General features: G+C 42.0%; 3 protein-coding genes across 7 annotated transcripts; 1 reads left to right on the forward strand and 2 right to left on the reverse strand.

The window, feature by feature from the left end:
• Positions 1-955: 955 nt before the first annotated feature.
• LOC311148746 (coatomer subunit zeta-1-like) lies at positions 956-11,097 on the reverse strand. Of its 4 annotated transcripts, none has more exons than XM_084185714.1 (10): positions 11,031-11,097; positions 8,913-8,981; positions 8,666-8,750; positions 7,748-7,839; positions 5,844-5,899; positions 5,048-5,125; positions 4,693-4,744; positions 3,642-3,680; positions 2,782-2,814; positions 956-1,872 (listed from the first exon to the last, which is right to left on the reverse strand). In XM_084185714.1, the coding sequence occupies exons 1-10, from the start codon at positions 11,088-11,090 to the stop codon at positions 1,825-1,827; spliced, it is 612 nt and encodes a 203-aa protein (XP_084041840.1). In that variant the 5' UTR covers positions 11,091-11,097; the 3' UTR covers positions 956-1,824. The 4 variants fall into 4 exon arrangements, with proteins under 4 accessions (XP_084041840.1, XP_084041839.1, XP_084041842.1 ...); XM_084185713.1 differs by having other exon boundaries at positions 7,748-7,842; XM_084185716.1 differs by lacking the exon at positions 2,782-2,814.
• Positions 11,098-11,852: 755 nt separating this feature from the next.
• On the forward strand, positions 11,853-39,933 carry LOC311105885 (endoplasmic reticulum membrane sensor NFE2L1-like). 2 transcript variants are annotated; one of them, XM_084148109.1, is made up of 6 exons: positions 11,853-11,991; positions 16,949-17,757; positions 35,106-35,273; positions 36,064-36,153; positions 36,253-36,408; positions 36,540-39,933. In XM_084148109.1, exons 2-6 carry the CDS (start codon positions 17,206-17,208, stop codon positions 37,869-37,871), a joined length of 2,298 nt encoding a protein of 765 aa, XP_084004235.1. In that variant the 5' UTR covers positions 11,853-11,991; positions 16,949-17,205; the 3' UTR covers positions 37,872-39,933. The 2 variants fall into 2 exon arrangements, with proteins under 2 accessions (XP_084004235.1, XP_084004236.1); XM_084148110.1 differs by having other exon boundaries at positions 36,585-39,933.
• Positions 39,934-44,684: 4,751 nt separating this feature from the next.
• On the reverse strand, positions 44,685-54,314 carry LOC311104016 (chromobox protein homolog 1-like). The gene is made up of 6 exons (XM_084145663.1): positions 54,097-54,314; positions 51,488-51,652; positions 47,688-47,862; positions 45,209-45,392; positions 45,000-45,094; positions 44,685-44,849 (listed from the first exon to the last, which is right to left on the reverse strand). The coding sequence occupies exons 2-6, from the start codon at positions 51,600-51,602 to the stop codon at positions 44,705-44,707; spliced, it is 714 nt and encodes a 237-aa protein (XP_084001789.1). The 5' UTR covers positions 51,603-51,652; positions 54,097-54,314; the 3' UTR covers positions 44,685-44,704.
• Between the last annotated feature and the right edge of the window lie 17,775 nt (positions 54,315-72,089).

Genomic DNA, 72,089 nt, shown 5'->3' on the forward strand with positions numbered 1-72,089 from the left:
CTTACAGCTTACAGGCCCTGTGTAGTGAACATGTTCCCTTTGTCTTCCCTATTTTACATTTATATTCATATAGGTATATTTTAAAACGCGAGATTGACAAGCGTTTTGAAGCGTGTGTAGCCTATAATACAATTTTGAATTTATAAATGCAAACGAAAATAGGCTAAACACGAATGGCAGTAAAATTGCATATAAAAACTCAAGATTTAGAGTTAACTCGATTTTTTAGATGTGTAGACTAAATAAATATATTTTCATCTGTTTCCGTTTCTTCCAATCCGTCTATGAAAGTAGCAGGTGCTCCTTGTACATTTGGATAAAGTGTTCATTTGAAGAGACCTACATGCCCTCTTGCCATCAAATTCGTTCAACATTATAATTTCAGCATCGAAATAATTCTTAAACCTATAATAATGTTTTCCAATTATATAATAGCGTACCTGTTCTACCAATTCCTAAATCTAAAGCATCGCAATTTAATCTAAATAGGCCTACAAGCAACTTTTGTATGCTATTCAATTTCTTCACATAGACTATACCATTCGCCCCAGACACATCTTCGTTGTCTATGGTTAATTTCCCTAATTACGGCCTATATTGAACAATTAAAACGATATTGACCGCAGAGTGATATGGAATACAGAAAGCTCCACCCTGCACCAGACACGTCCAATCACATTTTGAGACTTAACATCTGAAACGCTTCATTGGCATTTGATATGAAGGCGGGGGATGTTGACGTAAGACCCTGACGTCCAATCAAAACAGATACCACACCCCTTGTCTCATGAATATTAACTACTTAGATTACCGTTCAAAATATTCATTTCAAAAGACACTATGGGCTACAGCCATCACTGCTCACAGGAACCCTTTTCGAGGAAAGAAGAAAAAATATATTGTGTAAAATTAGATATGATAAATATGGAACAAGAGCCATTTTGACAACACAAAATACAAAAAAATATATTTTAATCAGCTTGACAACAGGCAGACTAAAATTAGAAAAAAATCTGCCAATAGACATCAACAAAACGAACAATGATTAGCCTACTTGATAACATGTAAACTAAATATTATCTATCGTCAAATATTATCCATCTTAGTCTTTGGCGTTAAAATTAGGAAATATTCAAATAGTTTATTTGTCCATCATAGGCTAGTAACAAAATATATTTTATTCTTATGGTCCTAATGGTGTTCTCAGTGCTTTAGAAAAAACACAGGTCTACCTACCTATGCCAACTTCGTTTTATTATGAACACACAATAATTCTAAAATATAAATTAACATGGGGTAACCTGACTTTCAACAACAAACAGGACTACTGTAACACCACCGGCTATTGCCTTTTTCTGTTAAACTTACAAAGCTTTAAAATGTAGTATAACAAAACTTAATATTTAAAGTTCACTGTAACATAACTTCATAATTACTGGCATGAATTTCCCTCTTTGAAGCCTAAGCAACAGTGTTTCCATAGTTTTGTAGGACTGCACACATTACAACAAAATTAAGTTTTCTTGGTTTGGTTCAAACATTTCTTTACAGAGTATTTTGGAGGGTTAAGGGAAATTAACAAAATCATATGCTATAATCTAGCATATCTTCCCGATTTTTATTGCAAATCAAATAAATTAAACACATTATTTCCAATATAATACAGTTTGCCTTCATAGGAAAAACGGCCGTATTTGCCACTAATTACCATAAATATAGCCTATTTAAGCATAAAACGCTAAATACACCACTTACTATGTACACATAAATTCGTACTGTCCATTCTACTGTAAGACATTTGACGTTTGAACAGGCATGTGTGGATCATTTGAGTATTGACCACTTTATTTGTTCCTTGGCAGACTGCATTATCTGGAGAGAAAAAACCAGAAAGAACACCTTTTCAGATTGAGTGGAAAATCAACATTATCATAGATCATTAATAGTAGCCTATTATATTATACTGTAGTAGTCTGTTATATTTATAGTTGATTGTGACACACTTCAACCAATAGGTGTCACTATTGCATTCATGTGAATTTCAATGGAACTCCTCACATGTTCATATTTTACATGAAATATGAGCTCCTTAAAATGTGTAAGTGTATTTTGTGTAGTAGACACACAAACGTCAGCTTCTCTGTGCAGACTTAAATGCATTTTCATCTTGCTTAGAAACACAATTTAATCATATTCAACATCAGTAATGACCTGTGTGCCTCAGTGATTTATAAATGTCACTCTTCCTGCTAAAATTAAATTCCACAAGAGAAACAACTGCATTTTTTGGGCTGTTGAAACAGAGATGCATAGCATAGAACTATGCACCAGGGGGCGCAAGGAACCCAGCTAAAATTATGAACTTGTGTCTAGTGTTTAGTGTCTACGTCTAGTAGTTTACTGTTTAGTTTAGTGTTAGTGTTTAGTGTTTTAGGTTTATTGTCTAGGTCTAGTGTTTATATATAGGCACCATGACAATTCCATGTCTATTAGAGGATAGACATTATTGTCATTGAACGTTTGGTTCCAACATGGGAGAGAAACTACCACAAGGCAAATGGTTAATGAATAGCTTTGGATATGAACCCTTCCCTGCAAGCAGGGTCTGACTCAGGAGTACAGGGTAGTCTGAAAGTCACACATAGAGATGACCAGTATAGAACAGCCATGATGTGTCCATTCTATATACTTCATAACTATCTGCAACATTCTGGTCTTCTGACCAAGCCCCAGGAGACTCAAAATGTCCCATGTTGGAGGGTGAGGAGTGAGAGGACTTACATTGGAGGTCATAGCCAATTTGTCCGTAATGTGCTGTGAGGGTTAGAGCAGAGGGTTAGGAGAAGAAGGAAAGAGGAAGTAACAGGCAGAACATTGCATGAGGGTAAGAGCAATTCAGCAGCCATGTTGATCATGCAATGTGAGCCATTCCATTATTTACTATGCAGGTCATCAAATCCAGATGCAGGTTAGTATATGCTGGCAAAGCTGGCAAATCTCCTAAATGATATTGAAAGCATTCTGTATGAATGCAATGTGTTTGGCACTCATAAAGAATATATTATTCAAATGGATGAATATTTGTATGAATGCAGTGACTTTAGTCAAATTGAAATCATATTGTAGTATTGTAATAACATATCATATAACTGGACCATATAATTTAGACCAACCTTCAAACAATCAGGTATTATGAGTAGTAATATTTGATAAATTTCAAATTGAACAATACTGGGAGACAATTATCCATGTGTTGTGTACTGTGGCTTTATTCTACAGTACATTTAGTATAGAAATTATGAAAAAGGGTAACTGGAAAGATAAGAATCAGTGTTGGGGTCAATTCCATTTAAATTCCAGTCAATTCAAGTAAACCAAATTCTAATTCCAAAGCATTGAAGATAATTGGAATTGGAATTTCAGTGTACTTCCTGAATTGACTAGAATTAAAATGGAGCTGACCCCAACCCTGATAAGAATCATGTTACAGTTTATATGCAATTAATGTATATGACAGTAGAATAGAAGGTTATGTCATCAGGTATAAACTGAAATTAATGGCTAAAGCTCTATCAATAGAAAAGATAAGCATGCTATACATGCAGGGTGACATTGCTTTGTGTGTGTGTGTGTGACCTCACCTGAGCCACGCTCTGCTCTGACAGTGGGTTCTCATCCGCCTGGAATAGAAACAGTAAAAGAAAGAAGGGACATGACGTCATAGCAATCAAACACACACACACACACACACACAACACACAAACACACACAACACACACACCATTAGGGGCTATATGTGTGTAAAGAGTCAAACACATAAAGCAAGCAACAACTGTAAGATAACATAATGCCCTAAAAACAGTCATTTGATGCCTTGCAATTGCTAATGTAAATGCACTCTGACACTGGTGAATGCGTCAGTGACCACCGCAATCCAATTAATATGGCTGCCTCACACATAATACGCATTGTGCAACGGAGTACTACAAAGGGCCCTGCTGCTCTTAAGGTGTACCAACACCTATGGTATTTCCTGGAACCCCATACGGACTAATTGAAGCACTCTTGGCAACCTCAGGCTAACCACTGACAAACCACAGCAGGACACAGACTTAGTGGACGGCTGATCCAACGTTATGATGTGGTTTCCTGGGGGTTATCAGAACCTAAAGTGGCATGCTCTCTCACCATGCAGATACCTGCACTGGATCTCCCCCTCCCTCCCTCTCTATCCCTCACTCTCCCTCTCTGGTTGTAGGGGCAGTCTGTTGCTATGCACACTGGCTTCTGTCCGTCTGTCCATCAATGTTACCAACGATGTAATCAAAGAGGTCGAAGCCGTAGGCTTGCTCTGAATCACCCAGCTGACAGTGTGAGTAGATGGGTGGGGGTGGGGAGAGAGAGGACACGTAAGAGGAAGATGGACTTGGGTGTTGAGGGGATGTTGGGGGGGGGGGCATTTGGTGTTCAATGTGACATAAAATGGGTTCATTAATTTTCCTCGAACATACAGGTTATCAAAGTCCACAGCAATCCACTAAACACAATCCCTACATCTCCATATCAGTCGGTCCTAAAATATAAAATATCACAATTTCCTTTAGTCATCTGTATCTGCGAGTATTGTACCCATATCAGAATCCATGTATTAATCCATACAGTAGACACAGTCAGTGACTGTAGCTGTCTTACCCTGTAATTGACCTTCTGGATGACCTGTTGGGGATCGCTCTCCAAGATCACCCTGGTAACACAATGGTAGGGTCAGTCACTCAGAGAACACAACAAGATATTGTACCAGTAACTCCCAACTCCATCCCCTGAATGATACCTCAAATCAAAGTTTATTGGTCACGTACACAGTTTAGCAGATGTTATAGCGGGTCCAGCGAAATGCTTATGTTACTAGCTCCTAACAATGCAGTGTCAAACAAGGACAAATAATCTGAATTGTTTTCTAAACAAGAAATCAAGAAATGTCGGAACGAATCCAATTATCAACCCAAATAGCACTGTAACAGTAATCCAAATGCAATCTATACGTTACCCCCCGTCGATAATTTCATCCACTACTAAGAAGACTCCGTCCATGTTGTCCAGTAGAGACCTTCTCTCCACATTTTTCCTGTAAGTAAGAAAACTTGATTGACTGACTTGAATTGTAGTCAGTATGTGGAGCCAACAGGGATGAAATCTGTGATTGGGTCTCATATTGTTGCCTTGTGATCAGAAATGTATGGTGCACTCCTGCTCATATCACCTTAGGCTATTCTGTACATTTCAAACACTGACTTAAATCAACTTCCTGTAGTACCAGTTGTCAAGGTTTGAAATGATACAGAACAGTTGGCATTTAAAAAATAGAAAACTGCATTAAAGGAGGGGAGAGAGGGAGCAAATAGATCCATTCACTCTCTCTCCCTGCCTGCATTGCTACTGCATTGGTTTCTATGGTAACGGCACCAGCCCCTGTCAAGCTGCTCCACTTCACTGAGAGGGCTACGGGTGTGTCACTGTCATCCCATCATAATATAACCCAAAATAAACTAATCACTAACTTATTGCAGGTTTCAACTGATACGGTTCACCATGTCTTGAACGCATGAAGGAAACAATTCCACCAGAGCTACTCAAATCTGAAATTAACTTATTTCTAATTTTGTTGACCTGTCCCCATATTTACTAGAGTGATGTTTTCACTAATTATTTACAATATTTTTTCAAATAATCGTTTCTTGCATTGATGTTGACTTTGTTACGTTTTTCTCCTCGATGTTTCTACAATTGTTAGCCCCTAAAGGTTGACCGACCATCTTCAACATAGTCAACACTTGTACACTTACCTTAGGATTTGACTGAGGGACTCAAACAGACAGTTCAGTACAGCCATGAGCATAAGCTATAGGAAGAGAGAGCAGGGCAGTGGAGGAGGGGAGGATGAACGGAAAACAAGAGAATTGAGAGGTATAGATGGAAGCCAGGAGAAGTAAACAGAGAAAGGGTGTGGGAAAGTGAAAGGGACAGAGAGAGGGAGAGAGAGAGCGAAAGGTCAGGTGTGGTTGAATCACTCTGCTTGTTGTTTATGAATGCCAATATGCCATAAAGGGACTTGTCTTTCGCTAGCAACGTACATAGCAACAAGAAGTGCTGAAGATAAACAAATTATCAGCCATTTATTCTCATGGGCATTTGCTATATATAGAGTCTCCAATGATGACGTCATGCCGACAAATTACCAGTGGCATGTATTCATGGATGCCAAGGGAAGCCAGGCTTCCCGCAAAAATTTACCAATATATATATATATTTTATAAACATAAAATACATTTAGCTTTTGTCTCGCTGTGTTTCATAATTTGCCTTCAATTCGCAAGAGGCTGAATGTATCTCACAGAAGAAAGCATCCGAGCGAGCAAAACAGCGACCCTCTGTCTCTCTACGTGTAGGCCATCCATCTGATGCTGTCTGGTCCAAACGAGTATGACATTGTTGCCGCCCGTAGCATTGAATGCAAAGGAAGCCAGCCAGCATTTGGCCTCCCTTGATAAAAAAAAATATAACAAATTAGCCAATCAGCGTTGAGATAAACTGAGCGAGCTCAACTGTGAATGGTCCTGGCACATCAAAAAAAGTGTCCAAGGAAGCCAGCTTGGATTTTGGTGTCACTCCTATCAAATCGCATTGAGAGCATACGTCATTGACAGAAACAACTTGAATTTAGCCAGCTAGCTAAAACTGGTCCTTTCCTGAATTAGCCATGGATGGAAATAGGGATTTGGACTTGTGGTTTTACTTAATTCTCCATACTGGCCAATGATTATAACGGCAATTCTGATCCAGCCATTAATTCATACATTGTTGTGCCCTTGGCCTGAGAGGATGAAAGTTCAATATGTAGCTAGATGTAGAAGGCTAATGTTAACTAGCTAACGTTGCCCATGAATGGCAGTTAGGCTAGCGAGCAAGCATTTTAGCCAGGTAGCCTAGGACAACAAAAAATAAAAGCATGTATTGTATGATAGAATGATAGACCGTTTTGTCAACATGAAAGAGAGGAGGATGGCATTGGTATTTCTCTACAAGTAGTCAACATGTTTTTCTACTTGCACGAACGCGCATGCACACACATTCGCACACACACAGAAATCAGAACCATGGACAGCCACATAATATTTAGCTTATGTTGATTGGACTAATTTGTTTTTGGTATCTTTTAGTTGTCACTGTATTAGACTAAGCAGGGGTGATTTGATGAGGTTGAATTGTTGAAGTTTAAATGGTGCTGGAATAGTGGAGGCAGCACTTTGTGGACTTCACCGGACAGAGGTTGGTCTCCGGTTGTTTGATTAAACAAAGGTGTGGTTAAATTGTCTCTGCCTTTAGGCCTATTTATATCACGGTCGCAAGGAATAAGAATGAACAGGTTATGGAGCAAACAACGCAATTACCACAACACATAGGTTGTAATGTGGGGGGGGGGGGGGGCTTGGCTTCCCCAGTGATTCGGCCCATCCACCGCTACTGCAAATTACATGTTGCTTTCTGAGATCTGAATCCTAAATTGATATGTGAAGGCTTAACTCAGACTTTGTGTGAATTATGCATTGACGTCAATGGAAGACTTGTGCAAAAACTTCGAGTTGCATGCGGACTGCGGATCTCAAGTCAGGATTCGGGCCATAATGTATAGTCTTTGAAGCACCAGTCTAGCCTTGTACTCCTTCTGCATCTGAAGCACATTACCTACCTCATTCTCCTGTGCACTGCCCGCCACGTAGAAGAACAGGTCAATGCTGCACTTATACACGATCGTCATCCCCTCCACGAAGGCAATCTCATCTGCTTAGAGATAGAATGAGAGAGAGAGAGAGAGAGAGAGAGAGAGAGAGAGAGAGACGCTGAGATTTCAAGCCACCAAGTGATCTTTATTGCAACATTAAAGCACATCCACACCTTATTCACATATACAGACATACCCAAGTGTGAGGTTTTATGGATGTCTCCAATAATGGAGGCTTCCAATTTAAAATGTGAGTGTTGTCATATAAAATGCTAAACTCCTATGTGTGTGGGGAAGAAGGGATGGAGAGGGAGGAGGGATGCAGAGATAGAGAGTGGGCATCCTCCTTAGGGGCAGGTGGACCCGGGGTGTCGGATGACTGCTGTGAATTTCATTGGAACAAAAGAGCATGAGAGCTGTCTGTCGCTGAACTGCTTCCCTCCCCTTTTGTTCACTGTAACGTGAGCTTGGAGGACTGAAGAACCAATACTGTTTCTCATGTTTTAGACAAACTAACCAATGAGGGTTGAGCCGCAGGCTAATGCTATACAGCTAACACTGTATCTTGGTTTTCTATGGTGGAGGATACACAAAAGGTGTGTGAACAACGGGTCCTGACCAAATAATGCTTTACACATAGTTTCCTATTAACGTGAAGCCAAAGAAGACTGGTACACATATGCATTGATTTACATTATGATACTCTTGATACTGATTTCCCTGATGGTGCACATCTTCTCAACTCTCTCATCACATTGTTAGAAGCTTCTTCTTTTTTTATCTTAGTGGTTCATTAAAACTATGATATGGAATATAATATCAGGCCTCATGCTCAGCATCCACTCCCAATAGTCTCCTGGGACATTTTTATGGGGCAAAACGTACTGTCAGCTTTGTGTGTCTTGTTGAAAACGTTCTTTTCAAAGTTCTTCTGCTCCTTCATGGAGGGGTAGAGCCCTGTGTCGTAGTACTAAAACACAACAAAGACAGAGATTAGATGCATTAGTTATGATTAATACACCATCTACAACAGTGCCCATTTGAGGCAGTTATTTGGGGCAGTTCTCACAATGTCTGGACTACACAACAATAACCAATGTGAGTCACTATTGGACAACGGTTATTAGCCTACCTTTGATAGAAGTCTATTGCCATCGTTGTCCAAAATGAAGACAGCTTTCACTGTGTACAGTGTGGGTTCCTGAAAGACAGTATGACCACATGTTGACCAGAATAAAGGACAATTTGCATTTCCATAGGAACACATTCCTAACAGTTATTAATAGAACATTGATGATGATGATATTGGTGATGATAATAAAATCTAGTCAAGTTATTCAAAAACATGAGGAATATGACAATATCAGGAAGAGATCAAATCAAATTTTATTTGCCACATGCGCTGAATACAACAGGTGTAGACCTTACAGTGAAATACTTACTTACAAGCCCTTAACCAACAATGCAAAAGTGTTAAGTAAAAAATAGATGAGTAAAAAACAAAATATAATTAATGAGCAGCAGTAAAATAAAATAACAGTAGGGAGGCTATATACAGGGGGTACCGGTACAGAGTCAATGTGCGGGGGCACCGGTTAGTCGAGGTAAATTAGGTAATATGTACATGTGGGTAGAGTTAAAGTGACTATGCATAAATAATAAACAGAGTAGCAGCAGTGTAAAAGAGGGGGTTGGGGTGGGGTGGCAATGCAAATAGTCTGGGTAGCCATGATTAGCTGTTCAGGAGTCTTATGGCTTGGGGGTGGAAGCTGTTAAGAAGCCTTTTGGACCTAGACTTGGCGCTCCGGTACCGCTTGCCGTGCGGTAGCAGAGACAACAGTCTATGACTAGGGTGGCTGGAGTCTTTGCTAATTTTTAGGGCCTTCCTCTGACATGTGAGTGTAGATGTCGATGGTCCCAGATCCTTGAGTTCATTCCATCCCACGGTGGCTTGGATGAACCGGGCCAAAGTTCTGTTATGCACTGACTACCACAGACTCAGAGCCTAAGTGTATCACAGAACTTGGGCCAGGAACATCAAATTCAGGACTTTAGACCTTGAATTGAGATGAACTGGAGGAAAGTCCAACCAGTCATCCAGATGTCTGTGCCAATTAGAAACAGTCAACAGTGGAACTAATTCCTTTAACAGTTCAATGAGGTGCAGGTGTCAAGTCACCAGTCCTATGGTCCTTTGTGCAACATTCTTTTATGCATTAAGCACACTGAATATCAATTTCAAGAGTGCATAACTTATGAAGTCCACATCCAGACACTGTACTGTGCAGCTATAATGACTATGCCTACTAACAGAAAACACTGCCAATTTACATAGTGCAATTCATCAGTTAAAATCATATCAGTTAAAAAAAAGGTATATATAGATCTTTGAGGCTGAGGGTCAAGTACAGCAGGTTGGTTCATCAACCTGCTCTGCTTGTTTTATTCAAAGTTTAAATTACAGTTTAAAGAAATTACTTGCAAAGTCGAAACGTAAACCTTAATTTATCTTAGTGCAATGATCAACTGTCTAGAGTTTAGTTCAAAAGTGTAAAATTATTCTATGCATATTTTGTTGAAAACCCCACCTGTGGAATCAAGTTTTTGGTAAGTGTAAAATGCTGCGCAACGCACCTCCTCCGGTTGAAACCAAATATCGTAGACGTGGCACACAATATGTTCAGTGTTCACCCTTCAGTGCTTGGGCAGGCTGATGTCACAGTTATAATAAATGTATGTATAATGGATAGCCGACAACTCATGCCATTCATTTAAGTGTAAATCATAACAAGTTAGGTTATAATCGCAGATATGTGACATGGGGTAGCTTTTCAGACAGTATGCCCCTCTCTCTGGGAGAATTTGGCAACTGTTCGAGTTTGTATAACAGCAATTGCCCCCTTGACGATGAAAAAGTGCAACACATGTTGCTGCTGGTTGTGGAATTACAGTACGCTACACTCAAATGGCGCATAGACTACATTCAGATTACAACGATAGTCGTGCAGAATACAGTACCTCCTAATGTCTCCTATCGTACCTGAAAATGTTAGATCCAGCCAGTCAGAGACCTAAAAAAATCACTTCTTAGGCTGGCCATTACGCAAAATACTGAATACAACATTTTACACAGCAAAGGGCTATAATGAATGCTATTCAAGCAATGGCCGACGAGGCCTAATCATGCATTTGCAAGGTAATACTCGTTTAGAAATATGTATAAAGCTCCATATCCCTACCGATTGCTTACCAGAGACGCGATCTCCATAGTGGTTCTCTGGTGTTGACGTGGACAGGTTTGAGCTGTCATTCTAGTAGACCTCGCAAAATCCTCTGACTCATGGGTAGGCGGATCCTCTGCTGGCGGAGAGGAGGCTCCGCGAAACCAGTCCCTCATTCGGCCATGTTGGCTCCCTCTAGCTGTTCGTGAATTATGTTCGGGCCTTGTTCTCTAGGAACCACAATGGTGTCAGTTTCTTATAGTGGTGCTTTTACGCGTTACTCCAAAATTAATACCGATAAGGTTTTGGTGACTTCACCTACTTCGTATGGCCAAGTAGTGCATTATGGGACATTATGTATATAAATCATATCAGTAGTAATCTCATGTGTATAGTATATGTCATAAATGAACTACTCTTGTTACAAGTGATAGCTACTTGATGTAGCTCAGTTGATAGAGCATGGCGTTTGCAACGCCAGGGTTGTGGGTTCAATTCCCACGGGGGGGCAGTATAAAAAAATATGTATTCACTAACTGTAAGTCGCTCTGGATAAGAGCGTCTGCTAAATGACTAAAATGTAAAATGTGCGGATGTCATTCTGTTCTAGTTCATTCTAGCACGGCAGATGGCAGCAATGCACATAGGGATGGATTGACACAGACAGACCGCACAGACAGTGGGATATACTACTTTGGAGCCTGCGCACTGTGTGGCTGTGTGTGTTTGTTTAGCCATTGACTTGATATAGATGGGCGGTATAGCCTATAGAGGGGCATGGTTTTTGACGCCGCAGAGTTATTTAAAAGTGGAACGGGTAGGCTTTACGTCATGTAGGGAGGGGACAGCGAACTGCGTGGTGAACTGAGCATGGTTTAAAAGTCTTCACTCTCCGATTTACAGTCAGAATACAAAGTCTTCCAAAAGGATTGGGCTTGCTGCTTTTCCACTGATGTGCCTATTGTTGACAACTTCTGTCTCCATAGTCAGGTAAGAGAGTCAAAACAGGATACTGACATGACCTACATTCGTTATTCATATGTTATTTGGCGGTTATGTAGGCCTAATATGGGTGTTATTAATGTAAATATGTAAACAGGCTATACACATTGTAGACCTTGAATTGCGATGAAGTGGAGTTTATGGTACAGTTAATAATAACAATTAATAATAGTTTTACATGGGATATTCAGTTGCTGGATCCATTTCTATTTGCCAATAAAAGTGATACATTTCTGAAGAATGGGGGTGGGAAAAGTATTGTCAACAGTTGTTAGATCCTTGACGTTCATACATAATTCCAGATATTTTCAAGTTAATCTCTTAATTATTTCGCGGAGTCGTTCAGTACCCTTTGAGGAAATAGCCTACAGGTTAAATTCTCAACGTTCTTCCTGTCAGACAGGTTCAAGTTCAGTCATTTAAACAATTTTTGGTTGAACTGTCCCCTCATTTGGCATGCTGTTTCATGCAGGATCAACTGCAATAGACATGCCTATTGGAAACATCTAGCAGAATACCATTGGTCACTAGTTTATTTACATGGCATAATAAATTACAAACTATAGCCTACAGTTGCCGCAATAATGCTGAGGAAATGTGTGGTCAAGTTATTCATTGACCCGTTGATTGGCAGAATATACTTGTTATTTCCCGGGTAACAGTGTGATTACATCATGTGGTGTAACCTTCACCACTGTCTGTCTCGTACCCGCCCTGGCGCTAACTACCAAACAACTTCTAGAAGGAATAGACAGAAGTAGATCGAAGTGAAGTCACTGGTATCTGTTGATAACAAGAACACGCCCCTATTTGTTATCTTTAGGGGGAATGTTTCAAAATTCAAAATGGGTGATACTCTTAAGTGTAAAAAAAATCTTATGGAGGGCCGGTTTTAGCCGTTTGGGAGCCCTAAGATTTGGTTGGGGGGTCCCCCACCTCGCTCAAAACATTTCATTGACATACAGTTGAAGTCGGAAGTTTACATACACCTTAACCAAATACATTTCAACTCAGTTTTTCACAATTCCTGACATTTAATCCTAGTAAAGATTCCCTGTTTTAGGTCAGTTAGGATCCCCACTTTATTTTAAGAATGTGAAATGTCAGAATAATAGTAGAGAGAATGATTTATTTCAGCTTTTATTTCTTTCATCACATTCCCAGTGGGTCAGAAGTTTACATATACTAATTGGGTGTTTGGTAGCATTGCCTTTAAATTGTTTAACTTGGGTCAAACATTTCGGGTAGCCTTCCACAAGCTTCCCACAATAAGTTGGGTGAATTTTGGCCCATTCTTCCTGACAGACCTGGTGTAACTGAGTCAGGTTTGTAGGCCTCCTTGCTCGCACACGATTTTTCAGTTCTGCCGACAAATTTTCTATAGGATTGAGGTCAGGGCTTTGTGATGACCACTCCAATACCTTGACTTTGTTGTCCTTAAGCCATTTTGCCACAACTTTGGAAGTATGCTTGGGATCATTGTCCATTTGGAAGACCCATTTGCGACCAAGCTTTAACTTCCTGACTGATGTCTTGAGATGTTGCTTCAATATATCCACATAATTTTCCTTCCTCATGATGCCATCTATTTTGTGAAGTGCACCAGTCCCTCCTGCAGCAAAGCAACATTTACATTACATTTTACATTTTAGTCGACGCTCTTATCCAGAGCGACTTACAGTTAGTGAATACATATTTTTTTATACTGGCCCCCCGTGGGAATCGAACCCACAACCCTGGCGTTGCAAACGCCATGCTCTATCAACTGAGCTACATCCCTGCCGGCCATTCCCTCCCCTACCCTGGACGACGCCGGGCCAATTGTGCACCGCCCATGAGTCTCCCGGTCGCGGCCGGCTGCGACAGAGCCTGGATTCGAACCAGGATCTCTAGTGGCACAGTTAGCACTGCGATGCAGTGCCTTAGACCACTGCGCCACTCAACCCCACAGCATGATGCTGCCACCCCCGTGCTTCACGGTTGGGATGGTGTTCTTCGGCTTGCAAGCCACCCCCTTTTTCCTTCAAACACAACAATGGTCATTATGGCCAAACAGTTCAGACCAGAGGACATTTCTCCAAAAAGTACGATCTTTGTCCCCATGTGCAGTTGCAAACCATAGTCTGGCTTTTTTATGGCGGTTTTGGAGCAGTGGCTTCTTCCTTGCTGAGCGGCCTTTCAGGCTATGTCGATATAGGACTCGTTTTACTGTGGATATAGATTATTTTGTACCTGTTTCCTCCAGCATCTTCACAAGGTCCTTTGCTGTTGTTCTGGGATTGATTTGCACTTTTCGCACCAAAGTACATTCATCTCTAGGAGACAGAACGCGTCTCCTTCCTGAGCGGTATGACGGCTGCGTGGTCCCATGGTGTTTATACTTGCGTACTATTGTTTGTACAGATGAACGTGGTACCTTCAGGCGTTTGGAAATTGCTCCCAAGGATGAACCAGACTTGGAGGTCTACAATTGTTTTTCTGAGGTCTTGTCTGATTTATTTTGATTTTCCCATCATGTCAAGCAAAGAGGCACTGAGTTTGAAGGTAGGCCTTGAAATACATCCACAGGTACACCTCCAATTGACTCAAATTATATAAATTAGCCTATCAGAAGCTTCTAAAGCCATGACATCATTTTCTGGAATTTTCCAAGCTGTTTAAAGGCACAGTCAACTTAGTGTATGTAAACTTCTGACCCACTGGAATTGTGATACAGTGAATTATAAATGAAATAATCTGTCTGTAAACAATTGTTGGAAAAATTACTTGTGTCATGCACAAAGTAGATGTTCTAACCGACTTGCCAAGACTATAGTTTGTTAACAATACATTTGTGGAGTGGTTGAAAAACAACTTTTAATGACTCCAACCTAAGTGTATGTAATCTTCCGACTTCAACTGTACGAGAAAATTGCTGATGCACAATCACATTTTGAAATTGCACCTGGTGTATTCTACTATTGTTACTGTCAAGTTGAGACCCCAACTGAGTTCACATAAAAAAAATAAAAAATAATGATAATAATATACAGTACCAGTCAAATGTTGGACACACCTACTCATTCAAGGGTTTTTCTTTATTTTTTACTATTTTCTACATTGTAGAATAATAGTGAAGACATCAACACTATGAAATAACACATATGGAATCATGTAGTAACCAAAAAAGTGTTAAACAAATCAAAATGGGGCGGCAGGTAGCTTAGTGGGTAAGAGCGTTGTGCCAGTAACCGAAAGGTCGCTGGTTCTAATCCCCGAGCCGACTAGGTGAAAAATCTGTCGATGTGCCCTTAAGCAAGGCACTTAACCCTAATTGCTCCTGTAAGTCGCTCTGGATAAGAGCGTCTGCTAAAATGTAATGTAAATGTAAAATATATTTTATTTTTGAAATTCTTCAAAGTAGCCACCCTTTGCCTTGATAACAGCTTTGCACACTCTTGGCATTCTCTCAACCAGCTTCATGAGGTAGTCACCTGGAATGCATTTCAATTAACAGGTGTGCCTTGTTAAAAGTTAATTTATGGAATTTCTTTCCTTCTTAATGCGTTTGAGACAATCAGTTGTGTTGTGACAAGGTAGGAGTGATAGCCCTATTAGGTAAAAGACCAAGTCCATATTATGGCAAGAACAGCTCAAATAAGCAAAGAGAAACGACAGTCCATCATGACTTTAAGACATGAAGGTCAGTCAATCCAGAACATATCAAGAACTTTGAACGTTTCTTCAAGTGCAGTCGCAAAAACCTTCAAGCGCTATGATGAACCTGGCTCTCATGAGGACCGCCACAGGAAAGGAAGACCCAGAGTTACCTCTGCTGCAGAGGATAAGTTCATTAGAGTTAACAGCACCTCAGATTGAAGCCCAAATAAATGCTTCACAGAGTTCAAGTAACAGATACATCTCAACATCAACTTTTCAGAGAAGACTGCGTGAATCAGGCCTTCATGGTCGAATTGCTGCAAAGAAACCACTACTAAAGGACACCAATAATAAGAAGAGACTTGCTTGGGCCAAGAAACATGAACAATCAACATTAGACCGGTGGAAATCTGTCCTTTGGTCTGATGAGTCCACATTTCCCACCGTGAAACATGGAGGAGGAGGTGTGATGGTGTGGGGGTGCTTTGCTGGTGACACTGTCTGTGATTTATTTATAATTCAAGGCACACTTAATCAGCATGGCTACCACAGCATTCTGTAGCGATACGCCATCCCATCTGGTTTGCACTTAGTCCCACTATCATTTGTTTTTCAACAGGATAATGACCCAAAACACACCTCCAGGCTGTGTAAGGGCTATTTGACCAAGAAGGAGAGTGATGGAGTGCTGCATCAGATGACCTGGCCTCCACAATCACCCGACCTCAACCCAATTGAGATGGTTTGGGATGAGTTGGACCGCAGGGTGAAGGAAAAGCAGCCAACAAGTGCTCAGCATATGTGGGAACTCCTTCAAGACTGTTGGAAAATAATTCCTCATGAAGCTGGTTGAGAGAATGCCAAGAGTGTGCAAAGCTGTCATCAAGGCTATTTGAATAATTTGTTTAACACTTTTTTGGTTACTACATGATTCCATATATGTTATTTCATAGTTTTGATGTCTTCACTGTTATTCTACATTGTAGAAAATAGTAAAAATAAAGAAACACTTTTGAATCAGTAGTTGTGTCCAAACTTTTGACTGGAACTGAATATTCAAAAAAATGGTGGTGGGCCCCCTAGCAGCCGTAGGACCTAAGCGACTGCTTATGTAGCTTATGCCTGGAACCGGCCCTGATGTTATAGCATGGTGTGGAATTCAGCAGCCTCTTCCTCTGCTGTTACATCAATTACCTTGGATTTACTACTTTTTATTTATATTTTCAATTTGATATTCTTTTGAAATAACTCATCAATTAATTGTATTATCTAACTTTATTATTTCATGTTGTGTTTGTCTATATAGAATTTAACGATATTTGGAAGAGTGAAGAGGAGAGGATTTTTGGATACGTAACTTTTTTATTTCACCATAGTGTCTATTTTGGTGTATCTAAAATAGCTTTATTTTCCCTCTTTATGACATTGACTTGAAGCTATAGATAACCCATCAACAGACAATAAGTCTTCGGAGGCTGACACTTGGTATTTTGCCACCCACCACATCTCCATTCCCTTTCCCCTCATTACTTGCACTCACCCTGTAAACTCTGAAGACAAGACATGGTGTGTCTGAAGAAATATTTCACAGAAGGCTTGATCCAGGTAGCCATCCTGCTCAGCCTGGTTGGGGTCAGAGTAGATGTGGGCCCTTCCCTGCCCCCCTGGCACGAGATGATCCTGGGCCCCACCTCGGCCCTCACCCAGACACAGTTCCACAACCTCCCCAACCAGCTGGACGGCCAGGACCTCCACCCCAAGAGTGTGGACTTGGACGGCTTCTTCACAGCCCGGAGGCTCCTGGGCTGGGTCCGCTCCCTAGACCGCCTCTGGGTGCCCAGCTCGGAGCTAGAAACCTGGTTGGTGCGGCACGAGCCTGATGCCCTGGTGGTGGGGGCTCCTAGTCAGCCAGCCCCCCTGGAGGGAGGGGCAGGTGGGTTGGAGGATCATGCGGGTGACCAGGTGGGGTCGGTCATGAGGTCAAGCGTGGGGGCGGGGTCGCTGGAGTCGGGTTACGGGCCGATCAGAGAGGACAGTCTGGACACCATGGCACCCCTTCTAAGAAGAAGCGATGAGGAGGAGGAGGAGGATAAGGATGAGGATCTCTATGAAGAGGTAAACTATGGTGCACTCTTCTACACTCTGTCAGTAGGAGCAGTGGCAGCGTAGAGTGGTGTTCAAGATAATTGGCTGATTCAGAGCTGATGGAATGTTCAAATACAATGCAGTGCCTGAAACAAATGAATTCCATCCTTAGAATATACACAATATCACATGTGAAATAGTGTAAACTACATTACTGCAAATCAGTCCAAGACTCTGCCACTGGAGAAGTGGGTTCAATTAGGCACCTATCAAACTGTTGACTTACAGTAGGCAAATTAAACGCCTGTAATATATCATTAGGGATCAAAGGCAGGACTTACCGGAGGCTGAGATCACTCTATAAAAGGAGGCTTAACTGGGAGAGAAGAACACCCTTGTATGAGAACAGCCTTTCAGTAAACACAGTGGCGATTCCCACCCTCCTCGGATTCAAGCAAGCGAAAGTTTCCTGGTTGTATTTGCTGTATCATGCTGTTAATTTCAAACCTGCATAGCTAAGAGATTGCAATGCACACAAGGCAATATATTTACTATTTATAACTCCCTTAATTTACAACATTATGGAATGCATCTAAGATTGCAAGTCAAGAATAAGTGTAGGTTACTTTTCAGAATAAGTGACTGATAATTAATCCTAATGGCCCACACAGACTGTACGATTTTAGCCGTCTTATGCCACAATTTTGCAGTCTCAGACAAAATGTCCACGTCGTGTGCATATTCTTAGGTCGTAAACGATTGTCAGATGTCTTGGCTCATTCAGTGTGACTAACATAACTTAGCAGGCGTAAAAGACATGCCTGAAATTACATCCCCTACATACTGCTCTTGACGAGAAGGGAAAAAAATGTTGGGGGAGGTTCCATTCTGCACTGTTCAACCAATCTAGTAAATGTGGAGGAGTTAAGGTGGAGTGGCGCCTTGTTAACGTCCAAAAGCTAAAGTCGCGTCACACGCTCTCTTTCCATTTCCCCTGAAAACCGGAACATCCGGTTGTTGTGTGTAAGGTCTGCAGATGAAGTACCACAATGTTTGGTTGTAGGCTCTGACAAAGTGTTGAGCCTTTATCGCAGGGGTGTCAAACTCATTTTAGCTCAGGGGCCACATGGAGGAAAATCTATTCCCAAGTGGGCCGGACCGGAAAAATCATGGTATATATAACTTAAAAACAACAACTTCAGATTGTTTTCTTTGTTTTAATACGATCAACATACAACATAAAGCTGGAGCCTGAGGACAGTGTGTCCAAAATAGTACAAGCACAACATCACTATTAATCATAAAACACGTCAAGTTTATTTGAAAATTCTAAAGAAAAAGAACACAAACACACAATGCCTCAGTAATTAACAGAACTGTTTCACAGATCACAGAACTATATCAGGGGGTCATTTCTCAGGCAGAAATGTAGATAAAAAGAATGAAATCCTGTTCCCCAAACAAGTGCAAGAACCACCGAGTCAAGAATAGGTTAAATATACAAATAAAATAAAATCAATTAAAAACAATAGCACATCAACATAAAAACATATAAACATAAAGCTGGAGCCTGAGGACAGTGTGTCCAAAAGCACAACATCACTATTAATCATAAAACACCTCAAGTTATTTGAAAGTTCTGAGGACAAAGAACACACAAACACACAATGCCTCAGTGATTCACAGAAGTATATCACAGATCACAGACAGAACTATATCAGGGTGTCTCATGTAGCACTTTAAGTGGGGTTGCATAGTTTATTTGACTCCTGATACCTGGCATCTTTTAGCTTTCACCAGCGCATCAATATCTGGCGTCACATCCTGAGTGGCAGCCAACTTCAGGATGTGATTCAAGTGCTTGTGCGTGAGCCTTGAGCGCAGCTTTGTTTTATTTATGCTCATTACAGAGAAAACTTGCTCACAAAGATATGTGGTTCCAAACATGCACAACAGTTTTGCAGCGAGGGCTGTCAAGTTGGGGTAACCTGGCAAGAGATTCTGATTAAATGTGTCCAAGCCAGCTGCGGCAAATTTGCCCTTCAAATCCGAGTCACACTGCAAGTCTATTATTTCAAGTTGGATGCTGACGGGCAGATCAGAGGGATTCACGGTGAATGGCGAGCAAAAAACGTTGAAGTCTTTCTCCAGTTCACCAAAAATCTGAAACCGTTGCTCAAACTCCCGTAACAGTCCCGTAATTTTATCTTTGAACCGCTTCATGTCTGCCACATGTTGGGTCGCGCACACATTTTTCAGACAGGGGAAGTGAGCTGCATCACCACCGGCAAGTTGCGTCTCCCACAATGACAGCTTCAACTTGAAAGAACGTATGCTGTCATAATACTGCGTGACAACTTTGTTGCGCCCTTGCAGCTGTTTGTTCAAGTTATTCAGGTGCTCTGTAACATCCACCATAAATGCAAGGTCCTGCATCCATTCTGCGGAATGGAATTCTAACACTGTTCAATTTCTTCTCGTAAATCAAAGAAACGCCTCAGCACCTCGGCTTAACCATCTTACCTCAGTGTGGTATGGCAGGCCATAGATGTGGTCTTTCTCTCTGAGAAGGCTGTCAAACTGACGGTGATTCAGGCTTCTGGATCGGATGAAATTAACAGTTTGGATGACCACCTTCATGACGTTATCCATCTTTAATGACTTGCAACACAAAGCCTCCTGGTGCAAAATACAGTGAAAAGTCAAAAAATCACATCCTCCATTTGCAGATTGCACTTTCTCTCTGAACTTTGTCACAACGCCTGCTTTTTCCCCGATCATTGAGGGCGCACCATCTGTAGCCAGGCTGACAGCGCGGGACCAGTCCACTCCGACCCTGTCTAGCGCGCCGACGAGTGCGGTAAAAATATCAGCTGCTGTCGTTGTATCTGTCATCGGCACCAACTCCACGAACTCCTCGGTGACGGTCAATGTGTCATCAACTCCGCGGATGAAAATGGCCAGTTGTGCAACATCTGTAATGTCCGTGCTTTCATCAATTGCAACCGAAAACGCAATAAATGACTTTACTTTTTGGTTCAACTGGCTGTCCAAATCCACTGAAAGATCGGAAATCCTGTCTGCAACTGTGTTTCTTGTCAGGCTGATATTTACAAAAGCCTGACGCTTTTCAGGGCACACAATCTCAGCTGCCTTCATCATGCATGTTTTTACAAATTCACCCTCACTAAATGGTTTTGAAGCCACTGCGATTTCATTAGCAATGAGGTAGCTAGCTTTCACTGCAGCGTCACTGATGTCTCGGCTGTGAGTAAACACAGACTTGACCTACTTGCTCTGCCCCGGTATAAACAGTTTGCTTGCTTAACACAATTGCTATTGCGCCATCCAGTGGACGCAATTGGAACAGCAGTTTATTTTATTGAAAAATTGCAGCGCATTTTTATACTTTACAAAATCATCTCGCGGGCCGGATTAAACCCGTTTGCGGGCCTGATCCGGCCCGCGGGCCGGACGTTTGACACCCCTGCTTTATCGTGTAGTGTGGCTGGTGTTACGAGCCCATCCCAGTGACTGACCAATAGAACACTGAGTATACACACAATAACATGATTGAATATTCAGATTAATATAATAGTTCGACTTAAACATTTACATGCTTTGCAAGAAGAATGATTTCTCTAATAATCTTTACACGACATCAGAAATCAGGCTACCTAATGGGATTTTGATAAATGCACAAAATCACAAGTCAAAATAAACGTTTTTACCACGGTGACCATGTTATTTTTGGGTAGCATATTTGATTCTGACATATAAAGGTTGTATGTGAAAACAATTAATAGACTCATACTTTCAGTTTTACCGAACTCACTTCACTCGTGCATAAGCGTAGAAGGAGGCGTGCACTGCTGGTGCTGGCACATGCGCAGATCAAATACACTGCTGCAGTTGGCCTAGCCTACGTCAGCTGACGTAACCTCTCAAGCCAATCGCAGAATGTGACGACAAAACTGAAGCAAATCATACAATCATGCCAGGTTGATAAAGATTTTGATTTGGTAATAATCATAAAATACTGAATCCGACGTACAGTGTGGAAAGGCCTTAAAGTAAAATATTTTTCCTGTTATAACATTTGTTTTATTCTAGTAAAAAAGTTAAGGGGATTGTATATTAAGCATGGTGTTTGGTGGGCTGACCTCTTCAGATTTCAATAGCAGAAGTATAATATCCAATATGACGAGGCAAATCATTTAGGACATTAGTAGTCAATGTTTACTCTCTGAGGTCTTGCTGAACTTGAAAACAAGACATAAATCACTTTAAAGACAGGACAAATATCAACAGTGTTGTTTTATCCAGTCTATTTTTGATAAGTGTGGATATCCAACTGTATTGCAACAGTTACATTTGAGTAATTGTAAGAAATTACAATTAACCCAAGTCACAACCCCATCATTATGTTTTAGCAGGTGCTCACTTTTGTTCGAGCTTGTGTTTTGGCAGCCGAAACACTAATTGAGCAACAGTGTGGGGCATTGAATGACAGAATCACGGGGAGTTAGTGCAGCAGCATGCCAAAAGCTTGGCTGGACTTCCCCTTGTTTTTCAACAGCTGAGGGAGAGCTGCTTGTTGATATGTTCCACTAACTGTGAGGGGCGCGCTGACCGGGCCCAGGCTGCTCTGTGTCAGGGGAAAGGAGGCCAGAGAGGGGTGTGTGACTGGAAATGTGTCCCACTTTAGCCACTGGCTGTTCAGTCTTGCCCCATACATACAGCTATCCACGCCCATCGCAGCCTAGCTGATTTGGTGTAGGAATAAACTGGCTGGCATAGTCATCATAAGTACACACATTCCATGTAGGCTAATTGTATTTGGACACCAATCATATTTAGAATTGCAATCACAATAATACTTGATTTTACTATGGAAATAAACTTATCTGAAGATACCTAAAATATTGCAAACACGGGGGACAGATTTTTCTGCACTAACCTAGACTTTGAAGGGGAATTTCCAAATCCTATCAAATCACTTTCATTTAGCACTGAGGTACAATATTAGTCACTTTGGGAGTGTAGGGAGTTTTCAGCCACTGTAGGGTCTAAATATATATCTGCTTGGCAACATGCCTGAGTATGCACCCTACACTGGACTCTCCAACACTCCATAATGGGATTGTTTTGGATTGGGAAAAGTATGGGGGTTGTTTTGTTTTAGTCCTCTGTGTGTCATTGCCATCTCCTGGCCTCTGGTCTTTTGGGCCACAGTGACTGCAGACATCCACAGACACCGGATGCTTTAATTTTAGCCTCCCAAATCAGCTGCCACTCTCAGGGCAAAGAAAGTGGTGTTATTTGGCCTGTCCACTGTTACAGTTGACCAAGTATGCAGTTCAGACTGGACGTGTAGCCCTGTTGGCTATTTCTGGACAGGAGGGCATGTTTTTTGGCATTGCTAACTGGTACTCAGTGTAAAATGTACATGCCTCATGTTTTCCCACCAACCCCCCATGGATATAGTCCTGTTGACAAATATTTTGTTTTGGAACACAGTGCTCTTCCTCCATAGATGGTTATGATTTCTGGGTCAAACAAGATTCTAGTAAGTGATATTGAACTGAGCATCTGAGACCAAGTTAGGTGCTGCAATCGTGATGTAACGATTCAGACATACTGATACTCTTAGTTCCCTCCAAGGAACTAATCGTCCCTGATAACGACCTTCACCCAGACTAACTCATCAGGGAAGCAGCAACCGCACAGAGACAGCTGGGCTGTATTTTTTAACTCCAGCTGCATCATATTATGGCAGCAATGTGTGGTTCTGTCTGGGTCTGGGGCATGCCACCACATCTCCCCCTCTTATAGGTGTTGCTATTGCTACAGGGTGCCAGACAATCACCAGGCTGGACATGTCTAAAGTGCCAGACATCACCAGTCCTACAGTATTATGTTTGAGGAGAAAGGTCAACAAAGCTTCCTCTGGGATACTGCTCAGTGAACCCTTTGCCCTCCCCTCTCTCTGTGCATTCATACAGAGAGAGGGGTCAAGGACCTCTCCTAAGGCCATGTGCTATAATTTGTCTTAACTTCCTAGACTTGTTATTCAGTTCTATTACAACTCATCTCTGCTCTATTACCTTGACTTGCTCAATGAAACACTGAAGTGCTGCCAGGCTCATTTGTCTGAGCCTCTCAGGGCAGTAATATTGTGACATGTCAATATTGTGGAAGGTGGCAAACTGACAACGTCTTGACCCGCCAGCTCTGCTGTGACCCCAGATGTTTGTCTTGGAAACTTGGACTCAGAGCTCAAATAGCTTTGTAGGTATGTTTCACTCAGAATATTGGCCCTGTGACCACAGCTTGTTTGTTTTGTAACACGAGGTGGCATCATTCTGGCACACATTCACACCTTTGATTTCGCAACGCTTGTTTACTAGCTTAGGCTAGTAGTAGATCACCTCTTCAGACAGGAGCAGGTATATGTATAGCCCTATACCCAGAGCCCTCTACACATAGCCCTATGGACCCCATCCACTGCCCAAATCTGTCCAGAGCTGCTGCCTTTGACCTCACATCCCCCTTACCTAACACTTCTCATGTTGTGCTTATGCTTGAGGAAAACACATTTAGGTACACATTGATCCAAACCCATGAGAGTGATGCCAGAGTAGCAGGGAAACAGAACCAGGAACAAAAGTGATCTCTAGTCTTCCGGAACAGAACCGTTATTTTCTAACCTTGAGAACCGGTTAATAATGTTATTTTCTGTTACCAAAATATTTTTTTATTTTTTATTTATCTTTGTTATTATGTTTTTTTTAGGGGGTAGATCAGCTTTAATATTGCAGATAGATTGTAACTTCCATCAATGTAATTGTCTGCATCACTTCCAATCCCCCATATGTTTTTTTTCTTCTCGCAAATATATATATATATATATATATATATACAGTGCCCTCCACTATTATTGGCACCCCTGTTTAAGATGTGGTCGAGGACTTCCAAAAATTCTCCTTTTTTTTTTAAACAACATAGATACCCAAATGCAAAAAAATAGAAAAATCCAACCTTTTATTTAAGTACATTACTTTGGTGGTTAAAAAAAAATCACACATTTAGAAAAAAAATAACTTGAAATCATGTGTCCCACAATTATTGGCACCCCTAACAATTCCGCTGATAATTTTTATTGATTTTTTTTTTTAATACATTTTTCTGTAGTTGCTAAAGTTGGTCAGGGTATCTAGGAACTTTTAATTAGTAATTCATGACTTCCTGTTTCCCTGGGGTATAAATATGACGTGACACAGAGGCCTAATTCTCTTACCCATTTGTCAACATGGCAAAGACAAGAGAACACACCATTCAAGTAAGGCAGATTTGTGTCGACCTTCATAAGTCAGGCAATGGCTACAAGAAAATAGCCACTCGCCTTAACTTGCCCGTATCTACAGTCAGAGGAATCATTAAGAAGTTTAAAACAACTGGAACAGTGACAAACAAGGCTGGAAGAGGTCCCAAGTTTATCTTGCCACAACGCACAGTGAGGAGGATGGTAAGAGAAGTAAAAAAAAGTCCTAAGCTCACTGTCACAGAATTGCATCAAAGAGTGGCATCTTGGGGTCACAAAGTCTCCAAAACAACCATCAGACGCTCTCTACATGCCAACAAGCTGTTTGGGAGGCATGCAAGGAAAAAGCCTTTTCTCACTAACACTCACAAACGTAAACGTCTGGAGTTTGCTAAGCGGCACTGGGACTTCAACTGGGATCGTGTGCTTTGGTCAGATGAGACTAAGATTGAGCTTTTTGGCAACACACACTCTAAGTGGGTCTGGCGTAAAACAAAAGATGAGTATGCCGAAAAGCACCTCATGCCCACCGTGAAGTATGGTGGAGGATCTGTGATGCTGTGGGCCTGTTTCTCTTCCAAAGGCCCTGGGAACCTTGTTAGGGTGCATGGCATTATGAACGCTTTGAACTACCAGGACATTTTAAATAAAAACCTGATGGCCTCTGCCAGAAAGCTGAATATGGGTCGTCATTGGGTCTTTCAGCAGGATAATGATCCAAAACATGTGGCAAAATCTACACAAAAATGGTTCAGCAGTCACAAACTCAAGGTCCTCCCATGGCCATCTCAGTCCCCAGACCTCAACCCAATCGAAAACCTGTGGGGCGAGCTAAAGAGGAGAGTGCATAAGAGAGGACCCAGGACACTGGATGATCTAGAAAGATTGTGCAAAGAAGAATGGTCAAAGATCCCTCTCTCTGTGTTCTCCAATCTTGTGAAATGTTATAGGAGGAGATTAAGTGCTGTCTTATTGGCAAAAGGGGGTTGTACAAAGTATTAACATCAGGGGTGCCAATAATTGTGGGACACATGATTTCAAGTTTTTTTTTTTCTAAATGTGTGATTTTTTTTTTTTACACCAAAGTAATGTACTTGGATTTTTCTCTTTTTTTGCATTTGGGTTCTATGTTGTTTAAAAAAAAAAGGAGAATTTTTGGAAGTCCTCGACCACATCTTAAACAGGGGTGCCAATAATTGTGGAGGGCACTGTATATATACACACATACAGTGGGGGAAAAATTTATTTAGTCAGCCACCAATTGTGCAAGTTCTCCCACTTAAAAAGATGAGAGAGGCCTGTAATTTTCATCATAGGTACACGTCAACTATGACAGACAAATTGAGGAAAAAAAATCCAGAAAATCACATTGTAGGATTTTTTATGAATTTATTTGCAAATGATGGTGGAAAATAAGTATTTGGTCACCTACAAACAAGCAAGATTTCTGGCTCTCACAGACCTGTAACTTCTTTTTTAAAAAGGCTCCTCTGTCCTCCACTCGTTACCTGTATTAATGGCACCTGTTTGAACTTGTTATCAGTATAAAAGACACCTGTCCACAACCTCAGTCACACTCCAAACTCCACTATGGCCAAGACCAAAGAGCTGTCAAAGGACACCAGAAACAAAATTGTAGACCTGCACCAGGCTGGGAAGATTGAATCTGCAATAGGTAAGCAGCTTGGTTTGAAGAAATCAACTGTGGGAGCAATTATTAGGAAATGGAAGACATACAAGACCACTGATAATCTCCCTTGATCTGGGGCTCCACGCAAGATCTCACCCCGTGGGGTCAAAATGATCACAAGAACGGTGAGCAAAAATCCCAGAACCACACAGGGTGACCTAGTGAATGACCTGCAGAGAGCTGGGACCAAAGTAACAAAGCCTACCATCAGTAACACACTACGTCGCCAGGGACTCAAATCCTGCAGTGCCAGACGTGTCCCCCTGCTTAAGCCAGTACATGTCCAGGCCCGTCTGAAGTTTGCTAGAGTGCATTTGGATGATCCAGAAGAGGATTGGGAGAATGTCATATGGTCAGATGAAACCAAAATAGAACTTTTTGGTAAAAACTCAACTCGTCGTGTTTGGAGGACAAAGAATGCTGAGTTGCATCCAAAGAACACCATACCTACTGTGAAGCATGGGGGTGGAAACATCATGCTTTGGGGCTGTTTTTCTGCAAAGGGACCAGGACGACTGATCCGTGTAAAGGAAAGAATGAATGGGGCCATGTATCGTGAGATTTTGAGTGAAAACCTCCTTCCATCAGCAAGGGCATTGAAGATGAAACGTGGCTGGGTCTTTCAGCATGACAATGATCCCAAACACACCGCCCGGGCAAAGAAGGAGTGGCTTCGTAAGAAGCATTTCAAGGTCCTGGAGTGGCCTAGCCAGTCTCCAGATCTCAACCCCATAGAAAATCTTTGGAGGGAGTTGAAAGTCTGTGTTGCCCAGCGACAGCCCCAAAACATCACTGCTCTAGAGGAGATCTGCATGGAGGAATGGGCCAAAATACCAGCAACAGTGTGTGAAAACCTTGTGAAGACTTACAGAAAACGTTTGACCTGTGTCATTGCCAACAAAGGGTATATAACAAAGTATTGAGAAACTTTTGTTATTGACCAAGTACTTATTTTCCAACATAATTTGCAAATAAATTCATTAAATTTCCTACAATGTGATTTTCTGGATTTTTTTTCCTCATTTTGTCTGTCATAGTTGACGTGTACCTATGATGAAAATTACAGGCCTCTCTCATCTTTTTAAGTGGGATAACTTGTACAATTGGTGGCTGACTAAATACTTTTTTCCCCCCACAACATACAGTTGAAGTCGGAAGTTTACATACACTTAGGTTGGAGTCATTAAAAGTAGTTTTTCAACCACTCCACAAATGTATTGTTAACAAACTATAGTTTTGGCAAGTCGGTTAGGACATCTACTTTGTGCATGACACAAGTAATTTTTCCAACAATTGTTTACAGACAGATTATTTCATTTATAATTCACTGTATCACAATTCCAGTGGGTCAGAAGTTCACATACACTAAGTTGACTGTGCCTTTAAACAGCTTGGAAAATTCCAGAAAATGATGTCATGGCTTTAGAAGCTTCTGATAGGCTAATTGACATCATTTGAGTCAATTGGAGGTGTACCTGTGGATGTATTTCAAGGCCTACCTTCAAACTCAGCGCCTCTTTGCTTGACATTATGGGAAAATCAAAAGAAAGCAGCTAAGACCTCAGAAATTTTTTTGTAGACCTCCACAAGTCTGGTTCATCCTTGGGAGCAATTTCCAAACGCCTGAAGGTACCACGTTCATCTGTACAAACAATAGTACGCAAGTATAAACACCATGGACCACGCAGCCGTCATACCGCTCAGGAAGGAGATGCGTTCTGTCTCCTACAGATGAACGTACTTTGGTGCGAAAAGTGCAAATCAATCCCAGAACAACAGCAAAGGACCTTGTGAAGATGCTGGAGGAAACAGGTACAAAAGTACCTATATCCACAGTAAAATGAGTCCTATATCGACATAACCTGAAAGGCTGCTCAGCAAGGAAGAAGCCACTGCTCCAAAACCGACATAAAAAAGCCAGACTATGGTTTGCAACTGCACATGGGGACAAAGATCGTACTTTTGGGAGAAATGTCCTCTGGTCTGATGAAACAAAAATCCACCAACCCAACCGTGAAGCATGGGGGTGGCAGCATCATGCTGTGGGGGTGCTTTTCTGCAGGAGGGACTGGTGCACTTCACAAAATAGATGGCATCATGAGGAAGGAAAATTATGTGGATATATTGAAGCAACATCTCAAGACATCAGTCAGGAAGTTAAAGCTTGGTCGCAAATGGGTCTTCCAAATGGACAATGACCCCAAGCATCCTTCCAAAGTTGTGGCAAAATGGCTTAAGTACAACAAAGTCAAGGTATTGGAGTGGCCATCACAAAGCCCTGACCTCAATCCTATAGAAAATAGTGGGCAGAACTGAAGAATCGTGTGCGAGCAAGGAGGCCTACAAACCTGACTCAGTTACACCAGCTCTCTCATGAGGAATGGGCCAAAATTCACCCAACTTATTGTGGGAAGCTTGTGGAAGGCTACCCGAAATGTTTGACCCAAGTTAAACAATTTAAAGGCAATGCTACCAAATACTAATTGAGTGTATGTAAACTTCTGACCCACTAGGAATGTGATGAAAGAAATAAAAGCTTAAATAAATAATTCTCTCTACTATTATTCTGACATTTCACATTCTTAAAATAAAGTGGTGATCCTGACTGACCTAAGACAGGGAATTTTTACTAGGATTAAATGTCAGAACTTGTGAAAAACTGAGTTTAAATGTATTTGGCTAAGGTGTATGTAAACTTCCGACTTCAACTGTACATAGTAAGAGCATTGAAGATGGGTCGTGGCTGGGTCTTCCAGCATGACAACGACCCTAAACACACAGCCAGGGCAACTAAGGAGTGGCTCCGTAAGAAGCATCTCAAGGTCCTGGAGTGGCCTAGCCAGTCTCCAGACCTGAACCCAATAGAAAATCTTTGGAGGGAGCTGAAAGTCCGTATTGCCCAGCGACAGCCCCGAAACCTGAAGGATCTGGAGAAGGTCTGTATGGAGGAGTGGGCCAAAATCCCTGCTGCAGTTAAGACCTACAGGAAACGTATGATCTCTGTAATTGCAAACAAAGGTTTCTGTACCAAATATTAAGTTCTGCTTTTCTGATGTATCAAATACTTATGTCATGCAATAAAATGCAAATTAATTACTTAAAAATCATACAATGTGATTTTCTGGATTTTTTAGATTCCGTCTCTCACAGTTGAAGTGTACCTAAGATAAAAATTACAGACCTCTACATGCTTTGTAAGTAGGAAAACCTGCAAAATCGGCAGTGTATCAAATACTTGTTCTCCCCACTATACTTTATTACTTTCCAACCCCACCACCCCTTCCCTAATTGGAGTAAACTAGTGAACAACAATGCTTAGGCCTCTACTTCCAGCTTATACATACAGTGAGGGAAAAAAGTATTTGATCCCCTGCTTATTTTGTACGTTTGCCCACTGACAAAGAAATGATCAGTCTATAATTTTAATGATAGGTTTATTTGAACATTGAGAGACAGAATAAAATAAAATAAAATCCAGAAAAACACGTCAAAAATGTTATAAATTGATTTGCATCTTAATGACGGAAATAAGTATTTGACCCCCTCTCAATCAGAAAGATTTCTGGCTCCCAGGTGTCTTTTACACAGGTAACGAGCTGAGATTAGTAGCACACTCTTGATCATGTCTTTGTCAGTGGGCAAACGTACAAAATCAGCAGGGGATCAAATACTTTTTCCCCTCATTGTACTATATACATTTTATGGACACTGTCAATTTTACAATAATCATATTTTGTTTGGTTTTACTCCTGAACTTCCTCTACCCTCAACCTCTCCGATCATTTTCATGATTTCCATCCAGTTTGCTTCTATATGCCATATCTTTCTAACTGTGCTCTTTTACAAAAGCTCTCAATATATACTTATTATGGACACAGTATGCTTTACATTAGTTATCTTGTTGTTGTTAGTTGTTATTAGTCCCATCCTTCAACTCAATTCAACACCACCCATCTATCTCTTAACACCATCCATATTGGATTTCTATTTGCCATATATTTTTCAACTGTACTGTGATGTTTTACAAACATTGTTTCTACAGATTGTAAATTGAAAATAAACATTTTTGCTAAAATAATTCTTATATTATTGATCGATTGACTATGACTTTTCAGATCACCCAGCAATGCTATCTGCAGGGTTAGCTCCAGGTAAATATTGCAATCCTTTAGCCATTCCTGGACCTGTGTCCAAAAACAAGCTACAAATGGACAGTACCAAAACAAATGATCTAATGATTCTGTCTCTTCGCCGCAAAATCTGCAGAGCTGGGAAGATTGTATCCCCCATATAAATAACATTCTATTGGTAGCAAGAATTGTATGTAATAATTTAAATTGAAAAATTATACGTTTTGAATCCGGCGTCGTTTTGCGTATCAGTTCATAAACACTATGCCATGGGATCGGTACGTCAAAAATCTCTTCCCAACTATTTTGCAATCTATATGGAACAGCTGTCAATCCTTTGGTCCTTAAATGAAACTGGTATACTTTTTTATTTATCACAGTTTTCTTTAACCAATTATGTTCTTGAATGCAAGGCCGACAGACAAGTTCCTTACTTTTTCCCCCTTCCACTTTCCTCTTCCATTTTTGCGGTAATGCTGCAATTATTTGTTTGTAATTTTGGTGTAGAGCAGACATTTCCATATGTTTTTGTTAACTGCATGTGAGACATAACTCCACCAGTCCTACCGATGATATCATTTATGAAGATTATACCTTTTTTAAACATTTTGTCAAAAAAAAAGTTTTTTTTATCAATTAGTATATTTGAGTTTCACCACAATATTTGTTGCATTATTTGTTCTGTTGTTTCTGGAGGATTAAATTTAAGAGCGTCTGCTAAATGATGTAAATTGAAATTGAAATTGGAACCAACTTTCTATGGCTTGTTTTAGAAATAGTGATATTTGGGAGATGATTTCCTTTTCAAATAACTGAAAGTGAGAGGTTGTAATCTGAATAAAGGGAAAAAGGCCATTCTTGAACATTGGGTGAGACAATCTTACTAATTTTCTAGAGAACCAGTTCGGATTTAAGTATAACTTTTGTATGACTGAAGCTTTTAGTGATAGGTCTAATGCTTTAATATTTAATAATTTCTGTCCTCCGAATTCATATTCATTATATAAATAGGCCCGTTTAATGTTGTCTGGCTTGCCGTTCCAAATAAAATTGAATATTTTTTTCTCATATAATTAAAAAAACTATTCGCTAGGCGTAGGCAAGGCCATAACCAAATAGGGAAACTGGGATAATACTAAAGAGTTAATCAGGATGATTTTTCCACAAATTGACAGGTACAGTGGGGAAAAAAAGTATTTAGTCAGCCACCAATTGTGCAAGTTCTCCCACTTAAAAAATCCAGAAAATCACATTGTAGGATTTTTAATGAATTTATTTGCAAATTATGGTGGAAAATAAGTATTTGGTCAATAACAAAAGTTTCTCAATACTTTGTTATATACCCTTTGTTGGCAATGACACAGGTCAAACGTTTTCTGTAAGTCTTCACAAGGTTTTCACACACTGTTGTTGGTATTTTGGCCCATTCCTCCATGCAGATCTCCTCTAGAGCAGTGATGTTTTGGGGCTGTCGCTGGGCAACACGGACTTTCAACTCCCTCCAAAGATTTTCTATGGGGTTGAGATCTGGAGACTGGCTTGGCCACTCCAGGACCTTGAAATGCTTCTTACGAAGCCACTCCTTCGTTGCCCGGGCGGTGTGTTTGGGATCATTGTCATGCTGAAAGACCCAGCCACGTTTCATCTTCAATGCCCTTGCTGATGGAAGGAGGTTTTCACTCAAAATCTCACAATACATGGCCCCATTCATTCTTTCCTTTACACGGATCAGTCATCCTGGTCCCTTTGCAGAAAAACAGCCCCAAAGCATGATGTTTCCACCCCCATGCTTCACAGTAGGTATGGTGTTCTTTGGATGCAACTCAGCATTCTTTGTCCTCCAAACACGACGAGTTGAGTTTTTACCAAAAAGTTCTATTTTGGTTTCATCTGACCATATGACATTCTCCCAATCCTCTTCTGGATCATCCAAATGCACTCTAGCAAACTTCAGACGGGCCTGGACATGTACTGGCTTAAGCAGGGGGACACGTCTGTCACTGCAGGATTTGAGTCCCTGGCGGCGTAGTGTGTTACTGATGGTAGGCTTTGGTACTTTGGTCCCAGCTCTCTGCAGGTCATTCACTAGGTCCCCCCGTGTGGTTCTGGGATTTTTGCTCACCGTTCTTGTGATCATTTTGACCCCACGGGGTGAGATCTTGCGTGGAGCCCCAGATCGAGGGAGATTATCAGTGGTCTTGTATGTCTTCCATTTCCTAATAATTGCTCCCACAGTTGATTTCTTCAAACCAAGCTGCTTACCTATTGCAGATTCAGTCTTCCCAGCCTGGTGCAGGTCTACAATTTTGTTTCTGGTGTCCTTTGACAGCTCTTTGGTCTTGGCCATAGTGGAGTTTGGAGTGTGACTGAGGTTGTGGACAGGTGTCTTTTATACTGATAACAAGTTCAAACAGGTGCCATTAATACAGGTAACGAGTGGAGGACAGAGGAGCCTCTTAAAGAAGAAGTTACAGGTCTGTGAGAGCCAGAAATCTTGCTTGTTTGTAGGTGACCAAATACTTATTTTCCACCATAATTTGCAAATAAATTCATAAAAAATCCTACAATGTGATTTTCTGGATATTTTTTTCTAAATTTGTCTGTCATAGTTGACGTGTACATATTATGAAAATTACAGGCCTCTCTCATCTTTTTAAGTGGGAGAACTTGCACAATTGGTGGCTGACTAAATACTTTTTCCCCCCACTGTATTTACCTTTCCATGGTAGCAAAATCTTATCTATTTTTGCTAACTTTCTATTAACATTTATTGGAGTGAGATCATTTATTTCATTTGGGATATGTATTCCGAGTATATCCACATCACCATCAGACCATTTTATTGGTAAACTACATGGCAATGTAATTTTTTTTTGGGATCTAATATGTAATATAGTACATTTATCATAATTTGGTTGTAATCCAGAGAGGTTAGAAAATGTATCTAGATCTTCTATGAGGCTGTGGAGGGATTCAAGTTGTGGATTTAAAAAAAACATTAATCATCAGTGTACAATGACACCTTTGTTTTTAAGCCCTGGATTTCTAATCCCTTGATATTATTATTGGATCTGATTTTAATAGCTAACATCTCAATGGCCATAATACATAGATATGCCGATAGTGGACAACCTTGTTTCACTCCTGTTGACAGTTTAAAACTTTCTGGGAAATAGCCATTATTTACTATTTTACACCTAGGGTTACTGTACATGATTTTAACCCATTTTACAAGAGATTCTCCAAAATTGAAATGCTCCAGGCATTTATATATAAACCCCAGTCGTACTTTATCAAATGCCTTTTCGAAGTCTGCTATGAATAGCAGGCCTGGTTTCCCAGATTTTTCATAGTGTTCTATTGTTTCCAGTACTTGCCTTATATTATCTCCAATATATTTTCCATGTAAAAAATCTGTCTGATTAGAATGAATAATGTCTGACAATACTTTTTTAATTCTATGCGCAACATGTTACCAAAATATTCCTAATGTGTAGTATATAATTTCGTTTCCAACCCCTGGTCAGAGGTCAAACATGTTGTCAAATACTGTTCAAGGGGTCACAAGTTCAGAATGTTCCAAACAGTCAAAGTGTAAACAGCCAAGGAGAGGCCAAAGACGGTTAGTTAGTCAGTTTCACTCAGGTCGCTGTACTGTAAGGTTAGAATCGGGGCATTACAAAGGGCAACATCCCGAACTCCGATAGTCCCTTTCAGTGGAGGGCGAGAGGATCAGCTGCAAATTTAGAACTGGTTTAGGGACACAACTGGAGCAGTTGGTATCTCTAAGCTCCAACTTAAGGAAAAGGTTAAGTCTATTCATAGCCATTTCACTGTTTGTATGCAATGTCTACTAATGTATGGGCCTGTATGGAAAAATAAACAATAGTAGATAGAACGCAGTGGCTGCAATCCCCTTACTCCTTTTGTCCTATCTAATAATAGTACAGCGAGAACTTAAATCAAACATACAAGGATACATAGGGCATTGTGTAGCTCAGTTGGTAGAGCATGGCGCTTGCAATGCCAGGGTTGTGGGTTCGTTTCCCACGGGGGGCCAGTATGAAAATGTATGCACTCACAAACTATAAGTCGCTCTGGATAAGAGCGTCTGCTAAATGACTAAAATGTTAAATGTATATTGTAGGGATAATTTAATTGTTATTATGCTTAATAAAGAGGTGTAGATAACATTGTTACACCTAACATTTCAATTATTATTGTATGTTCACAGGATACAGATACGCTTTGGCAGGATCACTCTTATCATGGACGCCATCAGAGGTCTGAGGAGGGAGAGGAGGAGGAGCTGGTGGGGGACACCTGGAGAGAAATCTGGAGGGATGGTGGACGCTCTTACGACCGTGCGAATAGAGAACTTGCACAGGATTTATCTGATCAGGTGGGACTCCGTCCTGAGGCTTATAAATGTCCATATGTCATACATACCTGTACACTTGGACTTGTTCTTCGACATCCTGGTTCAATTATGTTATAAACGCACATGCTGAAATGTTAGACATGGCAAGACTGGCATTCAAGATGGAATAGGAGCTGCTTTCTCCAAACATTGGAAACTTGCCCCCTCAGCTGAGAGACCGAGTGAGGCCCTGACACGTGCACTTTGGTTAAGAGTAACACTCCGTTTGCTTGAAAACAAATATGGGTTTTCTATCCTGGCTGTGCGTCGTGAAGCGGGATAGGGTGTTTGGTGTAGATGAGGTGGAGATAGGAAGCAGCCTTCCCAAGTGTGTAAAATAAGAACCTAACCCAGAAACCTGCCCTTTTATATGGCAGTTTCTAACCCCAATCTCTTGCACTCCTATGGGTTAGAAGAGACCTGAAAGTCTTGCTAATCCGCTATACCTAATTTTGGGAACAGGGGCAGCCACATATCATTACAAAGGCATTTGCACTCCTCAGTGGTGTGTAGCTGGAGCATGAGTTTCCTTGACCTAAGGAGAAATACAATATAGTGAAATGAAATGAACATTTGATACCACACTACAAAATGATTCAGATAAAGCCACGCTGTTCCAACTGTTTAGTTTTACCCTCTTGCCATATCATGTTCTGTAAAAGCCTAATCATCTCCACCATCTGTGTCAGTTCAGCTCAGAAGAAAGGAACCATTGTCACCATCCAGAACATCCAGGTAGCTCTCTGCTCACTCCTGTTCTCTTCTCCATCAGTTTGCTAGCTTGGAAGCTCAGTCCTCAATGTCCTTCCAGGAATGTCTACGGCTCTTGGAAGACACCTTCCCTTTTGGAGAGGAGATAGAGGTACAGTACAGTTGTTTTATTTGATGGTACTAGGGTAAAAGATGACCATTGATAGGTTTGTTGACCATTGAATGACCATTGTGATGTTTCTGTTTTTAGCTGTCAGACCCAGTTGGCATAGATCTGAGGGAAACCAGCGGCGAGGACCCAACCCCTGTCCGAGAGCTTCTTCTGTCCCCCCTGCTGTCCCATGAGGATCCCTCTCTGGACTTGGAGCAGCAGTGGCATGATATTCTCGCCATCATGGAGCCAGAAGTAAGTCCTAAGTGGTTTCTGATTTTATCCACATCACAAAATCATTATTTATTTAAATATGTCAAAATGTGTATAAACTTTGAACTACCCTTGTCCTGAGAGCAATCCAACTTCTTGTATTATTTTGGAAGGATATGGACCTTGACAGAGATGTAATGCAATCTGGATCTATTCAGAGTTCCAGCTTGATGGACCCCGTTCACCAGGATGTCAGCCTTCATCAGGCAATCCTGCCCGGAAGCAGCCAAGATAGTTACCCCTTCAATCCCAGCTTCGGGGGAAGTGTTCCCCTGGAGGCCACACTCCAGCCATCCCTGCTTAGTCAGTCCTCCAGCGGACCTGACTTTGACCTTAACTTGACCTTTGGCCCATCTGACCTGACAGATACCACCCTTCCTTTGGCACTCAATGGCACAGTTGGCAACCACATGCCTTCCATTCAGTCAAGTCTCTTTCTGGAGGAACCAGTCCTGCCTAACCCACTCGGCTCCCTCTTGGATGATGCCTTGCTGGATGAGATTAGCTTCCTGGACCTGGCTCTGGAGGAAGGCTACAACGCAACACAGGCCTCCCAACTTGAGGAGGAGCTAGACTCTGACTCTGGACTTTCTCTGAACTTCAGCCACAGCCCTGCATCCCCTAGCGGTTCGGAGGCATCCTATTCATCTTCTTCGTCCTCTTCATCATCTGACTCTTCTGTGTTTTCTGACGAAGGGGCTGTGGGCTACAGCTCTGACATGGAGGATATTGTGGAGCGAGAGGAAGGTGCTGTGGGAGGCTACTCCCCAGAAGTCGGCAAGATGTGCAGCACAAGCTACCAGAAGCCTGGGCGTTTCAACAACCTCCCTTGGCTGGAAAAAGTGGGCCACGACCATACCTACAACCAGCCTAGGGCCAACTCTCCCACGCAGGGAAAATCCCTCAAGCTACCAAAGTCGCGTTACAGCAAACCCTATGAGCATGACATTTCCAATAAGCTTTGGGGCCGTGATGAGCGCCGGGCTCGCACCATGAAGATCCCCTTTTCCAACGATCTCATCGTCAACCTGCCCGTGGAGGAGTTCAACGAACTTCTGACCAAGCATCGTCTCAGTGAGGCCCAGCTCAACCTGATCCGCGACATTCGCAGGCGGGGCAAAAACAAGATGGCCGCTCAGAACTGCCGCCGACGCAAGCTTGATGTCCTGTTTGGGCTCGAGGAGGGAGTTGAAGGATTATGCCGCCACAAGGCCCGCCTGTTGAAGGAAAAGGCAGAGAACCTTCGCTCTGTCCGGGAAATGAAGCAGCGGCTCAGTAGTCTGTACCAGGAGGTTTTTTCCCGTCTGCGGGATGAGCAAGGAAGACCCTTGCCTGCCACTGACTACACCCTCCAATTTGGCAATGATGGACAGGTCCTGCTTGCGACACGGAACGTTTCAGCCAGTGAGCAAAACCGCAAGCCCCACAAGGACAGAAAAAAGTGAAAAGATTAGTCGGGTGTCAGGTTTGGTGTAGGACTCAAGGAGTCGATTGACAAGGGGATGGCTGTAGAGATTCAAGAATTTCTCACAATAAGAGGGAACTGAAAAGGAATGATGCAAGAGGATGCAAATGGTCTTCCTAAATCGGTTTAATCTGCTCTGATAGTTTATTTGCTGGAAAGGACATGTAGCACAAATATGATCATGCAAGAATCTTGTGAGCGTCTTGGAAAAACAAAGGGAAAACCTGTCTCAGGAGCAAAATAACTGTTGGGAGGACCGTGTCAGCCTTCCAAAGAAATACAGTACATAAAACACTAAGGTGACAAGGAGGAAGGGCTAGCCTAAGGCATTTAGCCAAAAGACGACTACAAGACCGGGCCCTTGAAGCAATGCGGGCACATTTCTGTTCCGGTCTTCAGGTGCCTATATATTGAGAGGGTAGGCCTAGGTTCCTTGAAGTCATCACTCACTGGACAGTTTATTAGGTACACATCTAGTACCGGCTCGGGACCCCCTATACCTCCAGAACAACCCAAAATCTTCGGGGCATGGATTCTATAAGGTGTCGGAAACCTTTGTTGCTCAATTGGTATCAAGGGACTCAATGTGTGCCAGGAAAAACATTCCCCACACCAGTACACCACCTACACCAGCCTGTACCAGGCAGGATGGGTCCATGGACTCATGTTGCTTACGCCAAGTCCTGACTCTGCCATGAGCATGACGCAACATGAACTGGGATTCAGCAGACCAGGCAATGTTTTTCCAGTCCTCAATTGTCCATTGTTGGTGATGACATGCCCACTGGAGCCGCTTCTTGTATTTAGCTAATAGGAGTGGAACCAGGTGTGGTCATCTGCTGCAATTGCCCATCCGTGACAAGGATCGACGAGTTGTGCGTTCCAAGATGCCGTTCTGCACACCACTGTTGTACTGCGCCGTTATTTGTCCGTTTGTGGCCCGCCTGTTAGCTTGCACGATTCTTGCAATTCTCCTTCGACCTCTCTCATCAACGAGCTGTTTTCGTCCACAGGACTGCCGCTGACTGGATGTTTTTTGTTTGTCGTACCCTTCTCAGTAAACCCTAGACACCGTTGTGTGTGAAAAGCTCAGGAGGGCGGACGTTTGAGATACTGGATCCGGCGAGCCAGGCACCGACGATCATACCACGCTCAAAGTCGCTTAGGTCACTCGTTGCCCATTCTAACGTTTAACCAAACAGTAACTGAATGCCTCGATGCCCATCTGCCTGCTTTATATAGCAAGCCTCGGCCACGAGACTCACTGTCTGTAGGAGTGATCCATTTTCATGAACTGGGCGGTGTACCTTATAAACTGACCAGTGAGTGTATACCCAAGTAAGAAGGGTAAGACGGGAGCCTGGTTGAGAACAAAAGGGAACCAAAAGGGTTTGCTCCTGTCTAAAGCCTATCGAACACAAAACAAGTTGCCATTAACTGGTGCATAATAGCTGTCAGATAGTGGAGTTGGATAGTGCCTTTAGTAAAGCCTTAGTTACCCACACAGCTATCTGTGGTTCTCAGGGGATGTGACTGTATGCCAACATGATGCAGACAATGTTACAATGATATTCAGAAAATAGATTGGTTTAAAGTACCTGGATATAGTATCTACTCAGGCCCAGTGCCAACAACAGTGTTTATGATATGGTTGTGGACTTATTTGTAACAAGTTGAAATTGAATGAATTATCACCAGTATCATACTGGAATACAACTGTTAAAGCTGCATAACATATCACTACATTTTCATAAACGTTAAAAATAAGGAAAAACATGTATTAAATGCCACTACAAGTACTGTGATTGTGTCTTCACACTACTGTTATGTTTTGTCAAGCACTTTCCAAGAGTCCAATATCATCAACAGAAAAGTATTTAACAAAAACACTGAATTAGAGGTGCTTTATTGTATTATTGGTTTGAAAATAACAATATTTTGTTTTACGAGGTGTTCTCACCCCATTCTGTTTCATACTTTTGAATACTTGCTTGCAACCAAGGGATGTTACTTTTGGGTGAATAAAGCATTTTCAACCTACATCTCTTTTTGATCCCTTTTGCCTTGATGATTGAGTGATATTTCTAAGAATACTTATACGTACTAAAGAATTACAAATTAACTCGTTTCGACAAATTATATGAAACACCATTGTTAACAAAAAAGATTTATTGTCCAAAAACATTTAAACAAGTAAAAGTAACCACTGCAAATGGTGACATTGATTGAAAGCAAGAAACATGCAACAAGAGATGTATCTTCAGTAGACACGAGAAAGAGTCAAAGACAAAATAACTAAAAGGTTACATATGAGCCACTTGACTAGGATATACTGTATATATAGACATATTCCGGTCTGGTATATTAGAAAAGATATACAGCACTCTTAGACTTGTCATGTTAAAATGAGCAGTAAAATGCCAATTCAAAATCAATTCAAGGCAACAGGCTCTATAACCAGGGCTGTAAAACCCCTGGTACTGGTGGCAGTCTTCAGTACCTCAACATTTAAATGTTAGTCACGATTAATCAGTTAAATCGTGTAACACTTTTTCATTCAAGCTATTGTTAGCTGTGATGAATCGACTAAATCAATTACTTAACGATTTAGGATTTAAAAGATGCCAGAAGAGGGATATTCAGACGCAGTAGAGCAGTGAACAATTCTGCAATTAAGCCAGGGGGACATGAAGCCCCACAAACCAAACTTGAATATAACCCACCCACCTCTGTGAGGTGTGTCAGATCTTTAATTGGCAGCTCATTTTAATATAACAGGTCCAGACACAGCGAGAATTAACATCAGAGCTAAAAAGTAAAGTCTGAAAGTAGAATTAGCTTAGTTGGAGAAGTCGTCTTGATCTGGTCTTGCGATTTCCTGGGCAGAAGGGCCATAATCAGTTTGCCAGTTGTGTGAGATGGATAAGTTGCTAGATTGATCTACATTCACATGGCTGCCAACACTTTGGATAGATTTACTTTATACTATAAACAGACCACCTTAAAACCATTGTATTTACTTTGAATCACAATATAGACTATACCTAGGGGCCCATCATCTTTATTTAAAACACGGGTTTAGTAAAACAGAGGTGCATGTGCATAAACCAGGCCTCTCCAACCCTGTTCCTGGAGAGCTAGTCTCCTATAGGTTCTCTTCAACCCCCGTTTTAATTTACCCGATTCTGCTTATCAACCAGCTAATTATTAGAATCAGGTGCGCTAGATTAGGGTTGTAGCGAAAACCTAAAGGACCGTAGCTCTCCAGGAACAGGTTTGGAGAGCCCTGGCATAGACACTACATTTACCTCTGTATTCCTCTTGGGAGAGATTTGACACTTGAATTACTGGCTTATGTTGGTTGCATTGCTAGAAAAATAAAAATGTCATCATTATTTGTTTTTGTCGATCCCTCATCTTCGCAACCACATAGCCAATTTTTACTGATTGCCAATAAAATAAAACCATGGGCCTTGACTGAGCCCAACCCTTCCCACCCCCTTAATCCAAATCCACGTATTTACAGTGCAGTTTGACGCCAATACCAAACCTCCTAAAAGCCCCAATCACCGCAAGGAAGCCTATGAATGGTGAGCATGTACTGCACATGGGAAGAGCTCGACAAGAAATAAGGACAGAATATGTGGGCGTTAATAGTAAATGAAGCTTTGCACCAAAGATGAATCTGAGTAAATGCCCATCTTTCCCAACTTAATCTCTAGCTTCTTACTTGTTGCCTGTTTTCTGAGGGTATGTTATCACACCAATCAAGTCTTATTAGCCACGGGTACGAGACCACAAACAACTCAGGTTACATAGGTCATATTGGTGCTCTACAAAAAAGTTAGTAGCTCCATATCAGGGTTTCTGTTAGCCGGTAATAGCCGGCTTTTGGCCGATAAAAAAAGTGAAAAGCCAATAAATGAAATTGGCGCCGGCCAATTGTATGAAAAACAAAACAACAACAAAAAACATTGCAAAATAATGCTTTTTAGCCTATTCATTGATGTAGCCTAGGCCTACTGGTTGTATGAATTTGGGATCTGTCGTCCCACAACTGTCCCAGTGTTTGGAGTAGGCCATTTCTTTCTCGCACAGAACGACAAGCTGACCAATAAATAGGTAAAATCTTCTACTATGGGGGATAGTAGATTGACATAGGCTAGTGATTTTGCTGTTCATTACTCATCTTGTTGGCTGAGAAAAAGTAAAATGTGGACAGTTATTCTAACATCTTCAAAGTGCGCATCGGAATTTGGTAAGGATGCATTCTGAGCACTGTGGCTGTACTCCCTAATCAGGTTACGCACCCAATGCATATGGGGTCGGGTACATTTCTCAAATGTCCGGTAAATTAAAATGCTGCCAGTCAAATGTCCAGCACCACGCTTTCCTAACGGAAACCCTGCTCCATACCATTGTTCACAACTCTACAGTGAGGGAAAAAAGTATTTGATCCCCTTCTGATTTTGTACGTTTGCCCACTGACAAAGACATGATCAGTCTATAATTTTAATGGTAGGTTTATTTGAACAGTGAGAGACAGAATAACAACAAAAAATTCCAGAAAGACGCATGTCAAAAATGTTATAAATGGATTTGCATTTTAATGAGGGAAATAAGTATTTGACCCCTCTGCAAAACATGACTTAGTACTTGGTGGCAAAACCCTTGTTGGCAATCACAGAGGTCAGACGTTTCTTGTAGTTGGCCACCAGGTTTGCACACATCTCAGGAGGGATTTTGTCCCACTCCTCTTTCCAGATCTTCTCCAAGTCATTAAGGTTTCGAGGCTGACGTTTGGCAACTCGAAGCTTCAGCTCCCTCCACAGATGTTCTATGGGATTAAGGTCTGGAGACTGGCTAGGCCACTCCAGGACCTTAATGTGCTTCTTCTTGAGCCACTCCTTTGTTGCCTTGGCCGTGTGTTTTGGGTCATTGTCATGCTGGAATACCGATTCACGACCCATTTTCAATGCCCTGGCTGAGGGAAGGAGGTTCTCACCCAAGATTTGACGGTACATGGCCCCGTCCATCGTCCCTTTGATGCGGTGAAGTTGTCCTGTCCTCTTAGCAGAAAAACACCCCCAAATCATAATATTTCCACCTCCATGTTTTATGGTGGGGATGGTGTTCTTGGGGTCATAGGCAGCATTCCTCCTCCTCCAAACACGCCGAGTTGAGTTGATGCCAAAGAGCTCGATTTTGGTCTCATCTGACCACAACACTTTCACCCAGTTCTCCTCTGTATCATTCAGATGTTCATTGGCAAACTTCAGACGGCCCTGTATGTGCTTTCTTGAGCAGGGGGACCTTCCGGGCGCTGCAGGATTTCAGTCCTTCTCGGCGTAGTGTGTTACCAATTGTTTTCTTGGTGACTATGGTCCCAGCTGCCTTGAGATCATTGACAAGATCCTCCCGTGTAGTTCTGGGCTGATTCCTTACCGTTTTCATGATCATTGTAACTCTACGAGGTGAGATCTTGCATGGAGCCCCAGGCCGAGGGAGATTGACAGTTATTTTGTGTTTCTTCCATTTGCGAATAATCGCACCAACTGTTGTCATCTTCTCACCAAGCTGCTTGGCGATGGTCTTGTAGCCCATTCCAGCCTTGTGTAGGTCTACAATCTTGTCCCTGACATCCTTGGAGAGCTCTTTGGTCTTGGCCATTGTGGAGAGTTTGGAATCTGATTGATTGATTGCTTCTGTGGACAGGTGTCTTTTATACAGGTAACAAACTGAGATTAGGAGCACTCCCTTTAAGAGTGTGCTCCTAATCTCAGCTCGTTACCTGTATAAAAGACACCTGGGAGTCAGAAATCTTTCTGATTGAGAGGGGGTCAAATACTTATTTCCCTCATTAAAATGCAAATCAATTTATAACATTTTTGACATGAGTTTTTCTGGATTTATTTGTTGTTATTCTGTCTCTCATTGTTAAAATAAACCTACCATTAAAATTATAGACTGATCATTTCTTTGTCAGTGGGCAAACGTACAAAATCAGCAGGGGATCAAATACTTTTTTCCCCTCACTGTATATACCTCCTATGCGTAACACTTAAAGACCAGAATCCAGACTAACTCTAGTCTGAACATCCAAAACACTCAAATAGAATCCTTCTTCTTAGATCGCACTCAAAACCAAATAAAACTAACCAAATAAAACCTATTTACACATTATATGATAATGATATGGCAAAGGAAGGCAGGTGCCAACACTTAAAACAGAGTTTCTTAAAAAGTAGAAAGAGAAACAAAAAGCACTGCAAGTTGCTCGATTATCTTGTGTAGGTACAAGATAATGCTCTGACTAGAAATCAACTTCAACATTTCACGCAAGAAAACTGGAAATTAAGATTGGCTATTTCAATTGAATTAGCTGAGAACCTTTGCTGGATCATGTTTTGGAATCTGACCATTTCATTACGTAAACTCAGCTGCTGTAGTGGTACCTCGCTAACTCAAAAGTGTATCTTGACAAAAGCTTTTCTGAGGCGAAGCTGGTGATTTTGAAACAATTCAGTGCTCAGGGACTGAAAACTACATATCCCATGATCCTAGCTGATAACACCCAAAAGTGAGGCCTGATTAAATGATCTTGAGACTTACGAGTTCTATTTACCCATGAACCCCAACCCACCTCCTTGACAAGTCTTCCCTTCATCCCTACCCATCTGTCAACCTCTGTTTTAGTTTCAACAGTCCGGGTTTGCAGAAAGAAGGTTTTGAAACTAATCAGCTTCTCTGTCCCACCCCTCCACTCTAAACCCCACCCTCTGAACCCCCTTCCCCTTCATCCTGGACCTGTGGCTAGTTCTTCTCATCCTTCTTCTCTTCCTCCTCGGTGGGGTAGGAGTGCCATGTCAGACGCTCCTCGTAGAAGGAGATGACCACCTGTGGACATTTAATGTTGGCCTCCTTGGCCGGCACCAGGTCCGCCTCATCACTGTTCTTCCTGTGGAGACAGAATTTAAGGGTGAAGCCACTTGAACCAGTTTTTTTGTCCCACTTTTTTGGAGGGGACAACTAGTATTTGACAAACCTTCCACTCTCCCAGTACCGTATAGCGAAAAGTGTAAAATTCCCAATGCTGCCCAGAACTCACCATTTCATGAGGAACATCAGCTCTCCACTGGAGTCTGTGGCTCCAATGATCCGTTCGGGGTCAAGTCCACGAGCAAAGCCTCTGGGCTTCTCTGCCTGACAGAGTGATGGATAAGGAGAGAAGGGGGAGAAGGTTCAGTACAAGGCTACAATCACAGTATATAGAATCAGGCATTTTCTTTAATATTGAAACCAAGTACAGGCTCTCACCTCATCTTTCCTCTTCTTGGGCCTGCCTTCTTCACCCCCTGCCTCTGTGTCAGATTCGCCAGCTTTCCTCTTGCCACCAGACTCTTTCTTGTAACTTTCTTTTTTGTTATGATGATTCTGCATGTACTCAGCAATCAGGTCAGGGCAATCCAGGTTGTCCTGCGGTTCCCATGTATTGTCCTCACTGTGGCAAACAAATACAGGTTAAAAAGGCTACAACAGCTTGAATTTCCAAAAGAAGACACTACATGTAAAGGTCAATTTATACCTGGGCTACAACCATCAGATTCGGATCCAAACCCCCCAGAACCAATTATTCCCTAGCCCATGGCCCATATAACAATTGAGATCAGTCCGATGTGGTCCTAATAGCGCATGAAAAAAAGGGGCAGGGGCAGGTGGGGGGGGGGGGTTGGGGGGGGCAGGACTACCACCGCAACACTGGAAGACAAAGTAGTAAAACAGACGGATGCCAAATATGCAGCTGAAGACCAACCAAGCAAGTCCATCTCTGTGTCACCATGGACCAGAAAAAGCTGGAAGTGTTTGCGATGGCTATTTACTTTTTGTAGAAAGACGAGAGCAACCAACAAGAGCAAAAACATCCAACCAAGGGAAAGGAGATTAGGTAGCAGGCCTTGGCTGATGCAGTGCCAAGCCCAAAGAGTAGTGCCCTATTAAATATGGAGAACCCGAACAGAAAAAATTACAGATTTTCTAGGGCCCTAAAGGAGCCTACGCAAACTTGTGTAGGGTGCTGGAGTTGGGTGATGTACCCCAGTTCCAGAATCTTTCCCGGTTGTATCCTGAACAATTCCGTAAGCTAGTGGAGTTTGTGGCCCCTCTAAATCGGGAAGCAAGACACTAATTTCAAGGACAGCATTTCTGCGATTCCTGGCAACTGGTGAGTGATAGCTAACCTAATGTTTAACTGTTTGATGTTGATATTAGATGGTCAGCGTGACAAAGAGAACCATGAAGACAAGTAAAAACTAGCTAGCTGACTATGTATGCTCACTTGCTAGCCACACAAAACATGTAAACAATACGTTAGTTAGTTAACATGATTTAAAATGTTTCTTGTATCTATTTTTCAAATGTTTGGTGTTGGCTAGCATCTAGGCATACAGCTGGCTTCATGGTTGTATTTTTCTCAGGATGCCCATGTAATGTTCTGAGCTCTTAAATGCTAAATAAAACACGAGGTCTGTCTGTTAGCTGAAAACTTAACTAGCTACTTGGGTTTGTAACCCTTATTTGGTAATCTGTGTCTTTGTGCAGGTGAGACCTACAAGAGCCTGTCCTTCGAATTTCGTATTGAACATGCAACAGTCTTTAAAATAATTCCAGAGACTTGCAATGCCATTCATGGAGGTGTTGAAAGACCAATATCTAAAGGTAAGTTTTGGCTGAGGGGAATTATTGTGTAATTCATCATACATGAGGTTGTACTCTTAATATTTCTGTGCTATAGTCCAGGGGACCCAAAAATGTTCACCCCTTTGATTCCCCAGCTATAGGTTACAGTTGTGTTCAAGTTCATATTTATTTTGTTTCCAACCTCCAGTGTCCAACATTGGAATTTCCCAAGTTGTTTGGGGCCTCTTGATGGGAAACACATCCCTGTACGGACCCCACCCAACAGTGGATCTACATACTACAAGAACACATTCTCCATTGCCCTCATGACCCTTGCTGACAGCATGTATTTTTTTTGTCCATCTTTCATTGCCTACATCTGCTGTTTGGGTTTAAGTTAGTTTTGCCAATTGAATTAATATTCAAATGTATTGTACTCACAATTCAGCTTGTTGCTGCCACTTGTACAATATTCTGTTGAAAATTGTCATCAACCATTCTCTTTCAGGTACAGGTTTCTGTATGTGGACGTTGGCTGTAATGGTATGGTCTCTGATGTAGGTGTTTTTGGGGGATGCCCTCTTCAACATGCCCTTGAAAACAGGACAGCCAGCATCCTACCAGCAGAACCACTACCTGGCTGTCAACAAGATGCACCACACTGCATGGTCGCAGATGAGGCATTCCCGCTCAAGGAGTACCTCATGAAGCAGTTTCCCAGCAGACGAATGGAAGGAACGGCGAGTTTACAACTTTTGGCTGAGTAGGGCGCAGAGAACGGTGGAGATCTCATTTGGCATACTTGCCAACTGCTGGCAAGTGTTCCACACCACCATTTGTCTCAAACCAGAGACAGTGGAGACCTTGCACAACATGCTCTGTGAGGAAAATGGTGACCAATATGCCCGACCTGTTGCAGATCCGGAGGGCTCAGAGCATATGACAACTCCTGTTGCATTGCGACAAGACCCCCAGCTACCCCAAGCTCCACTACCCCATGGGTTCCAATAAAGAGATGCAAAATTATAATAAAAATTGCTTATGTATACAGGATTGTATGTAATGTATGCTAATTTAATTTATGTGACTGTAGCATTACAATCATTAAGTCTTAACTCACTCTGAGAAGCCTTTCCATTTGAGCAGAAACTCCACACGTCCCTTTACCACCCGTCGGTCCAGCACCTTCTCCACCACATATTCCTCCTCTTCTTCCTCTACCACCTCCTCCACCTTCTTCTTGGTCTGCTTCTTCCCTGCTGTTGCCGCCAACTTTACCTCTTCCTTGGGGGGCTCTAGTGAAGGGGAGGAGTGCAGAACAGTTTGGTTAGACTCCAAAGCCTTGGTTCACGGCTATAGGCCCCAATAATTATGGGCACACTTCACTATGGTCAGGTTGAGTCCCGTGTAGCTCAGTTGGTAGAACATGGAGCTTGCAACGCCAGGGTTGTGGGTTCGATTCCCATGGGGGGCCAGTATGAAAATGTATGCACTCACTAACAGTAAGTCGCTCTGGATAAGAGCGTCTGCTAAATGACTAAAATGTAAATGTGAAATGTTGAGTGAGTCAGATTATACAGATGGAATTCGTCCCAAAATGCAGGATTCAAGTCCAAATCATCTGTTGAACTTGATTTGCCAATCAAAATACAAATTGTGTCTTTTCTGCAATTAAGCAGCAGTGCCAGCATGGCAACCTTCGTATCTTTTTATCAACAACCCAGTTTGCCAACCGTTTCTTCATTACGGTTCATGGAATTGTAGAGGATTATGCTGAGACGGGCTCTCTGATGTAGGCTTCTGTGTGCCTCAAGATCTCTGGCTCTGAATCACTAATATCCAGCTGATCCACTTTCAATTGTGTTTTTGTAACTCTGTAAATCCAACCAAACCATGGCAATGGGTTTCTGTATTCAAAGAGAGATCCTCCAACTGACCATGTTTTTAGAGGGGGTTAGATGAGTTTAGTATGCTCCTGGGGTAGTTTTAAGGTGTCCGGTATGGGGACTGGACCCAAGGATTGAAAATTTCAAGGACATACATACAGTGGGGGAAAAAAGTATTTAGTCAGCCACCAATTGTGCAAGTTCTCCCACTTAAAAAGATGAGAGAGGCCTGTAATTTTCATCATAGGTACACATCAACTATGACAGACAAATTGAGAAAAAAAAATCCAGAAAATCACATTGTAGGATTTTTAATGAATTTATTTGCAAATTATGGTGGAAAATAAGTATTTGGTCACCTACAAACAAGCAAGATTTCTGGCTCTCACAGACCTGTAACTTCTTCTTTAAGAGGCTCCTCTGTCCTCCACTCGTTACCTGTATTAATGGCACCTGTTTGAACTTGTTATCAGTTTAAAAGACACCTGTCCACAACCTCAAACAGTCACACTCCAAACTCCACTATGGCCAAGACCAAAGAGCTGTCAAAGGACACCAGAAACAAAATTGTAGACCTGCAGCAGGCTGGGAAGACTGAATCTGCAATAGGTAAGCAGCTTGGTTTGAAGAAATCAACTGTGGGAGCAATTATTAGGAAATGGAAGACATACAAGACCACTGATAATCTCCCTCGATCTGGGGCTCCACGGTAAGATCTCACCCCGTGGGGTCAAAATGATCACAAGAACGGTGAGCAGAAATCCCAGAACCACACGGGGGGACCTAGTGAATGACCTGCAGAGAGCTGGGACCAAAGTAACAAAGCCTACCATCAGTAACACACTACGCCACCAGGGACTAAAATCCTGCAGTGCCAGACGTGTCCCCCTGCTTAAGCCAGTACATGTCCAGGCCCGTCTGAAGTTTGCTAGAGTGCATTTGGATGATCCAGAAGAGGATTGGGAGAATGTCATATGGTCAGATGAAACCAAAATAGAACTTTTTGGTAAAAACTCAACTCGTCGTGTTTGGAGGACAAAGAATGCTGAGTTGCATCCAAAGAACACCATACCTACTGTGAAGCATGGGGGTGGAAACATCATGCTTTGTGGCTGTTTTTCTGCAAAGAGACCAGGACGACTGATCCGTGTAAAGGAAAGAATGAATGGGGCCATGTATCGTGAGATTTTGAGTGAAAACCTCCTTCCATCAGCAAGGGCATTGAAGATGAAACGTGGCTGGGTCTTTCAGCATGACAATGATCCCAAACACACCGCCCGGGCAACGAAGGAGTGGCTTCGTAAGAAGCATTTCAAGGTCCTGGAGTGGCCTAGCCAGTCTCCAGATCTCAACCCCATATAACATCTTTGGAGGGAGTTGAAAGTCCGTGTTGCCCAGCGACAGCCCCAAAACATCACTGCTCTAGAGGAGATCTGCAAAATACCAGCAACAGTGTGTGAAAACCTTGTGAAGACTTACAGAAAACGTTTGACCTGTGTCATTGCCAACAAAGGGTAAATAACAAAGTATTGAGAAACTTTTGTTATTGACCAAATACTTATTTTCCACCATAATTTGCAAATAAATTCATTAAAAATCCTACAATGTGATTTTCTGGAATTTTTTTTCTCATTTTGTCTGTCATAGTTGACGTGTACCTATGATGAAAATTACAGGCCTCTCATCTTTTTAAGTGGGAGAACTTGCACAATTGGTGGCTGACTAAATACTTTTTTCCCCCACTGTAGCTAGCTAGCATGCTAACCTTATCTAGCTAGCTAATGTTATCTGTTGTTGCTAGGTCTTTTTAACTACACCGTATTCAAATGATTAGCCAGGTGGCTATGGCTGGTTCTGGAGCTGGATTTGTCATAAGCATTTAGAGAGAACTTTGCCACAGATGGAAAACAGTATCTTTGACATAGCCATCTATTGCCGTCTCAAAAATTCTGGGATTTTCCATAAATTGCGACCGCTAATCCACCATAGAAAGTTTTAATATGACGCTCCGGTAATATGGATAACTATGAAAGGTCTAGAGATGTGTTTTTCTACATTGTAATGGACACGGAAAGTGGCAGGGTTTGGCTGCGGTACAGCCAAGCAAAACCAGCCCGTGCTCATGGTTCTCACAGAGGAAGTGAAATGAGACTACAATAACTTTGCTCATGATGCATGCCGCAAATGACATGCAACAACACCCTAAGCACATCCGACACGAAACACCAATACAAATGTAACAGCACAACAAAATATATAAAAGTTCCTTGAATTTTCTTTCGTGGGTGCCTTTTCATTATAGGATATTGTGGTTTCTAGCTGCACCAATCAAAGCAGTGGAGCATGTCGTGAAGCAATGGGCAAGTTCATCTTGTCCCAGGTGGGCGGAGATTTCTTCTTAGGACCAATGAAATGGTCAAAAATGAGCAAACCCCGCCCACCTGTGGCACCGAGCCATGCAAAACGAATTCACCCAAAACTTTAGTGGTCAAAATCATTCATCTTGGGGCGACGGGGGGACTGGGGTTCCAAAATGCATTTCAGGCAATTTTACTATTTATAAAATGCGCTTTTATTTTTATTTATACAGACTAGCTAAAAAATAAAGTGAAACTTGACAAATTCTCCAATGGATTATGATAATTTGAAATGTGGAGGTGAAAAAACAACCCCTAACTTTGCAGGTGTTTCTGATTATTAAACAATGCCATGCTGGTTGGTGGTAACATTCAAATAAAACCCAGCCCTGAAAAAAATGAGAAGTATTAGCACGTCATCTCAAGGGGAAACACACCGCATTGACACAGAAAATATCTGAAGTTACCACTTCGGATTTCCCACTTCAAGCCCAAATATATCATACTTTGACTAAAGCAATTGACTTAAATACTTGTGCAACATCATGGGTAAGCTATGGGCATCATCTTTTACCTAAAAAAATTGAATTTCCACTCGTGGGCGTTTAAGTTCTGCCAAAGCTGGCCAGTCCACCACCCACCCCTATGACATTCATAAGACAGAAACAATGGATTACCGTTTGCATTAGAAGAAAGTTGATCTACACCTTCAGTGGTAACACCAGTAGTAGTAGTAACACTGGGGGTCACATCACTAGGGGGTTCTGTAGCTGCAGTGGTAGGCTCGCTCATTTTCGGGCTGGGAGAAGGCAGTGGAACCAGCGGGTTCCTTGTCAACAGAGCTAAACAGGGTGAGAGGGGAGGGGGTTACTTAGGCATGGGTGATGGGAAGGGGGGGCATGGATCAGAGGCATCAGGGAGAAATCACAGAAAGCAGGAGAGAATGGCATTGGTAAGAAGAACACATGGTATCATCTCTCACAGTCAATCGATTACTAACGCGTAATGCATGTGTATCCGGTGTGAAATGGCTAGCTAGTTAGTGGTGCGCGCTAGTAGCGTTTCAATTGGTGACGTCACTCGCTCTGAGACCTTGAAGTAGTCGTTTCCCTTGCTTTGCAAAAGGGCCGCGGCTTTTGTGGAGCGATGGGTAACGGTGCTTTGAGGGTGATTGTTGTCGATGTCTGCAGAGGGTCCCTGGTTCAAGCCCAGGTTGGGGCGAGGAGAGGGACGGAAGCAAAACTGTTACATATGCATACTACTACAGCACAGATAGAACAATGAGACAGATGTTTCATCGGATGTATAAATGTGAAGCATCCAGTTGGCATTTCCACTCACCACCAAACATGGTGATAAGAGGAAGCTCACAGTGGTCGGCAGAGGGAGAAGATGGAGCGAGACGGATTTTGGCCGACATTCTGCGAATTTTCTCATCTATAAAACATTTGATCTCAATACAGTTATGTGCCAAAACTACAATCTGTTACAAACAGAATGGACTACGTTGTCAACTTTATCCTTTGCCAAAGTTGTAAAAAATTCTGTGCACGGGCGTTAGTTATTGCACGCGCAAGGGCGAAATGAGTTATTGCACGAGCACTTCAGAGTAGGCTTTCCTTTCCTTAACAGACATGCTAGAGCACACCAATAGGATCTCGCTAGCTCCTGCTTGGCTCTGCCCACTATGATTCATATGCGCCTATTGGAAACAACAGGCTGTGGTCTATCTTGGGTTAGTTATAAAAAAAGATTTGACTACAGTTCCTACTACATGGTCAGTACTAAAACGCATGGAGCGGCAATATATTATGTTTCTATTAAAAGAGCTGGCATGCATGGATTGTACTGCAAGTCTGCAACTAATGCAAACAAATACACAGAAAAACACATAGTTGACTAGAATCACTAGGTTTGTCATCACTATTTCCAGAAATATTTATGAATAGACAGTCTAAATGATGGTACACCGTTGGTGTGATTCCCAGAGGAGAGCCCTAAGGGTTGGTACCCATCTTGAATACATGATCTAGGCAGGGGGTAGGGACTATACGAGTTCTTGAATATTCCATTGGGCTGTAGCCTTGATGTGGTGTAGACTAAAGCACACCTACCAATATGGTAGGACAGTTTTAACATGTCAGAAGCACAATCATTTCAATCAGACCAGCAATCAAGCAGTTAAGCACATAAAATTACATGAGATTCAGCAGGGGAAGGGGTCAAGCTTCTAATCTAGACATCAATGCCCAGTTATGCCACATACAGTCGAATCAACTAAAGCACACAATCACTACAAACCACTGGCAGAAAACAACATGGTGAGAACAAGAGAATGTCTGGAGGAAGAAAGGGGGGGGGGGGCACACAGACACCCCTGATTCTTACCCTATAGAACACAACACCAATAAAACGCTTACCCCACCCCCTCCTAACTGAACATTGGTGTAAGCAGGGGTAAAGCATCACTATCATACAAACACTGACAACACAAATGTATTAAAAACATAATTTAATAGGACATAGTTTTTCAATGTCATCCAATATTTTGTAGGCTAATCAACGCATTTATGAGTGCCAGCTTTGATGTGCAATTCAACAGTTTGTTTCAAAATGTAAGTAATTTCAAGAAGGTGATCATTTCTGATTCCATTGCCCTTAGGTGCACGCTGCAGTTCGCTAATGGCTATAATGTTCTTAACAGGCAAAGCCAATCAATGATGCGAATTTGGCCACGTTTCGATGCAAATATATTTGTCTCATAAGCAGTCATTTCTTTGCTACAAGACGTTTCCTCTCTTTTATAAGTAGCCAATTCGATGAGCCACATTCCTGCCTGAAAGGGGGTAATGACATGTAGCTACCTAATTGTTTTCCTACTTCAATAACGGGCAATCAAGCAGAGCAACAAAGTAACAACAGGGTCAAATACACGGGAACTGAAAAGGGCTACAGACAATTGCAATATATTAACCAACCCCTTCCCTATGCCATCAGCCGATCCCGTTTGAAATGGTGGTGTTAGGAATTTTTCCCCCACAGCTCTCGAAACGGAATGACTAGTCGTCCATGTTGACCTGAATCACAGCACGAGCAAGCTACACGAACTCGCGCGAAAACATTGCAATTGAATCCTCAAAACAGAATCCGCATGCAACAACGTAGCAACATGCACATTGCAATGTCAATATATTCGCCTGCTGAAACATGTTTATTACGCATTGTGCATAATAGAAGGTTAACGCTGTGGGGGAAAACCGCTATGGTGAAGTAACTAGCCACTTACCTTTACAGAGAATTGACTCTAATGAATGAATTGTCGGAAATGTAGTTAATTTTATCAAATGAAAAGCAGTAGGATACCAATGTTTTATCCAAAAAAAATTGTGCTTATCTTATGTAAATACCAGCTTGTAAAATCTATTTTAAAAGGACACTCTTCTCGTTTTTGCGTAAAGCTACAGACAAAAGCCATCCAGCGCCTCCCTCGTACCCGCCAACTCCGGCAGAGCGTGGCTACGCAGCGTGTTATTGTATGGCACCATGGGAGATGAAGTCTTTACACATTTTCTTTTTCTTTCTTTTCTCTATTATAAACATATTATTCAAAGATGTTTGATTATCTTTATTTTTCAATGTTTTGGTTCTATACTCTAGAATTTCAGGCTTGATTCATAAATGTACCATAAAAAATTCAAAAACCTATGACACCAACCAGTTGTTGAAGCCTGAACTCGTCTCCCCCCACCTTGCTCTCCATGTATCTCTCTCTATTCATTTAGGCTGGTTAGCCTTCACTGACTTCAGTTAGTGAAAAGCGACTGGCAGACTTTCCCTTTTCCTTCTCCATTGCCAGATGTATATTTAACTGACTGCACTTGCATGACTGCACTGACACTTATATCATACATATTCTGAAGTTATAGCATCTTCGATGTCACATTTTGTCACGACTGACAAACTGCTGTATGTGAAAATACTCACACCTTTGATGAAGATGTCACCCATGAGAGCTGCCATTTCCCCCTCTCTGTGTCCTCTGGGATATCATTAGAAGCAATCCTGTTAATTGTTTGATTAATCATAATAGTTAACAGTCAATAGCCCAGAAAAACAATGCTTCCAGAGATAGACAACAAAATGTGCATTCATTATGTTGTCATGTAAATAAAAAGGAACAGATGAAAAAACACAACATTAATGTGTAAATGATTTAGAGCTGGGCAGTGATGCGTACTAACAAAATATCAGTAAAAAGCTTGCATTACCTGCACACGCACCAGTCAAAGTTTTGTTAAAAACAAGACTACACTGCTGCAGAGCTTGGCCTTGCAGCTGACACTGTATCCAACGTGTGTGTGTATGTGTTTGTGTGTATGATGATGATTATTTGTATCTGCACGAACAAAAGCCATTAAACAGGATCTCTTCTGCTGCTCTCCCACATCTACAGTATGTGATCTTGTCAACACACATAGGGTCATATCCTCTTTGTTCATTTGACACACAAAAAATGAGCTGTCCAACTATACCTGTACTTTTTGAATGGAAATGCAAATGTCTCTCCATTTCCCATCAAAACCGTTAATTTAATCAATTGGATACGATTAAAATAGAGGAGAAAGAATGAACTCATTGGTCTATATGGGCAGGTGGACAGTATAATGTATATTTGTTTATGTAGATCCTGAATTGATTTGACTGTGTGGCGAAGCGTTAAGGGTCAGGCAGGATGACAAGTGGTGTGATCATGTACCCTGTATCCTGAGGCTGGGTAACATATGTGTTCTTCAAATACATGAATACACACCACACACACATACACACACACACACGCACACACATGCATGCAAACACACCTATTCCCCCTCCAAACACACATATGCACCCCTACCCCCTTTTGCATGTACACAAACACATGCACACATATGGTGTCTGCATTAGAAGTATGAGTAAGTGGGGAGAGGAAGGAGATGCGGAGGGGGTGGAGGACAGGACAGACAACACGTTCAGCTTCATTAGCCAATAGCAACCCCTTTTAACAGGGAGCCCATTATTCACCCAGGACCCCAAGTCTATTACATCATTACATGTAGGAAGGAGGTGACTTTGGTGGGAACTTTCAACAAATCCTAACTCTCATGGTACAGTTGAAGTCGGAAGATTACATACACTTAGGTTGAAGTCATTAAAACTTGTTTTTCAACCACTCCACAAACGTCTTGTTAACAAACTACTGTATAGTTTTGTCAAGTCGGTTAGGACATCTACCTTGTGCATGACACAAGTAATTTTTCCAACAATTGTTTACAGACAGATTATTTCACTTATAATTCACTGTATCACAATTCCAGTGGGTCAGAAGTTTACATACACTAAGTTGACTGTGCCTTTAAACAGCTTAGAAAATTCCAGAAAATGATGTAATGGCTTTAGAAGCTTCTGATAGGCTAGTTGACATCATTTGAGTCAATTGGAGGTGTACCTGTGGATGTATTTCAAGGCCTACCTTCAAACACAGTGCCTCTTTGCTTGACATCATGGGAAAATAAAAAAAAATCAGCCAAGACCTCAGAAAAAAATGGTAGACCTCCATAAGTCTGGTTCATCTTTGGGAGCAATTTCCAAATGCCTGAAGGTACCACGTTCATCTGTACAAACAATAATACGCAAGTATAAACACCATGGGACCACGCAGCCGTCATTCCGCTCAGGAAGGAGACGCGTTCTGTCTCCTAGAGATGAACATACTTTGGTGCGAAAAGTGCAAATCAATCCCAGAACAACAGCAAAGGACCTTGTGAAGATGCTGGAGGAAACCGGTACAAAAGTATCTATATCCACAGTAAAACGAGTCCTATATCGACATAACCGGAAAGGCCGCTCAGCAAGGAAGAAGCCACTGCTCCAAAACCGCCATAAAAAAGCCAGACTACGGTTTGCAACTGCACATGGGGACAAAGATCGTACTTTTTGGAGAAATGTCCTCTGGTCTGATTAAACAAAAATAGAACTGTTTGGCCATAATGACCATCGTTATGTTTGGAGGAAAAAGGGGGTCCTTGCAAGCCGAAGAATACCAACCCAACCGTGAAGCACGGGGGTGGTAGCATCATGCTGTGGGGGTGCTTTGCTGCAGGAGGGACTGGTGCACTTCACAAAATAGATGGCATCATGAAGAAGGAAAATTATGTGGATATTTTGAAGCAACATCTCAAGACATCAGTCAAGAAGTTAAAGCTTGGTCGCAAATGGGTCTTCCAAATGGACAATGACCCCAATCATCCTTCCAAAGTTGTGGCAAAATGGCTTAAGGATAACAAAGTCAAGGTATTGGAGTGGCCATCACAAAGCCCTGACCTCAATCCTATAGAAAATAGTGGGCAGAACTGAAAAAGCGTGTGCGAGCAAGGAGGCCTACAAACCTGATTCAGTTATTCCAGCTCTGTCCGGAGGAATGGGCCAAAATTCACCCAACTTATTGTGGGAAGCTTGTGGAAGGCTACCTGAAACGTTTGACCCAAGTTAAACAATTTAAAGGCAATGCTACCAAATACTAATTGAGTGTATGTAAACTTCTGACCCACTGGGAATGTGATGAAATAAATAAAAGCTGAAATAAATCATTCTCTCTACTATTATTCTGACATTTCACATTCTTAAAATAAAGTGGTGATCCTAACTGACCTAAGACAGGGAATATTTACTAGGATTAAATGTCAGGAAATGTGAAAAACTGAGTTTTAATGTATTTGGCTAAGGTGTATGTAAACTTCCGACTTCAACTGTATACTGTATATATTTAAAAAAATAAAATAATAATGTCTCGATGATATGCTGGCCAAAGAACTGCTCCGATTGTCTGGTCCATGTCCTTAGTCTATGTAGTTGATGATTGTGTTTTAGTTAGTATTGGCAATTTTTATATTCAAATGGAAGTTGTACTCACAATTCAGCATGTTGCTGCCACTTGCCACAATGTTCTGTTGAAAAACAGTCAAAAAATAAAATAAAAAATTACATTCTCTCTCTCTTTATCTATTTTCAACCATTAATCTCGGTTCACAATAGAGGAAATAGGTGAACAAAAATTGAAATAAGTTGTGAACGAACTGGGAGGAAACGAGGACAAGGAAACGTTTAAGATCTTACTGAAAGAGGAGAGGATAACCGAGGTTGAGAGGGGTGAAATATACCCCAGTAGGATGAAAGAGGGTATAGAGAGAGAATGGGTGAAGGGAAGGGTGGGGAGGGAGGGGGATAAGGGGTGAGAGGGTCTTTCTCAGGTAATGTTGAGGAAAGAAACCTGATTGGGTTTTTAGCGGAGAACAAAAGAGAAAAGCACACAGAATTCATCTTGTGTCTCTGCAGCATGATTGGTCTAATTACCCCATTACTCACTAGGACCAGTTGCCCTGTGTATGAGAGAGGGGGGGAGGAGGGGGGGGGGGGGAGTGAGAAAGAGACAGAGGGAGACAAAGAGGGGTAGATATAGAGAAACAGAGTAATAGGAAATGAGAGGGTCCGATGAAGAGAGAAAAAGAAAGAGGGAGAAAGTGATTTGTTGTAGAAAAAAGTGTTTACAGTCTACATACAGTGATAACAGCATGAGATCAACCTTTCAAGAGATTATGTGCTACCATTGGAATTACTATTATAATTAAGCAATAAGGCCCGAGGGGGTGTGGTATATGGTACACTATATTGCCAATATACCACAGCTAAGGGCTGTATCCAGGCACTCCGCGTCACACATAACAACAGCCCTTAGCTGTGGTATATTGGCAATATAGAGTACCACAACCCCCAGAGGTGCATTATTGCTATTATAAACTGGTTACCAACATAAATATTGTTGTTGTATTTTTGCATAGCCGTAGTATATTGTCTGATATACACACGGCTGAAATGCTATTTCAGCCAATCAGCATCCAGGATCCAAATCAAATTTTATTTGTCACATGCTTCATAAACAATAGGTATAAACTTACAGTGAAATGCTTACTTACGGGTCCTTTTCCAACAATGCAGAGTTAAAGAGAAACATAAAATATATTTTTTAAATATAGAAATCGTAACACGAGGAATAAATACACAGTTAATAACGAATAACAATAACATGGCTATATACAGGGAGTACCAGTACTGAGTCGATGTGCCCCCCCCCCCCCCCCCCCCACAGTCCTGAAGAAATACTTACTACATGTCAAGACGCAGAAATTACCGCACTCACAAATACGCTGCGTCCCTACATGGATGTCTTTTCTCCCTCTCACACCAAGTTTCCAGTTTGCTCTCCAAAGTCCATTTTGCACTCACAACTGCGTACTATCATTTTATAACAGGGTGAAATTCTAGCCAATGAACATAGCCTTGAGCAGTCTACTGAAACGCACTTGGTCAGGTTTTTGGACCAATCACGGCTTGACTGCTTTCTAACTGGATTTTTGACCATAGAGATAAAAGGTGACAGTGAAAGGTGAACGATAGCTGACAATAATAAAGAGGTACGTTTGATTGTTTTTCAGTAGAGAAACTTTAGTTTAGTTTTCTATACTGTCTCTGGTTTAACTAAGAGCATTGTACCGACGTTGAGGAGGGGTTTAGTAAAGGAGGAGGGCTTGGAAGATCAGCATGACTGAGTGGCGGAAGAGGGGTGAGAGGCAGGGTGAGAACAGACAGGGGAAGAGGTCTGTGGAAGAGGTCAGTGATTGAGGAGGGGGAGCCAAGAGAGGTCAGGCTCTTAACCAAATAATAGCCAATATTGCAAACCGCTAACCACATACTTTAAGATACAATCTGACTGAAATAAAGATTTTATAACTTTCACTCTGTCAGTTTTTGTGCAGTTACAATAAATGAGAATGACCCTAAACCATTTCTCTCTCGCCATCCCTCTTTCCATGCAGGTCCACTGTCACTAAAATGTAGTGGTGAATTTGTTCAAGCTCAGCTGACAAAGACGGGAGATACAGGAGTCCATTCTGTTCCAAGTAGGTTGCCTTGGCTCTCCTCTATGCACAGCACTCTGGGGACTTCCTGCAGGTAACCATGACATCCACCAATCACTCCCTTAACTTAATCATTAGTGGTACTGAGAGCGTCAAATTTATTTGACGCTCTATGGAGGCATTGTGCCATAGGACATTTGTCACATAGAGAGGATGATGACCAGCTGCTGTCTTGGTTAGAAAAATGGTTATATTCTGAATGTATGTGATAGTCATTGTTAAACAATGAATCTCAAAGTGTTGGGTTGGGCATTAAATGACAGCAAGCTGTTCAATACTGAGCCATGCCGACTGACATGTGGCGTGGATTGGTACAGGGAAATTCCACAGTTACAGAGTAATGCTGAAACTCAGATTTTTCACTTTAAAATGTATGGTAAACAAACCAATTAATGCAAATTGTTAAAAGTTGTATGGTTTGTTTCACTTTGAAATCATTGTTTTTTGTTTGACATACATTTAAAAGTGAAAAATCTGAGTGTCAGCATCACTCTGTTCCATGGAATTGCCCTACAGCTCGGCTCAGTCCAGTCTCAAATTGTGTGTTATCACTTATTTGGCTAAATGATCATCCATAGTTGCCTCTCTTGATACAGCCACAGCAGTCTTAAAATGAACTGTCACCTTGAATGCAACATTAAGATGTTAACACCTTTAGACTCCAATTGAATTCTGACATTTTCTGGCATCTTATTTTCCTCTCTCTCTCACTCCAGTTATTCTCAGGAGACAGGTCAGTGTGTGTGTAGAGAGAACTCATCAGGCTTCATCTCCCTAGACCACTAAACCAATGAGGCAGAGGACGCCAAGTTTGGACCAGTGAGTCACCAACTCATCTTATGCCTTACACAATTCAGCACATACAGTACACTACCAGTCAAAAGTTTTATAACACCTACTCATTCAAGGGTTTTTCTTTATTTTTACTATTTTCTACATTGTAAAATAACAGTGAAGACATCAAAACTATGAAATAACACATATGGAATCATGTAGTAACCAAAAAAGTGTTAAACAAATCAAAATATATTTTATATTTGAGATTCTTCAAATAGCCACCCTTTGCCTTGATGACAGCTTTGCACACTCTTTGCATTCTCTCAACCAGCTTCATGAGGTTGTCACCTGGAATGCATTTCAATTAACAGGTGTGCCTTCTTAAAAGTTAATTTGTGGAATTTCTTTCCTTCTTAATGCATTTGAGCCAATCAGTTGTGTTGTGAAAAGGTAGTGGGGTATACAGAAGATAGCCCTATTTGGTAAAAGACCAAGTCCATATTATGGCAAGAACAGCTCAAATAAGAAAAGAGAAACGACAGTCCATCATGACTTTAAGACATGAAGGTCAGTCAATACGGAACATTTTAAGAAGTTTGAAAGTTTCTTCAAGTGCAGTCGCAAAAACCATCAAGCGCTATGATGAAACTGGCTCTCATGAGGACCGCCACAGGAATGGAAGACCCAGAGTTACCTCTGCTGCAGAGGATAAGTTCATTAGAGTTATCAGCCTCAGAAATTGCAACCCAAATAAATGCTTCACAGAGTTCAAGTAACAGATACATCTCAACATCAACTGTTCAGAGGAGACTGTGTGAATCAGGCCTTCATGGTTGAATTGCTGCAAATAACCCCCTACTAAAGGACACCAATAATAAGAAGAGACTTGCTTGGGCCAAGAAACACGAGCAATGAACATTAGACCGGTGGAAATGTATCCTTAGGTCTGGAGTCCAAATCTACTCGCTGTGTCTTTGTGAGACACAGTGTGGGTGAACGGATGACCGCCGCATGTGTATTTCCCCCCGTAAAGCATGGAGGAGGAGGTTTTATGGTGTGGGGGTGCTTTGCTGGTGACAGTGTCTGTGATTTATTTAGAATTCAAGGCACACTTAACCAGCATGGCTACCACAGCATTCTGCAGCGATACGCCATCCCATCTGGTTTGGGCTTAGTGGGACTATCATTTGTTTTTCAACAGGACAATGACCCAACACACCTCCAGGCTGTGTAAGGGCTATTTTACCAAGAAGGAGATTGATGGAGTGCTGCATCAAATGATCTGGCCTCCACAATCCCCCGACCTCAACCAAATTGACATGGTTTGGGATGAGTCGGACCGCAGAGTGAAGGAAAAGCTGCCAACAAGTGCTCAGCATATGTGGAAACTCCTTCAACACTGTTGGAAAAGCATTCCAAGTGAAGCTGGTTGAGAGAATGCAAAGCGTGTGCAAAGCTGTCATCAAGGCAAAGGGTGGCTATTTGAAGAATCTCAAATATAAAATATATTTTGATTTGTTTAACAAACTTTTTTGGATACTACATGATTCCATATGTATTTATTTCATAGTTTTGATGTCTTCACTATTATTCTACAATGTAGAAAATAGTAAAAATGAAGAAAAACCCTTGAATGAGTTGGTGTTCTAAAACGTTTGACCGGTAGTGTATGTATCGCTCCACCTTCTTCAAACTCCAGTGCCTTACGTTTGTTGACCTTTTTACCAATGTCTAAGGATTGTACAAGGATTTTAAGTTGTGACTTCAACTACATACTAAATCTAATTCCATCTCCTGTATTGTTCTGCCCTCTGTATAGATTATGCTGATGCACCACTGTAAGAACCTGGAGATCTTCACTGGTTCTGAGGGAGGTGATGTGGCCACAAACAGTGTCTGGGACACCTTCCAGCCGCTACCACTGTCTAGAGAACAGCCAGAGGGTGGTCAAGACAACTGCCCCAACTTAATCTTTAGTGTGTCAGCTCTGCTGCACCAGGGAGCTAAAGGTATGGCACTACACTCCCAACAGTCATGTATGCTTAAACATACTTGTATGCCACAGGAGGTTGGTGGCACCTTAATTGGGGAGAACGGGCTCGTGGTAATGGCTGGAGCAGAATCAGTGGAATGGTATCAAACACATGGTTTCCAGGTGTTTGATGCCATTCCATTTGCTCCGTTCCAGATATTATTATGAGCCGTCCTCCCCTCAGCAGCCTCCACTGCATCCAGAATAGCAAGTGTATGATCATTTATGTGTTTATTCAAGTGGCAATCAGCAGTTCAAACAATAACAAAGTGTTTTCCCCGTCCCTGTTTAATTAAAAAGTTGAGGGATGGAGATGGAGAAATGTTACCACTCTCAAATTCATAGGCAGAGCTATGGATGCAAGGACTGACCATCGTGCCTCCTAAAACCCCATTGGAGGAGACGACCCAAGGTTCCTCGCCTCAGGTGGAAACATGTTGAATGATACATTTATTCTGTTTGCACTTATATCTTTGTTTTACTTTCCACAGATGGCTCTGGCTTGCCGATAACATCTGATCTGATGAGACTCCTTATGCCATTTGACTCCTGTATTACTGACTGTTTCAATAAAACTTCCAATGCCAAATTGAAATAATTGTAGATTATGTAATTGATAGACAATGGTTGTTCCCAATCAGACAATTGCTATAAAACATGCTATAAAACAATTGCTATAAAACATAAAAGCTTCTTGATATGCCACACCTGTCAGTTGGATGGATTATCTTGGAAAAGGAGAAATGCTCACTAACAGGGATGTAAACAAACTTGTGCACAACATTTGAGAGAAATAAGCTTTTTGTGCGTATGGAAAATGTCTCTGATTTTTTATTTCAGCTCATGAAACATGTGACCAACACTTTACATGTTGCGTTTATATTTTTGTTCAGTATACATATGGCTAGGGGTAAGGAGTCTTGTCTGGTGGCACCGGTGGTGTGGGAGGTCGATGCGGAAATCGAGCGGGCGTTACGCACCGACCCTACTCCTCCAGAGTGTCCGGTGGGGCGGACGTACGTTCCGCTCGAGATCCGTGATCGTCTCATATATTGGGCTCATACGTCACCCTCCTCTGGACATCCAGGTATTGGCCGGACAGTGCACTGCCTTAGTGTTAAGTACTGGTGGCCAACATTGGCTAGGGACGTGAGGATTTATGTCTCCTCCTGCTCGGTGTGCGCTCAGTGTAAGGCGCCTAGACACCTGCCCAGGGGGAAGTTACAACCCCTGCCCGTTTCACAACGGCCGTGGTCTCACCTCTCGGTAGACTTTGTCACGGACCTTCCCCCCTCTCAGGGGAATACCACTATTCTGGTCGTTGTGGACCGGTTCTCTAAGGCCTGTCGTCTCATCCCAATGCCGGGTCTCCCTACTGCCCTACAGACCGCTGAGGCTTTGTTGACCCACGTCTTCCGGCACTAAGGGGTTCCCGAGGATATAGTGTCTGATCGGGGTCCCCAATTCACCTCTAGAGTCTGGAGGGCGTTCATGGAACGCTTGGGGGTCTCGGTTAGCCTTACCTCGGGTTTCCACCCTGAGAGTAATGGGCAGGTGGAGAGAGTGAACAAGGATGTGGGTAGGTTTCTGAGATCGTATTGCCAGGGCCGGCAGGAGGAGTGGTCGGGGTATATCCCCTGGGCAGAGATGGCCCAGAACTCTCTTCGCCACTCCTCTACTAACCTGACCCCTTTCCAGTGTGTGTTAGGGTATCAGCCGGTTCTGGCACCATGGCATCAGAGCCAGATCGAGGCTCCTGCGGTGGATGAGTGGTTTCGGCGCTCGGAGGAGACGTGGAACGCTGCACACGTACATCTGCAGCGGGCTATCCGTAGGCAGAAGGCGAGCGCCGATCTCCACCGCAGTGAGGGTCCAGTATACGCACCTGGAGATCGAGTCTGGCTCTTGACTCGAAACCTGCCCCTTCGCCTGCCCTGCCAGAAGCTTGGTCGGCGGTTTGTGGGGCCATTTAAAGTCCTGAGGAGATTGAACGAGGTATGTTACAAGTTACAACTGCCTAATGATTATCACATTAACCCCTCGTTCCATGTGTCTCTCCTCAGGCCAGTGGTAGCTGGTCCACTCCAGGACAGTGAGATAAGAGAGACTCCTCCGCCCCCACTGGACATCGAGGGGGCTCCGGCGTACTCAGTCCGGTCCATCGTGGATTCGAGACGTCGGATGGGGGGTCTACAATATCTCGTGGAGTGGGAGGGGTACGGTCCGGAGGAACGGTGCTGGGTGCCTAGGAGGGACATTCTAGATCCATCCCTCCTGACTGAGTTCCATCGTAGTCATCCTACGCACCCTGCTCCACGTCCTCCTGGCCGTCCCCGAGGCCGGGGTCGGCGCACGGCTGGAGCCGCGCGTCAAGGGGGGGGGTACTGTCACGAATACCGTCGAGGCTGCTCCTCCTCCTTGCTCGGGCAGGCTTCGGCGTTCGTCGTCCCCGGAGTACTAGCTACTACCGCTTGTATGTTCTCGATGTTTGTTTGGTCTTGTCTAGTTGGTCGCACCTGTTTCGTCTTCTGTATTGATTATGTCACCTATAAGTTTCCTTTGGTTTTGTTTGCAGTTGTGTGTTATTGTCCGCCTGTCGTTTGGTGTCAAGGTTCGGTACTTTTTGAGTATTTTACGCATTGCGCGTATTAGTTCGCCTCCGGTGTTTTCGAGGCCATTTACTTTATTTTTTATTTTTTTATTTTTATTATTATTTTTATTTTTTTTATTTTTTTGGGGGGGGAATGGATCAGCTTAATATTGCAGATAGATTGTATCTTCTATCAATGTAATTGTCTGCATCACTTCCAATCCCCCATGTTTATTTTTATTTTTTTATATATATATTCCCCTTTATTACTTTTCAACCCCACCATCCTTTCCCTACTTGGAGTAAATTAGTGAACAACAACGCCCAGGCCTCTACTTCCGGTCTATACTTACTATCTACACCTTATGGACAGAGTTAATTTTACAATAATTCTATATATATATATATATATATATATATTTATTTTATTTTTTTTGCTCCTGAACTTCTTCTACTCTCAACCTCTCCGATCATTTTCATGATGTCCATCCGGTTTGCTTCTAAATGCCATATCTTTCTAACTGTGCTCTTTCCCAAAAGCTCCCAACATACAACCTATATACTTATTATGGACACAGTATGCTTACATTATTAGCTATCTTTGTTATTATTTGTTGTTATTTGTTATTAGTCCCATTCTTCAACTCTATTCAATACCTCCCATCTATCTCTTAACACCATCCATATAGGATTTCTATTTGCCATATATATTTCAACCGTACTGTGATGTTTTATAAAAGTTCTGAACCTTTCTATTCTCATTGCTTCTACAGATTGTGAATTAAAAATAAACATTTTTGCTAAAAGTATTATTATATTATTGATTGATTGACTATGACTTTTCAGATCACCCAGTAATGCTATCTGCAAGGTTAGTTCCAGGTAAATATTGCAATCCTTTAGCCATTCCTGGACCTGTGTCCAAAAACAAGCTACAAATGGACAGAACCAAAACAAATGATCTAATGATTCTATCTCTTCACAGCAAAATCTGCAGAGCTGGGAAGATTGTATCCCCCATATAAATAACATTCTATTGGTAGCAAGAATTTTATATAATAATTTAAATTGAAAGATTCTAATTTTTGAATCCGGTGTCGTTTTGCGTGTCAGTTCATAAACACTATGCCATGGGATCGGTACGTCAAAGATCTCTTCCCAACTATTTTGCAATCTATATGGGACGGCTGTCAATCCTTTGGTCCTTAAGTGAAACTGATATACTTTTTTATTTATCACAGTTTTCCTTAACCAATTATGTTCTTTAATGCAAGGCCGACAGACAAGTTCCTTACTTTCTCCCCCTTCAACTTTCCTCTTCCACTTTTGCGGTAAGGCTGCAATTATTTGGTTGTAATTTTGGGTAGAGCAGACATTTCCATATGTTTTTGTTAGCTGCATGTGCGACATAACTCCACCAGTCCTACCGATGATATCATTTACGAAGATTATACCTTTTTTAAACATTCTGTCAAAAAATAAAGGTTTTTTGTCAATTAGTATATTTGAATTTAACCACAATATTTGTTGCATTATTTGTTCTGTCGTTTCTGGAGGATTAAATTGAAATTGCAACCAACTTTCTATGGCTTGTTTTAGAAATAGTGACATTTGGGAGATTATTTCCTTTTCAAATAACTGAAAGTTATTTTGTATTGTGCATGAGTCTCAGTAAAGTCGTGTTGACTTATCCTCTGTGTCCTGCGCCTGACTTCACCACCGCATCCACATCAACAACGTGACACATGGTTCAGTGTTGTTTGCCTTGAAGCGAGCATAGAAGGCATTTATCTCATCTGGTAGTCTTGCGTCGCTGGGCAGCTCACGACTGGGTTTCCCTTTGTAATCCGTTATAGTTTGCAAGCCCTGAAACATCCGTCAAGCATCAGAGTTGGCGTAGTAGGATTTGATCTTAGCCCTGTACTGACGCTTTGCCTGTTTGATGGCTTGTCGGAGATCGTAGCGGGATTTCTTATAAGCGTCCGGATTAGCAGTGGCGTGTACTCATGGATGCCAAGGAAAGCCAGGCTTCCCCAAAAAATACACTATTATTTATCTTTAGTCTCTCTGTGTTTCATACATTTCCTTCAATTCGCAAGAAACTGAATGTATCTCACTGGAGAAAGCATCTGAGCAAACGAAACAGCGCCCCTCTGTCTCTGTATGTGTAGCCCATCTATCTGATGCTGTCTGGTCAAAAAGAGTATTACATTGTTGCCGCCTGTAGCATTGAATGCAAGGGAAGCCAGCAAGCATTTGGCCTCCCTTGATAAAAAACTATAAATGATAAAAGACAATCAGCGTTGAGCTAAACTGAATGAGCTCAGCTGTGAATGGTCCTGGCGCACCCAAAAAAAAGTGTCAAGGGAAGCCAGTTTGGATTTGGCTTCACACCAATCACATCACACCAGAAGCCAAACTGAATTGACAGAAAGAAACTTGAATTGTTGCATCTCTTTAGGTCATTGTCCTCCGGTGGCTAGCTAGCTAAAATTGGCCCTTTCCTAAATTAGCCATAGATGGAGATAGGGATTTGGACTTGCGGTTTTACTTAATTCTCCGTACTGGCCAATGATTATAACGGCAAATCTAATCCAACTATTAATTCATACATTGTGCCCCTGGCCTGAGAGGATGGAAGTTCATCATGTAGCTAGATGTATTAGGTTAATGTTAAGCTGGCCTGGTGCATCGTTGCCCATGAAAGGAAGTTAGGCTAGCTAGCAAGCATTTTAGCCAGGTATCTTAGGACAACAAAAACTAAAAGTGTGTACTGTATGACAGTCATAGACCGTTTAGGCAACATGAAAGAGGAGGATGCCATTGCCGTTTCTCTACAAATAGGGTGAGTCAACATGTTTTTTCTACTTGCACGCACTCACGCACTCACGCACACGCACACACACACACACACACACCCACACACAAATCAGTACCATGGACAGCCACATCATATTCAGCTTACATTGATTGGACTAAATCATTTTTGGTGTATTTTAGTTGTCACTGTATTAGACTAAGTATAGGTGATTAGATGATTAGATGATGTTGAAATGTTGAAGTTGAAATGGTAGTAATTGTCCATTGTTCTAAATCAATAGTTGTTTAGTAGTCCGAAAATGTCGGAAACATTAATTTGCTTGACCATGCTCTAGGCCAGCCAAAATTTGAGATTGTGCACCAGCTGTTGTTAACAAAGAGACACACCCCTCCTCCCTTCCTCTTACCCGAGTCTGCTGTCCGGTCTTGCATAGAAAAACCAGCAAGATGTACAGTATATCCATGTCCTCGTTCAGCCACAACTCTGAGAAACATATGATATTACAGGTTTTCAGGTCCCATTAATAGGATGGTCTCGAACAGAGCTTATCCAGTTTATTCTCAAGTGATTGCTCGTTAGCCAATAGAACAGAGGGCAATGGCTTCCTCGCCGATGTAGTCTCATCAGGGTGCCAGCTTGCCTGCCTCATTTTCGCCGCCGCTTCCACTTTAGAGTAAGCAGAACGTCCAGACCTACTGACTTGTTGAAGTAGAAATGTTAGTCCAAATTAAGGTTAATGATCGCTGCTCTGATGTCCAGAAGCTTTTTTCGGTCGTAGGAATTGATGGCGCCGACATTATGTACAAAAAAAGTTAAGATCAGCGTAAAACACCCCACATAAAATAGCAGAATTGGTCAGGAGCCTGTAAGGCAGCTGCTATCCACTGCAGCGCCTTCTAGAACCCAAACCACCCAGTTTATAATACCGTATAATGTAAATTATAAAAATGAAATGTATCTGAATATCATCATTCTGACTATAAGAGCTACTAAATGAAAGGCACAAAACAGATGTTACTGTAAAAAGAACAATTCTGTTTTATTGAATATATCTGTTATAGTTAAATCTAGGCTAGAGCTCTCATGGAGTGTGGTTGTGGGACAGGGAGCAGAGGTCTTCATTGTGCTGGTCAGTGGGGCTTAATGCCCAGTCACTGAAGCAGTGGAGGCTGAGAGAGAGGCTCATCTCCCTGAGGCCTTTTACAGGCCGGCTGAAAGCCAGGGGCGAGGGCCTCTTGATGGCACGCTCAACCTGGTCAAACTCTGAGGTCACTTCATTGCTCTCTGGCCAATCAGTGGTGTTGACAGGATGGAGGTCCCAGACCGATGAGTTGTCGACTGAAGGCTCATCCAGGGCCGAGCTCCACCACATTCCACACAGGGACTTCTCAAAAGCAGAGAGAGGACCCCAAAGCTGATAGGATGTATATGAATCCATCCTTTGACACACAGAGAGACACACAACACTACCCGTCAGCTATGGCAGTTTAGAGACTGAAGCTAGAGTTATGGATAAATGGCAAATCTCAAAGCTCTAATTTATGATAATAATAGTCTTACTTATTATCTGTTTCCTTGAAATTAGACTGAAAGAATCCTTCAAATGTTTTGCACAAAATTGCAGTGAGTCTTTTCTCTTTGGTAGCAAAGTAGAACTGTTGGATTTGGTGTAGAAAGTAGTTTTTGGTCCACTCTTAGAATGTAGAATGTTTGGTGTTGTTGGAATATGTTGTTTGTGACATTGTGTTCTAGGATGATTTCAGTTTGAATTCAAATTCTATGTTTTCTTTTGATTACTGCATGTTGTCATGATGTTGGGATACCTTTATGACATCACCACACTGTCTCAGTTTTTTTGCTCAAAAACCCTACTTTGTACCCATCAAGGGGCAAGAGGCACTGCAGGAGATGAGGAAAGTAACTAACACATGAATTAGTATTGGAAAACAGTGCACATCCTCTCAACATGCCATTGCATTGTCAACACTGGTTAATGTGGAAGGATGAGTTCCAAAGGTTATTCAATGCTCCCACCTTGTGGATAAAAGTGTTGAGTGCTCTCTTTCAACAAATACTGAGAGTGGTCACTGACACAATAAAATACACATGTAGAACAATTGCAATTAAAATGATAAAGATTTTTTTCGCCTAACAAGATACTGAAGTAAAGGGTTCTGGCACACTACAGCCCATGGGAAGCCGTGGCACCATCTTCATAGGCAAAGCAGACTATAGGGTTTTCTGTCATTTGTATAGTAGTGTACACTGAGTATACCAAACATTAGGAACACCTTCCTAATATTGAGTTTCAAGGGGTATTTCAATTGAATATCATGACTGCTTGTGAGAACTGTTATCCCATTTTTTAAGGCAGCTTTATGAGATTGGGTTCATGTAAAATGTTGCTGTATCAATAGGGGAGGTAGTATTGGATGATTTACGTGTGTCCTAGTGGCAGTTAAAGTACAAGTTGAAACAAATATAAACTGTTCTTTGGGTGAGATGTTAAAACGAGGTGCTGACTCTCTCACTACAGATCCCATGGAAAGGAAACTTCTGCATTTAACACAACCCCTCTGAATCAGGCATTGGTCACAAGAGCAGTAATGGTAAATGAGAATGTGTCCACACACAATCAATTTACCTAGTGTTTCTGCCCTCTTTGGGTATAGTTACAGCAATACTATATAAACATTTCCCAAACATAACAATATTTACAAGCAGAGCACTACCAGATCAGAGTGCATACTCAGCCTATGTGCCCTTGGGAGAGTATATCACTTTGTCCCCCACTCCCCCTACCCTGTAGTATACTATCTAGTCTAGAGTGTCGAGGGCTTGCACGGTCGTACAATGAAGAAGAAAATCAATACATTATTATCTCAGTTGGCTTGTCTAAGCCATAAACCGAGCCACTACTTATAGCAGGCTTTAATACGAATCTCCCACCCCAGGCGTTAATGGGACCATAACATACCTCCTCTGTCCGATACTGAATGCTTTACAGCTATATGCTTTGCTGCTTTTGGCCACCAGGTGGTGCTTCAGAGCAAGGTTGATTAAAGCTGCATGGATACCCTAAGGTCCGATTTTGTCTTGAGCGGATGGTCGGGGGGCCAGAACATAATTACAAATATTTTGTAGACTGAAAATTGACAGTAAGAAGCCCAAACAAATATAATATTTGACAAAAACATCATCATTTAAAACTTTGCTTAGGTTTGTATACGATCACGTTTCTCTATTATGCGTGGGAATACATGGGAACAGATTGATCTAAAGTCATTTTTGGACTCAACTACCCTTATGGGATAAGGTTAAGACTTAGGGAGGGAAAGCTGTTTCCTAATGTCTTCTATTTCTGCACACAGCTACAAACCCCAGCACCCCAATGCAGCAAACAGAACGCGGGACTCTGGTTGTAATGACAGATACATACACCAGAGGGCGCCCCAACTCTCAGAAGAGAGGTCGCATGAAGATGGCTAATTAAACAAGTGCAGCCAAGAGAGGGACTGGTAGAGCAGAAAAGATGATGAGCCACACACACACACACACACACACACACACACACACACACACAGTCCCTTTCTCTTTTTCTCTTTCCTTCTTCCTACTCCATTCCTTCCATTCCCTTCTTTCCTCCTCAACTTCTCTCTTTCTCCTTTTCACATTCCCCCTCCTCCTCTGCTCTCTCGCTCCCTCTCTCCATCTCTCCTGCAGCTCCCGCTCTCCGCTGTGACAGGCAGTTTTAACATCTCCCCGGCCCATCTGTGCGCTGCTCTCTCTACATTCCCCCACTGCTAGAGAAAAGGGCTTTCTGATGATCATCACTGCCTTTTTAATATGCTTCTTCATCACCAGATGCACCGAGCCAACGCACCCAGGCACTGATGTATGCCCTCTCGCTATCCCTCTCTCTCCTCTCTCTCCTTTTCTCGCTCCCTCACTCCCTCTTGTTCACACTCTACCTCTCGCTCGCTCGCTCTCCCTTTCACCCTCTCCTGCTCTTTTTCACAGAGGCCGAGAGAGTTCATGCAGAGTACAC

Source organism: Coregonus lavaretus, assembly GCF_964263955.1.
Source record: "Coregonus lavaretus genome assembly, chromosome: 2".
In the NCBI taxonomy this organism is placed as follows: domain Eukaryota; kingdom Metazoa; phylum Chordata; class Actinopteri; order Salmoniformes; family Salmonidae; genus Coregonus; species Coregonus lavaretus.

Bases quoted from the DNA above. Each gene is read 5' to 3' on its own strand.
- LOC311148746 (XM_084185713.1), bottom strand. From the start codon at position 11,090: ATGACAGCTCAAACCTGTCCACGTCAACACCAGAGAACCACTATGGAG. The intron at 3,681-4,692 runs GTAAGACAGCTA...TTTCTATTCCAG, and splicing joins TCCAGAAGGTCAATTACAGG to GCGGATGAGAACCCACTGTC. The intron at 1,873-2,781 runs GTAAGTCCTCTC...TTTTCTCTCCAG, and splicing joins AATTGGCTATGACCTCCAAT to ATAATGCAGTCTGCCAAGGA.
- LOC311105885 (XM_084148109.1), top strand. From the start codon at position 17,206: ATGGTGTGTCTGAAGAAATATTTCACAGAAGGCTTGATCCAGGTAGCC. The intron at 17,758-35,105 runs GTAAACTATGGT...GTATGTTCACAG, and splicing joins ATGAGGATCTCTATGAAGAG to GATACAGATACGCTTTGGCA. The intron at 36,409-36,539 runs GTAAGTCCTAAG...TTATTTTGGAAG, and splicing joins TCGCCATCATGGAGCCAGAA to GATATGGACCTTGACAGAGA.
- LOC311104016 (XM_084145663.1), bottom strand. From the start codon at position 51,602: ATGAGCGAGCCTACCACTGCAGCTACAGAACCCCCTAGTGATGTGACC. The intron at 47,863-51,487 runs GTAATCCATTGT...CCCCTTCACTAG, and splicing joins ACTTTCTTCTAATGCAAACG to AGCCCCCCAAGGAAGAGGTA. The intron at 45,095-45,208 runs GTGAGAGCCTGT...TCACTCTGTCAG, and splicing joins CCAAGAAGAGGAAAGATGAG to GCAGAGAAGCCCAGAGGCTT.